Genomic DNA, 72,089 nt, shown 5'->3' with positions numbered 1-72,089 from the left:
CTATTCAGAACATGTAATAAGACTTAGAAATGTATACAATGTATATTCAAATGCTTCTGTAAATAGAGGGGGAGAGAGAGAGACCAAGAGAGTGCATGCAAATGTTGCAAGATGTTAACAATTAGTGGGTTCAGGTATTGAGTAGAGACATAATCACTATATTGGCCTTTTAATTTTTCTGTTGAATTGGAAGTCTTTAGAATAAAAAGGAGGTGAAGGTAGGCAAATTGGTCTGGGGACTCGAATGGCCCAGTAGGTACCAGGGCTTCCTTAATTGGTTGATAAATGAGACAGTTTACCTCTGGATCACATACAGGGATATGTGTATAACACTTGTGTGTATTGATAGTGGGGACCGCATTTCCTACCTCATATCGACCCCTCACAATTCTGATTGCAGAGTTGTTGATATGCATTCTGAAATGACAATAAAATTGATTTCTGATGAACAGTGTTTATGTCAAATTCAACAATACGTGTGTGACCGGTTCTGTTAACATAGCAATATTTGATTCTTTTTTTTTTATTTTCCCAAATTCTAACTCCCAATTTCCCTGATTTCTACAATCATTTCTTTCTTACCAAACACTACAATATAAAGCTACCACAACTAAACTGTAGTAGTAGGGTTTTTTTTTCTCCTCACACTGTGTCACAAGCTGTTATCCTTCTCATGGAAGAAGTAAATAAATGTGTTTTATTCAACCCAAAGAACTTAAATTAGTATGGAAGAGAGTTGAATGTGAGGAATTGAGGGGCTGGGTTTGAATATAAATTGAAATTTACCAACACTCTAAAAGGCATAATGTTGGCAGTCTTCCAAAATATTTGTTCATAGCAGGTTTGATATTAATGGATATATAAATTTATGTACACTTTACAGTTAGCATTTTATGAAGTGTTCCTTGAAGTAATTATCAGTTCAGCACCATACCCTAGCTAATAATATTTCACAACAATAATGCTTTGTGCTTGTGCCAAAGATCACAATGAGTAATCAAGCAATTTAGTATCCTACCACATCCTGGCTGCCTGGAAATACCTCCATGACCTGAGTATACAAATGGAGAAATGAAGATCCAAAGATGTAATGAAGGACATCCTCAAAAATCATTAAAATCCCAAGGATAAACTACCAATTTCTGATGACAGGTGTCTCTCCCTCTCAGCAAGTATAGAGTAAGATAAATTAGAAGCAGTCACTCATTATGCTAATTACAGTAATATATTTTATATCCAAATATTCTGATACATTAGAAATGGATATTGCTTTGGGGTGGCCGGGTGGCTCAGTCAGTTAAGTGTCTGACTTCAGCTCAGGTCATCATCTCACAGTTTGTGACTTTGAGCCCCGCGTGGGTCTCTGTGCTTACAGCTCAGAGCCTGGAGCCTGCTTCAGATTCTGTTTCCCCCTCTCTCTCTGCTCCTCCCCAGCGCATGCTTTGTCTTTCTCTCTCTTTCAAAAATAAATAAACCTTAAATTTTTTTTTTTAAAAAAAGAAATGGATATTATTTCACATCTCATATTTTAATCCATCTTTGAAGTAAAACCAGGTTTACCTTTGTACAGTGCAGTAGTTTATGGTAGCTCTGGGTCACAGCAATACAACGCCTGTAGCTGGAGAACCTCACTAAATTTAGGGTTTTCCAGTTAACTTATTCCAATGACTTTTAAGAGAGATCAAAGAAAGGACAGAAAGACTTCAGATATGTACTACATAAAAACTAAATATACCTATTATGTTTCTCTTTCTCCATTTCTATCTCTATTTCTGTTAGATATGCAGGGTGTTTTTGTTTTGTTTTGTTTTGTTTTTTTGCTTTGGTCCTTATTTTTTCTACCTTTGAAAACAAATTTGTGCGTGATGATTATGTGAATGAAATACTCACCTCTCTCTCTCTCTCTCTCTCTCTCTCTCTCTCTCTGTCTCTCTCTGTCTCTCTCTAGTGTGTGTGTGTGTTACAGATTTATGGTGGTATAATTGCCTTAAAATAAAGGGTACATATTTAAAGTATACAATTTGATAATTTTTAATATATGCATACACCTGTGAAATCAAGATAGCAAACATATTCATCACCTCCCCGTCTCCTTGTGACCTTTGGTAATCCCTTTCTCCTGCCCCTCCTTAATCCTCCACCCCCAGACAACAACTCATCTACTTTCTATCCCTATGGTTTCCATTTTCTAGAAATTTATATAAACAGAATTGTGTAGGATGGGACCTTTTCATTGTTTTGGGGTTTCTTTCACTTAACCTCACTATTTTGAGGTTCACCAATGTCTTTAGATATATCAATACTTCATTTACTTTATTTCTGAATAGTATTTTAGTATATAGATATACCACCTTTTGGTTATTCACCTGTTAATGGACATTTGGGATGATTTAGTTTGGGGCTATTACAAATAAAGCTATTAACCTAAAATCTTTCTAAAAACATATGTTTTTTATTTCTCTGCAGTAAATACTTAGAAGTGGTGTAGCTGAGTTATATGGTAGCTATATGTTTAACATATTAAGAAATCACAGAGGTTATACAAAGGGGTTATAGCATTTTATAAACCCACCAGCAATTTATAAGAGTTCTAGTTGATTCAGATCTTTGCAGCACTTGATATGGTCAGTCTTTGAATTAGATCTTTAACATGTGAAATAGTATCTAATTTTGATTTCAATTTCAATTTTCTTAATGAATAATGATGTTAAGTATAGCTTATGTGTTTATTTCTGTATCTTCTTTGATAAATGTTAAAATGTATTACTGCATTTTTCAGAGGATTGTCTGTTTTCTTCTTATACATATATTTTATATGGAGCAAGGTATAGATAAAAGTTCACATTTTTAGGGGTGCTTGGGTGGCTCAGTTGGTTAAGCGTCCAACTCTTGGTTTCAGCTCAGATCATGATCTCACAGTTTGTGGGTTTGAGCTCCTTGTCAGGCTCCATGCTGACAGCAAGGGGCCTGCTTGGGATTGTCTCTCTCTCTCTCTCTCTCTCTCTCTCTCTCTCTCTCTCTCTCTCTCTCCCTCCCTTTCCCCCTCTCAGCTAGTGTGTGTTCTTGAGCACTCTCTCTCTCTCTCTCTCTCAGAATAAATAAACTTAAAAAAAGTTTGTATTTTATGTATGGATATCCAGTTGATCCAGTAGCTTTTTTTAAAAACACTATCATGTCTCCACTGAATTGACTATTTTTTTCCCACTGATTTATTTTTTCCATCTTTCTAATAATTCACTGTCTTAAATTCTTAAAGTCAGGTAAATCCTCCAATTTTGTTCTTTTGTTTCATTTCAAAGTAATTTTGATTATTCTAGGAACCTTATATTTACATATGGATTTTAAAATCAAGTTGTAATTTTAAAAATAAAGCCTGGAACGCCCGGTTGTCTCAGTCGGTTGAACATCCCATTCTTGATTTTGGCTCAGGTCATGATCCCAGGATTGTGGGATCCAGCCCTGTGTCAGGCTCTGCACTGAGTGTGGAGCCTGCTTAAGATTCTCTTTCTCTTTCTCTCTCCGCCTCTGCCTCTCTCCCATGCTCGTGCACTCTCTCTCTAAATTAAAATTAAAAGAAATGTATTTAAAATAAAGCCTGCCAGGATTTTCATTGGGATTGCACTGAGTATATGGATCAGTTTAGTAAGAATTAACATATTAACAATAACAATTGAATTTTTCAATCCATGAATTTGATATATATCTCCATTTATTTGGATTTTTGTTAATTTATTTCAACAGTATATTATAGGTGTTAGTTTGTAAGTCTTTAACATATTTCAGGTTTTCTCCTAGATTTTTATATTTTTATGCTATTATAAATAGTTTTTAAAAATTTTAATTTCCAGTTGTTCATTGCTATCATATAAAAATAAAGTTGTTTTTGGTTACTGTTCTTTTATCCCACAATAATGACAAATTAATTTTTTAATGATAATGGTATTTTTGTCTTGATTCTGTAGGATTTCTATAGAGACAATGATGTCAACAGCAAATAAAGGCAATGTTATTTCTTCCTTTTAAATATGGATGTCTTGGGGCGCCTGGGTGGCTCAGTCGGTTGGGTGTCCGACTTTGGCTCAGGTCATGATCTCACAGTCCGTGAGTTTGAGCCCCGCGTCAGGCTCTGTGCTGACAACTCAGAGCCTGGAGCCTGTTTCAGATTCTGTGTCTCCCTCTCTCTCTGACCCTCCCCCATTCATGCTCTGTCTCTCTCTGTCTCAAAAATAAATAAACGTTAAAAAAATTAAAAAAAAATAAATATGGATGTCTTTTATTTCTTTTTGTTAGTTTTATTACTCTTGCTAGAAACTTGAGGATAATTATAAATAGAAGTAGTGAGAACAGGTATCCTGGTCTTATTATTTTTTTTTATGAAATTTATTGTCAAATTGGTTTCCATACAACACCCAGTGCTCATCCCAACAGTTGCCCTCCTCAATGCCCATCACTCACCCACCCTTCCCTCGCACACCCCAACAATACTCAGTTTATTCTCAGTTTTTAAGAGTTTCTTATGGTTTGTCTCCCTCCCTCTCTAACAATTTTTTTTTTCCTTCTCCTCCCCCATGGTCTTCTGTTAAGTTTCTCAGGATCCACATAAGAGTGAAAACATATGGTATCTATCTTTCTCTATATGACTTATTTCACTTAGCATAACACTCTCCAGTTCCATCCACGTTGCTACAAAAGGCCATATTTCATTCTTTCTCACTGCCAAGTAGTATTCCATTGTGTATATAAACCACAATTTCTTTATCCATTCATCGGTTGATGGACATTTAGGCTCTTGATCTCAAGTGGAGAATTGTCCTCTACCAATAATGTTAACTGTAGGTTTTTGTTTTTTTTTAAAGTCTGCTTAATCAGGTTGGGGGGTTCCATTCTTTCCCTACTTGTTTGAAAGTTTTTATCATAAATAGGTGTTTGTGTTAGCTGGTGTGTGTATGTCTATTAAGATGATCATGTTTAATGTAGACTAATGTTTATCAACTTTGTTGATTTTGTTAAAAAGATTAAGTTATTGGTTTTGTTTATTTCTTCTTTTGATTTTACTGTTTTTCATTCTAATCTATAATTTCCTTATATCCTCTTCAGTTCGCTTTGATTTTAATTTGATTTTAATTTTTCAGTTTCTCAAGGTGGAAATTTAAGCTGTTGCTTTGAGACTTTTCTTCTTTTCTGATGTAGGAACGTAAACCTATAAATTTCCTCTAAGCACTGCTATAGGTGCATCTTGTAAATTTAGACATGTTGTGTTTTTGTTTTCAATCTAATTAGTTTTACAATTTATTCTTTGACCTATTGGTTATTTAAGAGGGTGTTGATTAATTTCCATGTATTTCTGAGTTTCTTAATATTCTTCCTGTTACTGATTTCCAATCTGGTTTAATTGTAGTTGAAGAATACACTTTGTATGATTTTAGTCCTTTATTGAAGTTTTTTAATGGCATAAAATATAGTCTATCCTGGAGACTTGAGAATATGTGTATTCTGTTGTTGTTAGGTATACTGTTCTATAAATGCCTGTTAAGTCTTGATTTTATAGTGTTGTTCTTTATCCTTGTTTATCTTCTGTCTAGTTGTTCAATTCATTTTTGGGAGTGGATTATTTAAGTTTAAAACTTATTTTTGAATGATCTAATTCCACTTTCTTTTTTTATGTTCTTTTTAAAAAAATTTACATCCAACTTAGTTAGCATATAGTGCAAAAATGATTTCAGAACTGGATTTCAGTGATTCATCCCCTATATATAACAACCAGTGCTCATCCTAACAATTGTCTTCCTTAATGTCCCTTACCCATTTAGCCCATCCCCCCTCCTACAACCCCTCCAGCAACCATCAGTTTGTTCATTATATCTAAGAGTCTCTTATGTTTTGTCCCCCTCCATGTTTTTATATTATTTTTCCTTCCCTTCCTTTATGTTTATATATTTTGTACCTTAAATTCCTCATATGAGTGGAGTTATATGTTATTTGTCTTTCTCTGACTGACTAATTTCGCTTAGCATAACACCCTCTAGTTCCATCCACATAGTTGCAAATGGCAAGATTTCATTCCGTTGTATATATACACTGCATCTTCTTTATCCATTCATCTGTCAATGGACATTGGGCTCTTTCCATACTTTGGCTATTGTTGATAGTGCTGCTATAAACATTGGGGTGGATCTGCCCCTTTGAAATAGCCCACCTGTATCCCTTGGATACATACCTAGTAGTGCAATTGCTGGGTCATAGGGTAGTTCTATTTTTAATTTTTTGAGGAACCTCCATACTGTTTTCCAGAGTGGCTGCACCAGTTTGCATTCCCACCTGCAGTGCAAAAGAGATCCTCTTTTTCCACATCCTCACCAATATCTGTTGTTGCCTGAGTTGTTAATATTAACCATTCTGACTGGTGTGAGGTGGTATCTCATTGTGGTTTTAAGTTGTATTTTGCTGATGATGAGTGATGTTGCCCATCTTTTTATGTGTCAGTTACCCATATGGATGTCTTCTTTGGAGAAGTGTCTATTCATGTCTTTTGCCCATTTCTTCACTGGATTATTTTTTTTTGGATGTTGAGTTTGGTAAATTGTTTACAGATTTTGGATACTAATCCTTTATCTGATATGTCATTTGTGAATATCTTCTCCCGTTCTGTCAGTTGCCATTTAGTTTTGCTGATTGTTTCCTTTGCTGTGCAGAAGATTTTTATTTCATGAGGTCCCAATAATTCATTTTTGTTTTTGTTTCCCTTGCCCCCAGAGACATGTTGAGTAAGAAATGGCTGCGGCCGAGGTCAAAGAGGTTGTTGTCTGCTTACTCCTCTAGAATTTTGATGGCTTCCTGTCTTCCATTTAGGTCTTTCATCCATTTTGAATTTATTTTTGTGTATGGTGTAAGAAAGTGGTCCAGGTTCATTTTTCTGCATGTTGCTGTCCAGTTTTCCCACCACCATGTGCTGAAGAGACTGTCTTTATTCCATTGGATATTCTTTCCTGCTTCGTCAAAGATTAGTTGGTCATACGTTTGTGGGTCGATTTCTAGATTCTCTATTCTGTTCCATTGATCTGAGTGTCTGTTTTTGTACCAGTACCATACTGTCTTGATGATTACAGCTTTGTAATACATCTTGAAGTCTGGGACTGTGATGCCTCTAGGATTGCTTTGGCTATTTGGGGTCTTTTCTGGTTCCATACAAATTTTAGGATTGTTTGTTCTATCTCTGTGAAGAATGCTGGTGTTATTTTGATAGGGATTGCATTGAATATGTAGATTGCTTTGAGTAGTATTGACATTTTAACAATATTTGTTCTTCTAGTCCAGGAGCATGGAATATTTTTCCATATTTTTGTGTCTTCTTTGACTTCTTTCATAAGCTTTCTATACTTTTCAGTGTATAGATTTCTTACCTCTTTGGTTAGGTTTATTCCTAGGTATTTTACAGTTTTTGGTGCAATTGTAAATGGGATCAATTCCTTGATTTCTCTTTCTGTTGCTTCATTGTTGGGGTATAGGAATGCAACCGATTTCTGTGTATTGATTTTATATTCTGCAACTTTGCTGAATTCATAGATCAGTTCTAGAAGTTTTTTGGTGGAATCTTTTTGGTTTTTAATATAGAGTATCGTGTCATCTGTGAAGAGTGAAAGTTTGGCTTCCTCCTTGCTGATTTCAATGACTTTTATTCCTTTGTGTTGTGTGACTGCTGATGCTAAGACTTCCAACACTATGTTGAATATCAATGGTGAGAGTGGACATCTCTGTTGTATTCCTGACCTTAGGGGGAAAGCTCTCAGTGTCTCCCCATTGAGGATGATATTAGTGGTGGGTCTTTCATGTATGGCTTTTATGATCCTGAGGTATGATTCTTCTATCCCTACATTCTTGAGGGTTTTTATCAAGAAAAGATACTGTATTTTGCCAAATGCTTTCTCTGCATCTATTGAGAGGACCATGTGGTTCTTGTCCTTTCTTTTATTGATGTGATGTATCACATTGATTGTTTTGAGTATATTGAACCAGCCCTGCATCCCAGGTATACATCCCACTTGGTCATGGTGAATAATTCTTTTAATGTATTGTTGGATCTGATTGACTAGTATCTTGCTCAGGATTTTTGCATCCATGTTCATCAAGGAAATTGGTTTATAGTTCTTTTTAGTGGGGTCTCTGTCTGGTTTTGGAATCAAGATAATGCTGGCTTCTAGAATGGGTTTGGAAGTTTTCCTTCCATTTCTATTTTTTGTAACAATTTCAAAAGAATAGGTGTTAACTCTTTAAATGTTTGGTAGAATTTCCCTGGAAAGCCATCTGGCCCTGGACTCATGTTTTTGGGAGATTTTAGTTAATAATTCGATTTCTTTACTGGTTATTGGTCTGTTCAACTTTTCTATTCTTTCTTCTTTCAGTTTTGGTACTTATATATTTCTAGGAATTTGCCCATTTCTTCCAAGTTGCCCATTTTATTGGCATATAATTGCTCATAATCTCTTATTATTGTTTGTATTTCTGCTGTGTTGATTGTGATCTCTCCCCTTCATTCTTGATTTTATTTATTTGGGTTGTTTCCTTTTTCTTTTTGATCAAACTGGCTCAGGTTTATCAATTTTGTTAATTCTTTCAAAGAACCAGTCCTGGTTTCATTGATCTGTTCTACTGTTTTTTTGGTTTCAATAGCATTAATTTCTGCTCTAATCTTTATTATTTCCTGTGTTCTGCTGGTTTTGGGTTTATTTGCTGTTCTTTTTCCACATCTTTAAGGTGTAATGTTAGGTTGTGTATCTGAGACCTTTCTTTCTTCTTTAGGAAGGCCTGGATTGCTGTATACTTCCCTCTTATGACCATCTTTGCTGCATCCCAGAGGTTTTGGGGTGTGGTGTTATCATTTTCATTGGCTTACATGTACTTTTTATTTTCCTCTTTAACTTTTTGGTTAGCTCATTCATTCTTTAGGAGGATGTTCTTAAGTCTCCAAGTATTTGTTATCTTTCCAAATTTTTTTTTTCGTGGTTGATTTTGAGTTTGTTAGCATTGTGGTCTGAAAATATGCAAGGTATAATCTTGATCTTTTTGTACTTGTTGAGGGCTGATTTATGTCCCAGTATGTGGTCTATTCTGGAGAACGTTCCATGTGCACTGGAGAAGAATGTATATTCTGCTGCTTTAGGATAAAATGTTCTGAATATATCTGTTAAGCCCATCTGGTCCAGTGTGTCATTCAAAGCCATTGTTTCCTTGTTGATTTTTTGATTGGATGAACTGTCCATTGCTGGGAGTGGGATATTGAAGTCTCAGAGTGAGTACTGAAAGATATGAATTTATTGATATTATGTTGCCTGTAGAGCTGGAGTTTCTGGTGGTGTTCTCTGGTTCTTTCTCATCTTTGTTGCTTTTGGTCTTTTTGTTTTGTTTTGTTTTTCATCTTTTCTCCCCTCAGAGAGTTTCCCTTAAAATTTCCTGCAGGGATGGTTTAGTGGACATGAACTCCTTTAGTTTTTGTTTGTCTGGGAAACCTTTTATCTCTTCTTCTATTTTGAATGACAGTCTTCCTGGATAAAGAATTCCTGGCTGCATATTTTTCCAATTCAGCACAGTGAATATTTCCTGTCACTCCTTTCTGGACTACCTCGTTTCTATGGATAGGTCTCCTGCAAACCTGATCTGTCTTCCCTTGTAGGTTAAGGACTATTTTTTCCTTGCTGCTTTCATGATTCTTTCCTTGCCTGAGTATTTTGTGAGTTTGACTATGATATGCCTTGTTAATGGTCAGTTTTTGTTGAATCTAATGGGGGTCCTCTGTGCTTCCTGGATTTTGATGTCTGTGTCTTCCCCCAGGTTAGGAAAGTTTTGCACTGTGATTTCCCCACATAACAATTCTACCCCTTTTTCTCTCTCTTCATCTTCTGGGACTCCTATGATTCTGATGTTATTCCTTTTTAATGAGTCACTGAGTTCTCTAATTCTTATATCGTGTTATTTTGCCTTAGTCTCCCTCTTTTTTTCTGCTTCATTATTTTCCATGTCTGTCCTCTATATCGCCGACTTGCTGCTCTGCTTCATCCATCCTTGCTGCTGTGACATACATTTGAGATTGCAGCTCAATTATAGCATTTTTAATTTCATCCTGACTAGCTTTTACTTCTTGTATCTCCACAGAAAGGGATTCTAATCTATTTTCAACCCCAGCTAGTGTTCTTATTATCGTGATTCTAAATTCTGGTTCAGACATCTTGCTTGTATAAGTGTCAAGTCCCTGGCTGTCCTTTTTTCCCCTTCTTTTTATTGGGGTAAATTCCTTTGTTTCATCATTTTGAAGGAAGAAAAGGAATTAATACAGTAAAAAAAAAATTAAAAAACAACACAAACAAATCAAATAAATGATGCTAGATCCTAGGTGTGTTTTGGTTTGGTTGTTGAAAGAAGCTTGATAGAAAAGGGGAAGAAAAGAAAAGAAAAAAAAAAGGGAAAAAAGGAAAATGTTTGAAAATTTGAAAAAATGAATACAATAAAATATAATAAAATGAGTTGATGAAAGTAAAATAGAATTGAAAAAATTTACAAAAAACTGAAAAATATAGTAGAAAAACATTAAAGAAAAATATTTTTATATAAAAACATAAGAAAAATAATTTTTTTCTTTCTGTATTCAAGAATAAGAAAAGAAAAAGGAAAAAATAAATATATGGACTAGCAAACAGAATGAAATACGATTGAAATTACATCAAGGTTCCCCTAGAAATCAAAATATGAAGCACTTTATAATCTGTAAACTAAGCAGGTGTAGAGACTCGTGGTGTTCCTCAAGAGCGCAGTTGGCTTGTTTGGGTGCAGTTTAGTGTAATGGCTCCATTCTCCACTAGATGGCGCTGCTTAGCTTACTGGGGTGGATTGTTGTGGCACTTGTAGGTGTGTATGTGTATGCATTGGAGGTGTGAAAATGGCATCACCCAGCTACCCAGTATCTAGTTTCATAACTCTGTGTTCTTCCTGACTGGCAATCAGGCACCCCTCCTTTGTCTCTGGCTTCTGTCCACTCCCTGCTTCTACACTGTCTGTAACCAAGCTGCCAGCTGCCACCTCCCTCCTGAGTTTTATCTCAGATGAGTCTGTGTTTCCCAACCCCTCACTTCTGAGGGAATCCAGCCTTGACCTGCTTAGACCCTCTGGGGGAGGGTTTCCCTGAGCAGTGGCTGGGTGCTGGCCTACCCCCAGGAACATTCGCATGAATACTGCTGCCAATGTCCTGCATACTGCAGCTGGGTGCCAGTCTGCCCCAGAAAAAGTGTCTGTGATTGTGTAACCAGTGTTTCAGGGACTACAGCAAATCACAACACACATCTGGTACCAGGCTTCACCCCCAATGTCCTTGTTCCAATACCAGTGAATGTGGCTGATCTCTGGGGTCTGCTGGGACCCTTGCCTGTGGGGAGGTTGCATAGCCTCTACCCAATGTCCTCCCAGTAGGGAAACCACATCTCCCTGTGTGGCCAGAGGACTCTTCAGACCTTGCACTCTGCTCCTGGGGATTTGCCCTTCCCACCAGAGCACCACCAGGTATAGACCTGCAGAGTTTCAGACTCTGTGCTCTCCATGTTTATAGAGTCTTAACGGAATTTAAACCCTCTCCTTTCTCCTTTCTCCTTTTTTTGTTCATTCCCCTGTAACTGTTTCTGCTCTTCCCTTTTCTCTCCAGCTGTTTCTGGGGAGGGAGTGCTATTCCCATACTCTCCCTGTCTCTGTCCCCTTCCAAAAGCAAAAATAGCTCCCTTTCCTCCATGACTTCTTTCTCCCTCAGTTCACCTCTCCATGCTGCATACCTGCTGAGTTCTGTGGTTCAAATTGTGCAAATTGTTGTGTTAATCCTCAAATCAGTTTTCTAGGTGTGCAAGATGGTTTGGTGTTGATCTGGCTGCATTTCGGAGACGAGATGCAAGAAAACTTCCATCTGTTCTGCCATCTTGGCCCCCTCACTAATTCCACTTTCAGTTCTACAAAATTTTGCTTCATGTGTTTTGGGGCACTAGGGTTAAGTGTATAAATATTTATAACTGTTATATCTTACTGATGAATTGATACTTTTTTATTATTATGAAATACATATTTTCTTTTCTAGAAATATTTCTTGTATTCAAGTCTATTTGTGTAGTATTGATATGGCTATAGGTGCCATAGAGTTACTGATTTCATGTTTTACCTTTTTTATATGTTTTTACTTTTTTTTTATTTGTGGTTTTTAATGTAAGATGTGTCTCTTATAGACAGCATATAGTTAGGTCTGTTTTTGTTCAATCTGACAATCTGCCTTTTGTTTATTGGATTTAGTACATTTAAATTTCATGTAACTATTGTTGTAGTTGGATTTATACCTGCCATCTTACTTTTTAAGTTTCATTTTTATCATTTTTTTCTAATGTTCAACTGTTTTTCTTTTACTACTATCTTTTGTGTTAAATAAATATTTTTTATACTTTACCATTTACTCTCTCTCTTGATTGTATTATTATTTCAAATTATTGTCCTAGTGGTTGCTTTAAGGATTACAATATGTATCTCAACGGATCATAATCTACTTTAGAATAATACAAATGTGATTCCAGTGAAATAAAGTATCTTTGCTTCATTATAGATCCTTTTCTTCCCCTTTGTGTTAGTATTGTCATATATCTATATGTCATAGATATTGATGTATAGATATATCTATATCTAATTCCAACAATATGGTGTTATGTTTTTATACAAAAATATATTTTTAAAAAACAAGAGTGTTTTATTTTGATAGACTTTTGATTAAAATATATATGTATAGATTTTTATATTTATACATGTGTTTATTTTTTCTGGCTGTCTGCACTTCTTCCCCAGATGAGAGATACTGTCTAGTGTTACTTTCTTTCAGGCTAAAGGGTTTCCTTTAGTGTTTCTTACAAGCAGGCCTATTAGCAATGAATTCTCTGAGTCTTCGTTTATCTGAGAATGTATTTATTTCACCTTCTTTTTGAATAGTTTTGCTGAATATAGAATCTTAGTTGACATTTTATTTAAACATTTTTAATTTGTCATTATAGTACCTCCTGGCCTCCATTATTTCTGGCATAAATTCATCCGTTAATTATATTGTATAATCGTACATGATGTGTTGTTGTTTTTTCTTGTGCTTTCAAAATTTTCTCTTTGTCCTCAATTTCAACAGTGTAACTATGATGTGTCTAATTCTCTTTGAGTTATCTTACTTGGGGTTCACTTAGGTTTTTAGATGTGTAGAAACCTCCTCTGTAAGTGATAGCAAAACTTGTTGTTTTCTTTGCCAATCTCTCCCTGGCTGAATTGCCATTCATTCTAGTTGGATTGAGAGAACTAAGGGATTGGGAGTTTTATAAGCATCCCTTGTCAAAGATGTCACAAACTTGGGGGCACCTGGGTGGCTCAGCTGGTTGAGCGTCTGACTTTGGCTCAGGTCATGATCTCACAGCTCATGAGTTTGAGCCCCGTGTCCAGCTCTGTACTGACAGCTCAGAGCCTGGAGCCTGATTCAGATTCTGTGTCTCCCTCTCTCTCTGCCCCTAACCCACTCTCATTCTGTCTCTGTCTCTCTCAAAAATAAATTTAAAAAAACATTAAAAAATTAAAGATGTCACAAACTTGTACTGTTTTTGCATCATAGCCTAGAGACTCTATTCAGGCAATAAGTTGGAAAAGTCATTCGGCACATCTTGATTGTTTTTATTCACTCAAGGATCTATGTCCTTCATTGCCTGATGTTCTGTATCTTCAGAATCATTGATTCCTACATTACATGAAGTTTTTTTAGTTGTTTCAGGCAGGAAGATAAATCTGGTGTCTGTTACTCAATCTCAGCTGGAACAGTTTTACTTTTTTTTTTTTTTTGCTGTTTGTGTTTTTTAATTAATCATTATTTTATAAAGTAGCTTTAGGTTTATAGCAAAATTAAGTGTACAGTAAAGACAATTCCCATGTATCTGTAGTTCCCACCTATGCACAATCTCCCTGAGTATCAACGTCCTGTAACACAGCAATACATTTCTTACATTGATGATAAATCTACATTGTCACACCATTACCCCAGAGTCTACAGTTTACATCAGGGTTTATCCCTGGTGTTGTATTTTCTATTCATTTTGATAAGTGTTTGATGACATATATCTGCCATTATAGTATCATATGGAGTTATTTCACTTCCCTAAAGTCTTCTGTGCTCTGCCTATTTATCCCTCCATTCTCCCTAACCCAAGCAACTACTGTTTTGCTCTTTCCATAGTTTTGCCCTTTCTAGAATGACATAGAGTTGGAATCATACAGTATGTAGCCTTTTCACGTTGGTTTCTTTCACTTAGTAATATGCATTTACATTTCCTTCATGTCTTTTACGCCTTGAGATGCTCATTTCTTTTTAGTGCTCAATAATATTCCATTGTTTGGATGTACCAGAGTTAATCTATTCCCCTAGTCAAAGATACCTTGGTTGATTCGAAGTTTTGGTAGTTATAAATCTGCTACAAACATCAATGTGCAGGTGTTTTGTGGACTTAAGTTTTTAACTTCTTTGGTTAAATACTAAGGAGCACAATTGCTTGATCCTATGGTAAAAGCATGTTTAATTTTGTAAGAAAATACCAAACTGTTTTCCAAAGAGGATATATCATTTTGCATTTCCACCAGAGTTCCTGTTGTTTCACATCCTCACCAGCATTTAGTGTTGTCAGTATTTTGGATTTTAGCCATTATAGAGGCATATAATGGTATCTCATTGCTATTTTAATTTGTAATTTTGTAATGACATATTATGTTGAACATTTTTTCATATGTTTGGTTGCCTTCTGTAAATCTTCTTTGATGAGATGTTTGTACATGGCTTTTGGCCATTTTTTAATCAGGTTTGTTGGGAAAAAGTATGGAATTTTTGTTATTCTCAGGAGCTATATGTGTTACCCTTTTTCATTAACATTCATCACCCATTCCAACAGGAATTATTCTCTTCTGGGATGAAATAATTTACTTATCTGTTTTAGTGCATACTGGACCAAAGATGCAATACTGTGAAATTGAGGCAAATGAATCTATAATTAATTAACAAATTTTTTATGATCTTAAGACTAATTTCCAATTCTGAAGGGATTAATCTGTGTATTCACTCAACAATAAATTATTAAGAACCTGATATATATGATGTTTTGTGATAGATGGTTTGGATTATCTTTCCTAACCACACACACCCAAGTACAGTATCTGTCACTAAGTACATAAAAAATTAAATCTGATTATTTCATTAAAAATTAAAAATGACATCGTGGTTGGGGATGAGTATGTAAAATTATACTTTTTATAAAATAATAGCGTATATCATTGGCATTCTGGGAATATACATATTTGACCTGCTTATTGTTTATTTTGCTACTTATTAAGAATTTTTATAACAAAATATAAACCTGGCATTATGTAACACTTTTATTTTAAGTACAGGTCAGTCAGAATTAATTCTGGCAAGCTTTTTTTTTTTTTTTTTTTTTTTATTTTTTTATTTTTGGGACAGAGAGAGACAGAGCATGAACGGGGGAGGGGCAGAGAGAGAGGGAGACACAGAATAGGAAACAGGCTCCAGGCTCCGAGCCATCAGCCCAGAGCCTGACGCGGGGCTCAAACTCACGGACCGCGAGATCGTGACCTGGCTGAAGTCGGACGCTTAACCGACTGCGCCACCCAGGCGCCCCTCTGGCAAGCTTTAATAACAGAATATTTTAAAATCAATTTGATTAGATGGTTTTCTAACGTACACTGACTGAATGTCTTCCATTCCTAAGTCACCATTTGAAACTTATATCTGCAGTTTGATTTCCTCATTCCAAGTTTTTGCTGGGCATATCCACTTTTCCACATTCATCCCATTTAAAAGCAAGCATGTTGCCTTAGCAAGCATGTGCCTCTAGTTTGTTATTTTTAATGGCCCTGGCATAACTCAATCACTCCGTATTAAACCTCAGATTCATTATGGACATATACTTACTTTCCATGTCCCAACTCAGAGATTCTAAGGTTATTTCTCTTTATTACTGGAGTGTCAGTTTTAAGTGATAGAAGCTGTGAAGGGGGAAATGTAGGATTCTGGGGAGGAATCTTACAGCCTCCATATATTGGCACATTCCCAACTAAATGTTCTTGAGGAAACAAAGATTATTGTAGGCTCTACAACAGCACATTATAGAAATATAATGTGAGTTATAAATATAAGCTACCTGTATAATTTTAAATTTTCTAGTAGCCATATTAAGAAGCAAATAAAAAAAATAATTATATATATATTTATTTAACCAAATATATCAAAAATATTATTTCTATATGTAGTCAGTATGTAATTAATGAGATGCTTTAAATTATTTTCTTCAAAATAAGTCTTTGAAATATGGCAAATTTTTTATTTATACTTATAGCATATCTTAGTTTTCACTAATCACATTTCTCTTTTTTTTCCTCCCAGGACAAAGGACTATTTTATTTCCAATATTATTGCTTATTATGATGTAGATCTTAGAAGCATAAAGTGGGATGAGATATTATAATAACCAAAGCAAAAAGTATATCTCAAAATAATGGCTATTAATGAATAATATACTCCTTCTGAGAGTTATTAAACTTAAGTGTGAAATAGTCATATATCTATACATATATTTATTAATTATATTATACATGTATATTAATATTTTGAGTATACTTGACACATAATGTTACAGTATTTTCAGGTGTACGACATAGTGATTCAACATTTCTATACATTATGGTATGCTTACCACAGGTATGGCTGCCACCTGTCACCATAAAACACTATTATAATATCAGTGACTATATTCTCATGAATATAGTGGGTCATATTCCCATAACTTATTCATTCCATAACTGTAAGCCTGTATCTCTCATTTCCCTTCCCCCATTTTGCCCGTCCCTCACTTCCCTAGCCTCTGGCAGCAATCAGTTTGTTCTTGATATTTATAGGTCTGGGTCCGCTTTTTGTTTGTTTGATTATTCATTTGTTCTGTTTTTTAGATTCCATGTGAGTAAAACCATATGGTATTTTTTCTCAGTCTGACCTATTTTGCTCAACATAATTCCCACTGGGTCCATCCATGTTGTTACAAATGGCAAGATCTCATTCTTTTTTGTGGCTGCATAATATTCCATTACGCATGCATACACACACACACACACACACACACACACACACACCCCACATCTTCTTTATACATTCATCTATCAGTGGACATTTAGTTTGCTTCCATATCTTGGCTATTGTAAATAATGGTGCAATAAACATAGGTGTGCATATATCTTTTCAAATAATATTTTCATTTTTCTGGGTAAATATGCCAGTAGTGGAATTATTGGATCATATGGTATTTCTATTTTTAATTTTTGGAGGAAACTCCATTATGTTTTCTACAATGGCTGTACCAATTTACATTCCCACCAACAATGCATTAGGGTTCTTTTTTCTCCACATCCTCACCCAATACTTTTATTTCTTCTTTTTGATACTGTTCCCTCTGACAGGTGTTAAGGTGATATCTCATTGTGGTTTTGATTTGCATTTCCCTTATCATAAGTGATGTTGAGCATCTTTTCATGGGTCCGTTGGCCATCTGTATGTCTTCTCTAGAAAAATGTCGATTCAGGTCTACTGCCTGTTTTTTAATTTGACTTTTTTGGTGTTGACTTTTATAAGTTTGTTACATGTTTTGGATTTTAACCTCTCATCAGATATATCATTTGCAAATATCCTCTCCTACTCATAGGTTGCCTTTCTATTTTGTTGATGGTTTCCTTTGCAGTGTTAAAGCTTTTTATTTTGTTGTAGTCCCAATTGTTTGTTTGCTTTTGTTTCCTTGCCTTAGGAGATATATCTAGAAAAATGTTGCTATGCTCAATGTCAGAGAAAGTGCTGCCTTTGTCCACTAGTCACATTTCAAGTGTCAAACGTGGTTACATCTGACTAGTGGCTACCATATAGAATAGGCGCATTCCTGGAGAGTGTCTTACCATCCTGAAAACAGTAGTCTAAACCTGCAGGTTTTTGAGAGTAGGGTCTGGAAACCGAGCATTAGAAAATGTGAAGATAATGTGTCATTCTGGAGTTACAGTTAGATTCAGTGCCAGAGGAGGTGGAATCAGTCCATGTCCATGGAGCAAGTAAGACCTGAGTTATCAAGCCAAAGTGTAAAATCTCTATTTATTTCCTTTAGAGACACCTCCCAATTCTTTCAGAATATTGCATCATGCTTTTCACTCTGTTGTTTAGAATCCTTTGACTATCTTTGCGTGTGTGTGTGTGTGTGTGCGTGCACACGCATGTGTACATGTGAGAGAGCATGTGAGTGAGCAAGAACACAAGAGTCAGCATGTGTGTAGGCAAATGTATGTCAGTATTTTTAAGGAAAAAATATGATCTAGATTACCTAAATTCTCTAGTTTGATTTTGTCACTTGGCCATACATTTTATACATCTTTTCATATTACTACATGGAAATCTGTAATATTTTTAATGGTAGCATTAAATGATGTATCTTTTCTGCCATTTACTTAAACAATATCCTGTCAGTAGGTATTTAACTTATTTTGAGGTTCCCACAACTAAATGAATTGTGGCTATATACATTCTTGTGTACATTTGTGAATACTTCATGCAGAATAGATCCTTAAAATGTAAGTTGTTGAATCGACTAGGGTACCTAAGTTTTTGTTACACACTGACAAATTGCCTTCCAAAAATAGTTAAATAAGTTTATAGCTCACCCACATGGCAGAATGTGTCCTTTCTCTATACTCAACTTGTTCCATAGGTTATAAGCCTCCAAATCATTTTGCCAATAGTGGGCAAAGTAGTATTATGTTGTGATTTAATTTTAATTTTTAGATTTTTTGTACTGTTTCTTAGAATGAACAAGTCTTTATATTTTATTGGAAATTCATGCTCTTTTACAAAAATGTTGCAGTTTTATATTTGATTGCTTTTTAGTTTTTTTTCAAAAGTATTTCATGGATGTTAATACCTTAACTTATAAATGTTACAAACTTTTTATCCTGGATTGTCATTTGTCTTTTTTTATTGCTTATATTTTACAGTGAGATGTTTAAAATTTCACACATTCATTTATATCAATCCTTTTTTTTTCTCATAGCCTCAGGATTTTGAAACTTAATTGGAAAGGTCCTTCCCACCCTGAGATTCAAAATAAATGTTTTCTAATATTTTGTCTAACACAAAATATTTAATAGATTTTCATATTTTGATTTTTATTCTATTGACGACTGTTTTTAAATATGATGTAGGAGCTTAACTTTTTTTTCTAATGTACACCCAATTTTCTGACACCATTTATTAATGTTATTCTTTTAATTATCTATGATATAATCTTAGACATGCAATATTTTGATTCCTCTGTGAATTTTATATATTTCCTAGATGCTACTTTTTTCCATGGTCTCCACAGCTCACACTTAAATTGTGCTTTGCTCATCGAAAATAATAAATATTTTCTCACAGACGGAATAACTGGGCTGATTAAATTCTGAATATTAATAATAGTAATGCCTCACATTTACATAGCCCTTTGTCATACACAAAGCATTTACATATATATATTTAATTCTCATAACACCCTGTGAGTTAAATGGGGCAGGTATTATATTCTCCACTTTACAAATGAGGAAACCAAGGCTGAGGAAATGAAGTGATTTGTTCAAGGTCACATTGCCACTGTGGGATGAGTAATGATCCAGAAACAATTCCTATCCAATGCTTTCATTCCCTTTCCCAGTCAAACTTGCTCAGAGATTATTCATATTTAGTCATTTGGTTTTTTCAATAACCATTAATTGAGGACTGGAGCAGAGACTCTTAGTTCCCTACCCAGCATTCATCTTTCCCCTCATTTCTAAAAGAATGTTCATTATGTTCAGGTATCTACCTTTTTCAGGACATAGCTCAGAGGAAGAGTGGATCCTGATAGGATTATCCATCATGATAATCCCATTACTCTTCCAGGTAACTGGTTTGGAACCGGTATATAATTATTTGGGGTCAATGAGTTGTATGGGAAAGTGTGCTTGGGTTAAGGGGTTTCTGAGTCCTTTTCTTTACTCCCAAGAAAGAGACACAAGATATGACAGTTCCTCATCTCTCTCTCCAGCGCAGATCACTAGTGAGTGCAACAGCTGGAGCTGCTAGGTCCAACCTGCTGCTGGGCTAGAGAGGAACGCACCGCAGAACAGAGCAGAGCAAGAGAACAGTGAGAGAGGTGCTGGATCCTTTTCCACCTCCGAAATCCCTGTGATGCAAAATCAATGTCCTAATAGTAATGTCAGTCTTGACCAGGGCTTTCTGTGAATTGTAGATGAAAGCATCCTAACCAATACAAAGACTCAATGAGCATGCAGAACAGAGACACCCGTGATACAGAGATCACCAATACAGTATGTTTTTGAAGAGCCTACTTTTCGTATTGAGCTGCTGAACACCCTCTTTACAGTTTCTACAGCTACCACCCGAATTGAGGCCTCTGGAACATGAGGATATGCCAGGCTCTTTGTATCTTTAATGAGGGTCTGTACATTATTCAAATTAAAACCACTACCTTGTAATATGTATTTTCTTGAAGAAATTTATATTTAACAAAAATCAAAGTCTTTTTTCTTTAAGGATGGAAATATACTATCTGCTAGTAGTCAGAAGAGATATTTCCATCCTTGAGACCCACTGTGTTATAAAAGATGGAAGTGTCAGAGAGGCTCAAATGGAAATCATTGCTCCCACTTACCAGCTATGTGATCCTGGGCCAGCTCTACATTGTCTCTTGACCTCGATTTTCTTGACTTAAAAACAAACACAGTAACAGCAGCATGCAAGAGTTGCCATGGGATTGGATAAGATATATCTTATCTGATATATATATATATATATATATATATATATATATATATATATATATATATATATATATATCAGTGTCTGACAGATCCTGACCCCCGAACAACACCTAGAAAATGACCTAGAAAATGGAATTTCTCTTTATTTCAACCTTTTCTTAAAATTTTACCTGGTAGGCTAGTGGTCTGCTGGGCAGTTGGCCTCCACTTTCTCCATGATTGTCATCAGAGAACGCTTTTTTGAGGTCCCTCAGAGAATGGATCAATGCCTGTAGTTACAAATATTTCCTGGAGTGGAAACTTGAAACAGACACCCAGACCCTGGAGACCACATATTTTCGGAGTGCACCGCTTGGTTGCCTATTGCCCCACTAATTGCTTGGTCCTGCTCCAAGGATTGGAAGGTTCTTTGCTCAATCAATGCTCTTTCCCAGGTAAGGCATGCCTGGTGTTCTCACTGCTGTTGCACATCACCTGCCTAATGTCCTCTTGCCCCTTAGAACTGCCTCCTATTATTACCCTCCTGCTTACCCTTTCCCCTGATAATTGTCGGCAGATGCCCTCCATCTGCCCTCTCCCCCTGGCTAATTGCCTTCTGTTTTTCCCTCCCCATTGGTCACATGCCTGGTCTGCCCTCCTGTCACCCTTCTTACCTGCTAACCTCTGCTTGATTTGCTGCCTAGACGCAGGTAGCACGGGCCTTTCTGCCCTTCAGACTGCCTGCTGCCCGCTGATTTCCTGTGCTGCTCACCCCACCTGCTGCGCGCCTGGGGTCACCTTCCTGCTGCCTGCTCCACCTGTCCCAGGGCTGTTTGATTTCGCCCCCTGAAAAGCACAGATGGGATCTCTCCAGCTTCCCTGTGATTGTCTAATGGGGAAGTGGGATGCAAATGACTGTGTAGAATAAATGGAGAGGAAGAAAAAAGACAAAACGAAACTAAAAACCACAAACACCCAGATAGTTATTAAGAATCCAGAGTAATTTTGCTAAATAAAAGTTATGTCTCTTTCAGAATCCAGGATATTTATACTAGATGGAAAGAAGGGAGACATACTTGTGAGCTGGTTAAAATAGATTCTCCCCTGCGTGGGAAGCAGCCATATATGTAGGAGGTAAGGACCCCGAGGGTAAAGGTTCCTCTTCATGTCTAACACTGAAAGTAAGGATCAAGCTTTGGTGCTACACAGGTCTGTTTATGGCAAGTGATTGCATTTCACTGCATGGCATAATTTAAATGAACACCAGGGACCCTTAATGCTGCTGCTGAATATTTGCAACCTGTATCTGGCATTTAGCCTTCCAAATCTATTTTAGATGCTCTATTGGCTCCGTTAGCAGGAATCTCTTTTTTGGGTGGCACTTTCCTTTGATTTTCTCTAATTGTTTGTTTAAACTGGCACAAAACACTCACAAATTGGGCGCAGTTGCAAGTTAATAGAATCTTTTATTGAGAACTTTAGTCCCAAAGACAGTGTTCCATTTAGAGCAGAGAAATTGCTCTTAAGCCAAAAATTCAGTGTGTCATCCAGGTTACAGAGATATTTTATTTTTGAGTGGGAACGTGTCACAGCAATCAGATGTCAGGCCCTCACACTTGGCTAAGAACACAAGGAGCCTGTGAGGAGTAGGCATGAGCATTGACCTTGGACATGGTACCTAAGATTTGTTTTTACTCTTCCTCTCCAAGCCAAATGACTAGTCCTTGGTTATAGCCTTCTCAAGCAGGGGCTGTTTGATGATGCATATGTCAACATCTCCAGGAATTACACTATCAGTTACTCTCTGTTTGTCCAAAAACTTCTACTCTGAAATAAAATATCTTCGTTACCTTTAACCGAATATCTTGTTACCCTTCTCCTGGAACTGACAGCCAGACCAACCAGATGATTATCACATTATTTAGTTCTTAAAGTGATTTCTTTTATAAAAACTAATTATTTCCTTGGTAGTAATGTTAATAATAATGACTAGCCTCACGCTGCCTCCTCTTGGCCTCAGTTAATTCATTTGTAAATCGCAGCAAAGGATGGAGGAAACCAGACATTCTATTGAGATTCTACTGAGCTTGAAGATACTGGAACATTTTTGTATCCGAAAACTCATGAGACTTAAAATTTCTAGTATCTCTGAAGCATGCCCATGACCCCCATTGACAATGATTAATTATCAACACCTACATTTGACAGATTTTCTAGTTTTCATAGTCCTAGACCATGAAAAAAGAAGGCTGTAGTAGACCCGGATATTTTCTCTGGAAGGTGGATATGTATAAAAAGCAATCTCCAAGAATACAAGGAGAGACATATAAAATGCCAATATGTATCATGGAAAGTCTGACATGAAGGAAACTTCAGTGATACCTAATTCTATTTATTTAAGGTGTGGATATAGTAACCAAGGTCTCAAGAATACAAGTGACTTGCCCGGTGTTAGTGTTGGAATAGGACTAGAGCCTGTGCTCTTTACTTTTGGTCCTTATTCTTATTATAGTTTTTATATAATATTTTGAGATCACCTCACCTTTTACTCGACCCTTGGAATTTGTGCTGATAAGAGTAATGATTATTGCAATAAATCAAAAAGTCTTGCTGATTTGGCAGATGTGAAAAGAAAAAAAAAAACATTTTGGAGTTTTACTCCTTGGCTTAATTGAATAAATGTGAGATCAGGTCACAGTCCATATCATGTGAGAAATATGAGTGCTGATGTCTTCAAATTGACACAAGAATCATTTACCATCTATCTGCCATCTCACAGTAATTAAGCACATTGCCTCCATTGCTCAGCACTATTTTAATTTTCCACCACAGGTACTTTTAATTGTCTCCATCTTTAAACCAAAAGAGAAAGAATAAGGGAGGCAACAGCTTGTTCCAGTGAGTGACTGTTCACTGAGAGAGGTGTGTGTATATAGGGGAGGACTTAAATGTCACAGTTTTCAATTCAATTTAGATTTAAATAATTTTAAAGATGCCATTAGAGGTTCCTCGTCCCACCGACCACAGAAAAACTTGCTATGACCATATATTCCTGGAACAGTGTTGTGAAGAAAATGGTGCTGACTACAGGTTCATCAAAACATCATCATAAGGAAATAAACAGCCCAGCAATTAAAGCTAAATTTATTAGATTTACTGCGGTAAGGAAAAACACTAACTTAGTAGTGTCTCAAAACAGAAAAAAGATAGGGATAAGAAATTAGAGGGCCTTGACAGAGTGATTCTGAAGGTGGTCTTCAAGGTGAAATGGCTAGAATTGGGCAAAGATTATGACATCATAGTTTTAGATTGGTGGGCCAGCAAGGTAAGGGTCTGCCAGGGAGCCTGGATAGGAAACTGTTGTAGTTAATTTGACATTTTATTTTTGAGGACTAAGTACAGTTGCCTCTCATTATTCACAGTTCCTGGATTTGTACATATGCTGACTAGCTAGAGCTTCTATGCCCCAAATCAATTCTTCCTGTGCTCTCACGGTTATTTGTGGACATGCGCAGAGTGACAACAGCAGCTGAGGTTGAACAAGGCGATAATGTCCCTTCTTGTTTCTGCTCTCATATTATAAACATGTGCCTTGTGTGTGTGTGTGTGTGGGGCCTATTTAGTGCCACCATTTTCATATTTTTGTGCTTTTCATTGGTGATTTGGCTCTTTAAAATGGCCCCCGAGCATGATGCTGAAGTACTGCCTCGTGTTCCCAAGTGCGACAAGGCTGTGATGTGCCTAATGGAGAAAATACATGGGTTAGAGAACCTTTGCTCGGGCATGAGATATAGTGCTGTTGGCTGTGAGCTCAATGTTAATGAATCAACTATGTAGATACTATGGTGTGTGTGTGTGTGTGTGTGTGTGTGTGTGTACATTGAATACAATCTCCAAACAGAAACATACATAAAATAAGGTTATATACTGCTCAGTTTGTACAAATGTAGTGAATAGAGGCTGGCAGGAACCTAACTCTGTATTTTTCCTTGGAACAATTCAGTATTCACTAATTCTGTATTTTAGAGACATTTTAGAACACAACTGCATAAATAATGAGAATCAACTTAATTTCTGCTTTTTTTATTAGTGTTTTGTCCCAGTATTATTTAATACAGGGACAGTAAATTATGTTTTTAATTTTCAATAACTTTTTAAACATACTATGAGATAGTAATTCCATTAGTGATTTAGTATTTGTTCAGGGCAGGGGTGGCATGGACTGTTTGGTCATTCCCTGCAGTGAGCAGCCATATTTGGGCTTCTTGGAAGATGGTTTCAATGGAATGGTGCTCAGAATGTGTGTACCACTGTCCCTCAGGTGTGGGGCTTTGTGATTAATAGGACACTGAGCACATCCAAGGATGTGCTCTGCTACCTGGGCACCTGCTTCAACAGCACTTGCAGGCACACCACTGTCCTTTCCAAGATGACCAAACCAGCTGCCAGGTGACTACTAACAACAGATTCACGTTTTGAAAAATAAACCTTCACCATTATTTTGAAATTCTTGTCATGGCAGAAGTTCAACTGCATTTGAAATTCATTCATAATTTCATGCAAATACTCAACACTATGCTTGTCAATGGGAAAAATAACTATTTTACAATATATAAATAAAATCTAAATGCTTGAAAAACTTTTCTGTAGTTGTAAAAAATATGATTTAACATTTTTATCACTAACTTTATAGTTTCTCATCAGGGGTGACTGTGGATAATTTGAAGAGATCATCATTAAAAAGCAATTACATGTAACAATTACAATTATATAACCTAATATAAAAAGTTACATCCACAGAAGCATACTCAAGCTTCTCATTAAAAATGTGAAAACATTTTTATGAAAGTTTTATAAAAATTCAATATTAATACCTTCCTGATACTTTGTATTTAAATCTTTTATTTTAGTGGGTATATTATTTCTCCCCTGAGGACCTCCCTGCCCCTACCAAGACTATTCTTTTGTCACGTGTGTTGCCTGCTGAAGATTCTTAGCTGAGTCCTTCCTTAAAAACGATCCTTCTCCAAAGGGGGCTCCTTTGGCCAAGGTTATTTCCTCTTCCCAGAGAGAGTTTGCATCAAATAGCTAGCTGATGTGAGGGCACAAAGGCCTAGCCTTCTTGCCACAATTTGGAAGAACTCTGAGAAGCTGTTCCAGCTCCAAAGCTCTTTATAGGGGGGATTGACACAGGCTTCTGCTGGACCACATCACAGTTTAATGCATCACACTTCATCTTCCACCTATTTCTGCCTTCCTAACTCCCTTGCAGGTATTTATCCCCAAAACATGCCCCATTAACCTTCTGCATGCAAATCTCCCCCTCGAAGTTGGTTTCCCAGTGAAACCAACATATAACTCTTACCATAATTAAATACTGCCAAGGAAAATTAGTGGATGCATTTTTACTAACCTCCATGTAGCCCCAATTTACCCAAGCTTGCCACAATGTACTTTCCAGGTTTTATCATTTTGTATAGGTGCTATTTCATACAAAAATGAAGGAAGCATTGCTCTTAGGAAAGGTAAAGCAAAGACATCTTATCTATTCTTATAACATTTAATACTATCTAAATGCTGGTGACTTAGGAAGGTATATGAACGTATATCTAGCCCAATTTTATTACGATACTAGTCTAAATTTGCATATAGAATTGCCTTTTTGGCATCTCCCTGTGCATTTGTTATATGGTTCCTGAATTTAACATGTTTAACTGGAACTCTTAATTGTTTCTCAGGACTTGATACCCCACCAGCTTACCCAGCCCATCAGTCTTTTTCAAAAGAGTTAAAGGCACCAGCACCACTCACCTCATACCCAGAAACCTAGACATGCTCTCTAATCCCACCCTTTCTCTTACGTTCTTCCTCATTAATCCATCAGCAAGCCCTGTCCATAGAAGAATAAAAACTTTCTATTTTTTTTTCACTAGGTCTCCATAGCTCTAGCTATAGGACTATTAAAGCAGCTTCCTCAGTGGTCTTCATTTTTCTACTCGTAACTTTCTTTCTTCCATATGGCGAAGATAGTGATTTTTAAATGTTAATTAAATCAGGAAGTTCTTATGCTTAATATCTTGAGACAACATTGTCTTGCTTTAGGTCAGACCTTTCACAGTGACCTGTAAGGTCCTGTCCAGTGCCTGCCTGCCTCTCCAACTCATCTTCTAATACTCCACTGCCTCTCTTCCTCTGTTCCACTATTCTTTTCTTGGTCCCATGAACAAGCCAAGCACCTTTCTTGCTCCTAAAGCCTTTGCACATGTTTTTCTTCCTGCTTGATGAGCTTCTACCTAATGCCCAGCAATTCACATTTAGTATATGATTCATGTTTTATGATCCTTGAGACTTCATTCAACATATTGGTCTTTATGTGGTTTTTCTCAATCATCATCTCTATAAGTATTACTTATTATTTTTTCTCTATTTCAGTGCATTTTATTGTTTCTTTCATACACTTCATCACAATTTGAAATGATCTCTTGTTCATTTTTTTATTGTCTCTCTGTTCTATTACAATGCTAGCTCCATGAGGGAGGAGTTCTGATCCACTTACTGCCATATCCCTAGTGCTCAGCACAAGCCTTGGCCCAGAGTTAGCATTCAGTAAGTATATTTGGGGTTAATAAATGATTAATGAAGTGAATAATGTAACTCATGCCTGTATGTGATATTTATTCACTAGATACTGACATAACTTGTAGACTAATTGGGGAAAGACGTTTCAAATCTAGGAAATGATATTTCTCATACAAAGTCACACTAATTTGATACCTTCTTTCAGCAAGAGGCACAGAACCTTTAGAGAAAAATGTTTCAAAATATAGAATTTAATGACACTTCTGAGCAATCAACTGAGCATGATGTTTTCTCATCATTTAAACCTTGGTTGGGATTTGAATTTTAGAGAAGAAATTTAGTACATAGCAGACATCAACGACGCAAGAAAAATATAATAAAGTATTAAGTGAAAATGGACTGATGAAGTGTAGCTATAATTTCAAGTCAACTGTGTTTTTTGACTATGATCAGAAAATCAACTATTTAAGTATGATCATTAGTTGATCAACATTATAAATCCCTACTACCTGCAAGTCGCTGAGTAAGTTACATTAAGTACAAAGGGTCCCACTCTCTGGGAACTCAAACCTAAGTAGATGAGATAGTCAGTCACCCTAAGATCTCATTAAGGAAATTTAGAAAATTCTGCATCTGATCCTCAGAATGTGTTCAACCTAATTTTAAGCCAGGATTAAACTTTGCCACATGCCAGGCACCACTTCCAAGAGGTCTTATCTTCACCTGGACCTGATTTGGATGATGAGATTCTGGACTATTTACTGATGCTGTAATGGGATGAGACTCTTGAAGACTTTGGGGGAGTGTCAATGTATTTGGAGCAACATGGATCATTGGGGGTCAGAAGGGGAACTGTGGCAGACAAACTCTAGGATGATTCCTCATGATTCCCACCTCCTAGTGTTCAAGCTCTTGTGTAGTGATCCCTTCCTTTTAGTGGGAGTAGGACTTGTGACTTTCTTCTAACAAATAGAATGTGGCAAAATTTATAGGATGTTCATGACTACATGAGTGTGATTACATGGTTATGTTTCTTTATTTTTTAAAAATTTTTTTTAACGTTTATTTATTTTTGAGACAGAGAGAGACAGAGCATGAACGGGGGAGGGTCAGAGAGAGGGAGACACAGAATCTGAAACAGGCTCCAGGCTCTGAGCTGTCAGCACAGAGCCCGACGCGGGGCTCGAACTCACGGACTGCGAGATCATGACCTGAGCCGAAGTCGGACGCTTAACCGACTGAGCCACCCAGGCGCCCCTGTTTCTTTAAATTATAGCACTCACCTTGCTGTAGTCTTTCTCTCTTGCTGGCTTGATGTTGGTGGCCCACAATACAAGAAACTGAGGGCACCATGTAGGAGGTTGAGGGTAGCCTCTGGTTGACAGCAAGAAACTGAAGACTGCAGTCCTACAATAAGAAACTGAATTCATCCAACAATCATATGAATGGGGAAGCATATCCTTCCACAGGTGAAACTTAGATAAAACCACAGACCTAGCTAATACCTGGATTACATCTTTGTGATAATCTAAAACAAAGAAATCAGGTAAACTATGTCAAGACTCCCAAAATGATGAGGTAATAAATGTGTGTTGTTTCAAGCCACTTAGTTTTTGGTTTTGAAGTAATAGACTAACAGAGAATTGCTCTGCATTCTCCCTCAATCTTCCTTTATTTTCTCTGACTCCTTGGCTATGTATATTTGTGTTCAGCTTTATGAGTAAGAGCCCTGATTTCTACAGGATACTCTCATCACCAAGGTCACAGTCTATAAGAGTAGACACAAGTTTCAGTCCATCCTCATGAGTTTCAGCTAATCTTCATCAGATTCAAGGCTGCTCATAATCTTTCATTATCAACTATCTGCTGTTTGGACTTTGGGCTTCAACTTTAGACATGAGGATAGCCTTGTAAAGACTGTAACAATCCCCTATCCCATAATGTGTAAGCTAATTCCCTGTAATCAATCAGTCAATATCTACATATATATCTCTTTGTCTGTATATCTATCCATCCATCCATCCATCCATCCATCCATCCATCTATCTTTCTGGTTCTACTTCTCTGGTTAACCCCCAACTAACAGAATATATGCTGAGAACTGTGTTATGTGTTGGGGAATCCAAAAATTGATGAAACATGTTTCCTTGCCTTGATAAATAGGTCAGTGGAAAAGAGGAGTATAAAAATAGAAAAAAATCTAACACAATATGGTAAGCCAAAGTGAACTTCAGTTCAATGTCTTATGTAGTTAAAATGAAGAAATAACCACAGTGCCCTGTTGACCGAGAGAATGATGCTTCTAATTCCTATTGAGAAACAGGGAAATATTGACAGAGGATAAAACATTTAATTAGTGGGGACTTACCAGGAGAAGAATGGAGATAGTGCTAAGAAGAGAGCAGTGGAGTAGAAAGGCAATGTTAAGATTCTGGTCAAAGCATAGAGACAGCATCAGAAAGGAAGTTTTGTGATCAATGGTAATTTCCATGAACTTCATTTATAGGGTGCTGGAGTTGTTAGGGAAGTCTTTTAGTGATGGAGTATATCCCAAAGCAGGATCTTTTATCCTATGTCAAGGAGTTGTAATATTTTCCAGTTGATAGCAAGAAACTGTTAAATGTGCTTTGGAAAGTAAGTCTAAAAGCTATATGGAAAGCAATTGGAGTGAATAGAAGTCTGATGGTAGAGAAACAACCCAGTGTGTTATAGTAGTCCTGGGAGAGAAAGATTATAGCTTCAACTAAGAAAGAAACATTAGGCTGTAGGGAGGTTTCTTAGACTCTTAGGATTTAATATCTAGAGTAGTGGCTCTGGGAAAGATAACGAATTTTGATAGTTATTGTTTTTAAGTTTATTTGTTTATTTTGAGAGAGACAGAAAGAGCGTGGGTGGGGGAGGAGCACACACACACACACACAGAGAGAGAGAGAGAGAGAGAGAGAGAGAGAGAGAGAGAGAATCCCAAGCAGGCTCCACACTCAAGCCTGATATGGGACTCGATCCCTCAACTGTGAGATCAAGCCCTGAGCCGAAATCAAGAGTCACATGCTCAACCGACTAAGCCACCCGGGCGTATGAGAATTTTGACAGTTATTTATAAACGTTTATATTATGAAATGCCATAGATATCATTTAATTTATAAAACTAATAAGCACCTCTTTAACCTTCAGGTCAGAAAGTTTGAGAGGTCAAGGTGTTCTCTCTTTCTTTCTCTTCATACCACATTGGCATATTTGCAGGATAAAAGGAAAGAAGAACTGTAGGAAAGCCTGTTGACAAAGCAAGGGTTGGCATGTTGGAATTATTAGAAAGCATGGTAATGAATGATGAAATTCTAGGTACAGATTGAGGAATGTCTTTTCCTTTGACATGGAAGACTGCTTTTGACAAATCTATCTATCTATCTATCTATCCATCCATCTATCCATATATCTATTTATGTGTTTATTTGGGGGGGGAGGGTGGGGGAGGGGCAGAGAAAGAGGGAGGGAGAGAATCAAAAGCAGATTCCATGCTCAGAGTGGAGTCCCATGCAGGTCTCAATCTCATGACCATAAGATAATGACCTGAGCTGATATGAAGAGTCAGATGCTCAACCAACTGAACCACCCAGATGCTCTGCTTTTGACAAATTTAGATGTAAAAAATTTGATATGTTATTGGGAAGTAAAAGCATTCATATATTGTTTATTGGAATTTAAAATGATGCAGCCTCTTTAGAAAATATTTTTGGATATCTTCAAAAAAGTTAAACATAGAGTTTGCTTATGACCCAGGAATCACTTCTAAGTATATATCCAAGGGAATAAAAACGTATGTCCACAAAATACCTTTGCAAATTTTCTGTAGCCACATTATTTATGATAGCCAAGAAAGGAAAACAACCCAAGTATCCACCAGCTGTTGAAATGGTTTTTTAAAATGTGGTATGTGCATATAATTAAATACTCTTCAGCCATGAAAAGGAATGAAGTACTGATTCATGGATAAACAATATGTATGAAAACATTATGCAAAATGAAAGAAGCTAGGCTCAAAAGACCACGTGTTACATGATTCCATTTATATAAAATGCCCAGAATAGGCAAATTCACAGAGACAGAAAGTGTATTAATAGTTGCAGGGATGGGGCAATTGGAGAATGCGTAGTGGTTATAATGGGCACAGGTATTTTTGGTGGGGGATGGTGAAAATGTTTTCAAGTTAGATAGTGGTGAAGGTTGCACAACTCTGTATAGATTAGAAATCACTGAATCACATATGTTAGAAGGGTGACTCTTGATAATGTGAATTGTTTTTCGATAAAGCTGTTATATATTTGTTAAAAGAGCAGATTTGTTGAGGGGTCACCCATTTGATGGACTCTGTTTTCTCTAAAAATGTATGCTGAATGTGCAATGGTAAAAATTCCAAGAATTTTAGGGATTCTCGTCAACATAGCTGCATTAAAGGAAAAAAAGTAATATTTCCTCCTTTTGGTAAATCTCTGTAAGTGAGCATTGAATTGTACAGAAGCTGCCTTTTCTAGTGTCCAGACTGTTTGGAATGTTGCTGCTCCTTGTGATACACACACACACACACACACACACACACACACACACACACAATGTTTATAAGAACGAGAGAACCTGATTCGCATAGACTTCAAGGTAATCTCTTATTTTTAATTTGGTCATGTTTCTCACGTCTATAAGCTAGAATTATCTGGATTTCAAATACTTCACGTGTCTTTAGGGTGATCTACACCTAGCAATCTTATACTAACATATGTTTGAGATTAATATGACCCAGGAAGCACAGTGGTATTAAAATAGCAAACAAAGGTTCATTAGCCTCTGGGAATAAGTTTCATTCTATTTTGTATGTGTTAGCCCTATCTATTTCATCCATAAACTGGAATTCAGAAGAGTTCCGTAATTGAGTAATGAGGGTCTGGCTCTTCTGATTTTGACATTGGAAAATATAAAACAACCAACCAACAAACAAGTGAATCAGGAATATTTAGATGCAAATCCAAATTTCTTACCAGGGCTCTCAGATGTGATCTTAAATGTCTAATAAGACCACTTTAGTTCACACTGTTCTTTAGATTCATTGTTAGGATGAATTCATTTTAGAAAGGTTAAGTTATGTGGAAGGGTAAAAACCCACTGTCCTAACTAAGAGAGAAGGAGAAATAAAGTAAACCAACGTTTTCTAAACACCAAGTGAGAACTTAAACAATTTATCTTCTAAGGATACTCTATTCAATATTCTACCCTTGTGCTATTTTAATATGGCCATTAAAGTAAGTGTGCCCCTTGTTTAGTCACCCAGAGAACAACCTTCACATGGTATCCTCTGGGTACAGAGCAGAGTCATAATGAATCTCTTCCTCCCCATTAATGTCTTTTGCCAAATGTATAAAACATTTTATTTCTCATTAATGTTGTTCATTAAATTAAAAAAACTGAATGCATATATTTTTATTAAAACCAGTGGGATCCTAAATTCACTTAAAAAGTTTTGCTGAGATGTATGCTGCACATTTTTATCAGTATACCCTAATCATAGCAATGCAGAAATAGTTTCATTGGGCAACATCAAAACAAATTGTGCAAAGGGGAGAAAAAAACGGAGTGTGAGCTCTGAGGAGCCCAAATTCCCCCTTCTACATCTTCCAGTAAGCAGAGGTCTGGTGCAAAAATACTGCTGGAAGAAAATTTTTGAATCACTCCTTCACCAAGTTGAGTACACCGGGCTGCCTCGTTCCGTGTATGTCCACACAGGCAGGTACTCTGATTCATCCTTAATTTGTCAGAGTTCACTCCCTGGTTTCAGTTTGGGCCTAATCATCTGTTCCCTGTCCCCTTGCATTTTCCTGAAGTGGAGAGATAGGGAGCCTAACAACTACATCAATAGGTCAGATTTTTGCTAGCCCCAGATCTTGGCCTCCTCTGTCTGCTTCTCTCGTATTAGAATTATTACAGTTATAATTATGTATATAATGTTTACATTCTCAACTATACAGTAAGCTTCAAGAATACAGGACCAAGTCTGGTTTGTTCAGCGTAGCATTTGGCACATTGAGATTCTCAATACATATATTGTTGACTGACTGACATGGACTGGGAGAGCTAACTATTTAATTTATTGTACACCTGTGTGGTCTCCTCAAATTCCTGACTGGTTGGCACTGCCATCAGCCCAGGATGGTCTCGTCCTACCTTGTTGAGGAGTGGGGAATACTATCCAGTAACGGGATCTGACTTCCAAATCCTAAAGAAGGGTGGTGACAATCACGTGGGAGAAAAATCCTAACTCCTACTAGACAAAAGATTTATTAGACCTTTTTCTCCCCAGAGCTTTCTTTGCATTTTCTATACTTCTCATTATGATGTTGTATCTCAACTGACTTGGAATTTTTCCTAATTGCTGCTATATCAGAGCCCAACTGAGAATTCATGGAGAGACAGAAAAGGTGAATTTGACATTTCTAGTGATGTATCTGTAAGTTCTGGTGGTAACCATGCCCCAATTCCAATTTTGCTTAAATGAACAAAGTTCTTGTAAGGAATCAATGTTTTCTGGGAACTTAGCTTCATTTTTCAGTCTCCTGTAGACAGGTCTTATCAATCCCAGCTTGATATGCACCCAAAATAGGACAATGGGCCAATTTTTAGACTTATTTTCTGTCTTTAAAGGGTTTTTGGATTTAACAGCATTATAACTTTTCGAACAGTTTTCTTCATCACTTTAAAAAAATTTTATCCTTAGAATTGAAAATCCTGCTGCATTTCAGACCTTCTTATAGCTGCATTGATTAGTCTTCTAGGAAGCACAGCTGTGGCAATAATCCCGTCTCTGCATCTTTGCAAGCAGGAGGGAAGGCAGGAGATAAGAGTTGCCACAGGGAGTCTATATTTAATCTACAACTGGCTTATCCAAGTGTCTTATTGCTCCCTGAGGGTCTCACCACATGCACTATTGTGAGAAAAAAATGATAGAGAAGGAAGCAAAGAAAAGTTCACCCAAGATTGGTCTTCAACTAATTAATTCATTTCAGAATTGGCACAGGAGAAGTTTTTGCTTTGCTAGTGAGGCAGACTCTGAGAAAACGAGACCTTCTCTGTACCAGCACAGCTTACCTTTCTGGCTTTGCCCTGTGGCTGCTATTGGGGGATAGCTGAGCTTTTTCTTGGCAACAATCATTAAGGCTGCTGGGAGGCATCTGTAAATGGTAACTTCAGTAGCTCCATCAAGGAAACCCCGCCGATCTACACTGCAGATTTTTATGGGTATTCACACAGTGGAATAAAGTGGGTATTTGAGACAATTATAAAATCAATTACAAAATAAGTAAATACATAAATAATTAAAACAAAACAAAGTAAATAAACATTCAGCCTCAAAGGGGGAAATAGAGGAAAGCTACTCTTCTTTAAACACAATTTTTATGGTCATTCAATATCTTACAAGGCTACCATGATTAACCTATTTGACATTAAATATAAAACATGTCTGACTTTGCAAGCCCTCTATCATCTGGCCCCTAAATCTTTACAGATGTCAAAATGAAACCTCAGTCCAATGTCACTGTCATGAAATCACACAACATTTGTACCTGCTTGAGAATCTGCGTGCTCTTACCTCCTCCTAGAATGGCCTTCTTCCTGTTGTGTGTCTATCTTAATTTTTTAAAAATGAACTCAAATACACTTCTTCCCTAAATATTACATTGATCTATAGCCCCTACCCTCTGAACAAATTTAGCATGTATTAGTGTTATTATATCACAGAAGAGAACCCAGTAAATATCAGCAAAACTGAGCCTCTGCCTTTTCTCTGTGTATAAGAATGAGGTCCTCTTTTTCAGTATACAAGGAGAAAGTATCTCTAGCACTCTGAAAACCTAATTAAAAACATCAATATGTTTGGCCAGTGCTATTTATTTGGCCAATCTAATGGTATTTAAAGAAGCTGTTGTATAATTTAGACCCAGATATTTGCCTACCAAATTCAGTATGAGTATGCTTTTTTAGTTTTCAGAAGCAAATAAGTTAATAGACAGAATTTTCAAGTTTCAATTTTTCTTCCATAAATATTAGTTATATATTTGATGTCTATCATAAGTAGTCTTACTAGCAAAAACAAACAAAACATAAACAAAAAAACAAGCAAACATTGAAAATAGTTAGCTGATCACACTTAAATTGATACAATTTAATGAATAAGTGTAATATGATAAGTTTCTGATTGATGGTTCATAAGATAGGATAGTAATCACCAAAAGGAATACGATGAACTTTGCCAGATGATCAAATCTGAAAATGAATGCCCATAATTTTTATCAGACTTATATAACTTAGATGTTCCCATTTGCTAAGCATTATTTAGAAATAAAGACCAGAATAGTTTGTGAATGTGCTTATATGTAGATAAAATTTGAGCCAATATCAGTTTCTTTTCCCCAACTACTATACTACCAAAATTCTTCAATATCACAGTCACCGTCATTAACCAAAACAAAAATTTATTTGACCACATACTGTGTCTATCATACAGAACACCTAGTCTTGCTCTAAGACGGATGCCCTCAAACTTCTTTTTTACTTTTCTTTTGGTATGACTCACTGAATCATGTTTCCTAGTCTTTTTCAGGTGCCTCATCTGTGGTTTTTTGTTTGTTTTGTTTGGAAATAATATAAAGGCAATAATCACCAAAGTGTCTCTCCTAATTTTCCCTAAGATCTAGTATTTTTAAAATAAAGAAAATGTAGAACTAAGTGAAAAGAAAGAGTATGCTTGCATAAAGGTGTTGGGTGTTTCTATGATCCTCCCACATACATAACTATGCTCACGTATTTGGCCCCTTCCTTACCAAACTTTGGTTTCCGTCAGCTTCTGTTCATTTGGTTATACATCTCTGGATGTGGATTTTTGTTTTTGTTGCTTTCTTCTCTTTTACCCAAATAGTACATACTGGAATTTCTTCCTTCTCTCCCTAAGCCCTCCTCCCTTTTCAACATACACTCTCTTATTAGGTTATCAAAGATATTCTCATGGCTTATATTATCCCTTATTATGTTATGATACTCACCTTCATACATTTGACATCAGATCCAAAGCCCAGCTGTGTATTCAACATTTAAATGTTTCTTTTCATTTGGCATCACTTCCTACAATAAGTATTTTCTGATCATGGCACTAAAGTAGGATCTACCTGTTATTCATTCACAAATATTCCCTACTTTTCCTTTGTAGCAATCAACATACTCAGGATTATTTAATTAATTAAAAACAGAGTAAAATAGTTCTCTAATGTATAGTTATTCATAGCTTTCTCATCTCCTTTCACACACCAAAGCAAATTCCATTTTTGCTTGCTCATCACCTTCTAAACTTGTATTCTGCTGATTGTAGAATTTGGTGAAGTGGAGAATTGGAGAAGTAGGTGAAGCAAGCTTGATTTATATTGCAGAGAACAGACTTACTCTAGGGAAAGGAAAGGAAATTTATTGCCACTGAGAGTGAGGGAGGCATATTTCAAGGCAGACTGTTGGGTTGGAGATAGTTTTGGGGGGAGTTTGCAATGGGAAGGAAGAGATTTTAGAGTGTCTGCCATATATGGGGGTTAATGAGAATGAGACAAAGTGGCTTAGCTTTCTTTGAGTCCTAATTTATTTATTTGTTTAATGTCTTTCTTTTCTACTAAACTGTAAGATTACATGAATGGAGAATCCTCCTCAATGCTATATTACTGCCAGTACCTTTCAAGTCTTAAATTATTGGAGGTGCTTGATCAACATTTTTTTATTGATAGTTAACTATCTTTATGCACGTTACTAAGTTACTTAATGAGCTATAGCCATAGAATCATTATATACTGTGAAGACACAGATAAATTAGGGAAAGAATTTTGACTCCTTGAAGTGAGGTTATACATATATAACCTAACTAGATTTATGTTAAGGTTTAGATTGAGTGACATTATTTTCAAAACTGTAAGAACGAAGTCGATTTGTGCAGGGATCATCAAAGAAGTCTTCTCAGAAAGGATAAAAGATAAATTTAGAAGACCAAAAGAAGTGGAATAAAAGAAAAAAACTTTTAAAACATTCTTTAGAGAGAAGGCATTTTATATATTATTTCACCAGTTTACATTTCTTTGAGTTCAACATTTTCACAATGTTTTTTGAACCAAAGTTCAAATAGAATTATTGTCTTAAGTCATGCACTACAGGAATTATAGTAGTCCTACCTTCTCCACGGGGGGATATGTTCTAAGACCCCTTGTGGATGCCTGAAACCATGGTAATGAACCCTAAATATTCTATGCTTTTTCCTGTTCATACACACCTAATAACTAATAATAAAGTAGAACAATTATAACAATGATCTAATAAAAGTTGTATGAATATGATCTCTTAAAATTTCTTATTGTACTGCACTCACCCTTCTTTTTATAATGATGTGAGATGATAAAATGCCTATGTGATGAGATAAAGTGAGGAGAATAACATGAGGATTGTGACATAGTGTTAGGCTACTGTTGAACTTCTGACATCTTAGTCAGAAGGAAGATCATCTGCTTTCAGACTGAGATTGACTATGGGTAACTGAAACCATGAAAAATGAAACCACAGGGTATGACAGATCTGCATTTAATTTGATTTTGTTCAAATTAAATAATCTCTTTAGGCCTCATCTTCCTTTTGTGGAAAAGAGTTTATCTGTAAAGGGCAAGATAGTAAATAGGCTGTTTATTTTTTAGTAAATGACATACTTTCCAGACCACATGGTCTCCATTGCAACTACTCATCTCTGCCATTTTAGCATGAAAGCAGTTACAGAAAACAGGTAAACAACTGGGTGTGGCTATGTTCCAATAAAACTTCACTTGTAAAGGCAAAAAGTAATGAGAAATGGTTTCAAATATGTACAGTCTACTGTAGTCTCACCCTAATAAATCTTTAACAAAAGGCCTCTAAAAGAACAAATTTATCTGTAACTTAACTGTCTGCCAAAACAAATATCAATAGCGTTTAAAAGAATAGGATAAAATTAAGATGTTCAAAACATAATATTTGCAGTGCCCAATTATCCAATGAAAAATTAATGGATATACAGAGAAACACAAAAAGTGACCCATAGCCAGAAGAAAAATCAGTCGGTAGAAGCACATCCAAAATTACAGACATTATGGAATTAGCAGGAAATAACTGTAAAACAGCTATTATCAAAATGCTGAATGGTTTAAAGAAAAACAGGACCATAATGGGAGAGAAATGAAAGACATGAATTTGGAGTTGCTATATTAATATCAAATAACATGGGCATCAAGACAAAGGGTATTAGCACAGACAAAGGAATTTTCATAATGATGAGTCAATTCAACAGGATGACATGACAATCATAATCATCAAGGCCTGTATATTCAATAACAAATTTTTAATATACATGAAACCAAAACTGAGAATTTAAAAGGTTTAGGCAAATCCACAGGCATCATTAGGGATTTAAAATGTTCAGCCCTTGATATAATGAGTGGGAAAAAAAATCAGGAAAGACCGAGATGATTTCAGCAATGCTATTAAACAAAGTTACTTAAATGATATTTGTAGAACAAATCCAAAGAAATACAGAATGCATATTCTTTCAAGTGCTCAAAGAACATTTACCAAGAGAGACTACAGACTAGGTCCCCAAACCTGTCTTAATAGACTTAAATAAAATCATACAATGTTGGCTTCCTGACTAAGAGAATTAAATAGAAGTCAATAACAATATGATATTGGGGAAAATGTCCAATTATTTCAAAACTAACCAATAATAATTAATACTCAGGTAAAAATGAAATCACAAATGAAATTGGGAAATTTTGAACTGAGTGATACATTTGTAAGATGAGCTAAAGCAGTGCTTAGAGATGTATTTACAGTTTAAAATTTCTGTATTGTAAAAGGAAAAAAACTTAAAGTCAATGATGTTACCTTTCACTTTAAGAAGGTAGAAAGAGAAGAATAGAATAAATTCAAGCTAAAAGAAAATAAACATAAGAAAAGAAACAACACAATAGGAAGCTGACAAACAAGAGAGAAAATTAACAAAGTCAAAGTGGGTTCTTCCAAAATGATCCACAAAATTCATAAAATCTTAGCTAAACTGATTAAGAGAGAAAATACAAATTACAAATATTAATAACAAAAGAGGCTATCACAACAGAGCCTAAAAACATTAAGAGAACCATAAGGGAATATTACAAACAATTTCATGCCAACAAATTTATCACTTAGAATAAATATTTTTCCCTCAAATTATTTTCTGTTAAGCTAATTCTCCTTTCATGTATGTTTACTCTGCAGTTAAATTCATTAGGGAGGTTTTAATTTTCATTACATATTTTTATTTCCTAAGTTCCATTTTCCTTTTAAATCTGAATCATTTTTCAATAGTTTTCTGTTCTCTATAGATATTTAACCTCATATTTTATGTAAATAGAGTAAACAGCTGTTTAAGATCTGGGTTTCTGACTATTGTTTCTGTTGGTACTCTCATTTGTGGTATCGATTCCTTGAGAGTGATAAGCTCATTTATCTTTAAAACATTATGTTGATTATTTGAAGCCTAGGATGAAGATACGTTCTTGAGAAGCACTTTTGTCTGTTTTTGACCCTCAGCACATTAAACTAAATCCATGCTTTGAGTTTATTTGCACCACCCAGGAGATCTGAATTTGTGTTCCAATTTCAGCACTGCAAAGTGTAATTATGAACTCTTACGGATATGATGTCTCTTTTGATCTTCTCAGATGCAAGACACTCTGTTTTATAGTCCGCTGAGTATATGTGCTGAGTGGGGAGTGGGAAACACTTTTGGTTCAACCTTCAACTGAGAGTAAAGTCCATTGGTATCTAACTTTTTCAAGGTAGTATAATGTAATCAGACTCCCTACTTTGGGTGGGCCTTAAGCTTTGTCTTCTGTTCCTCATGTCACTCATAAGATGCATGGGCATGATTGGGTTCAGATCTCAGCTTTGCTAAGATTTGGCAGATTAACCTTTCTGTGCCTCAGATGCCTCAACTTTAAGATTGAGAAAACAGTGTATCTATTGGATCTGTTGTTATAGTAGATGGGATAACACATAAAACCTATGGAAAATTCTGGACATATAAATAAGTATTCAATTAATGGTAGATGAATACAGTGTTTCACCCAAAGTGATTAATGGTCTAGTCGGAGAGCTACAAGATGTATATAAATAATTCTAATAAATCTAATGTGATATGCTCCACAAGTGATACAATGAAGCTGTTATAAGAGTTTAAAAGAGGGAAAGGATATTTCATCAAAAATACCACAAAGTTATGAAAAAAAAATTCATCAATATAGGAAAATAGTTGAATAGTGGTTTTTTTCCTGTATTAAAATACCTCAGAGACAAAAACAGATTAATCACCTGTCTTTTCCCCAGTTCTATTCAGCAGTACGCATAGATTTACAGGCAAACAGGCTGTCATTCACATCTATACTCCAAACAGTTGCTTTGGACATCTTGTGGCCTACAGTTTGTTTATTTTGTAGTCTTTGTATCTATGAAAAAAATATGTATAAATAGGAGTTTTGGTGTCTTTCCTCAAATGTGGAAAAAATTTGGACTTTTAAGTTTTCAGTAAAGTCACGGACAAGTACCTTTCAATGTGTGGAAGAACGCAAATTTTGTCTTATTTTATTATGATTATTATGATTACTTTTGGTCACAGCCTTGCAATTACCAAGGGCTAGTTCTAATGCAGCTCTGACCACAGTGCCCTGGATGCCCTCCTCCGGCATCTGCCTTTAATCACAGACAATATGGTTTGTGTTTAGAACCGAATGACTGTCATCATCTAGCACTAATGTTCTCTGTCACAGGGACTTAACAACCCATTTGGGGAACACTCTCAGAGACTTTCAAATTCAATATTCTCTCCAAACTCCTGGCTTTTCATTAACCATGCCATGTGGGTTTCCAAGGCGTGATGCCCAATGGTATTATTTTTCCAAAGAGGTCACAGGAGAGAAGGTTTGTTTTATTTTTTTCTTTTTTTCAAGTGTATATTTCAGCACATCTAAACATGCAAACTCACCATAGTCCCTATGTAGAAGTCTGTGTTCCTAGATAGCCTACATTCAGGACTCAATCAGATTTTACAATAGAAAGTGCTCATACTTTTGGATTGCATAATATGCAATTACCCAGCACATGATTGAACTGAATTACAAACTGTTGTTGATTTTCTGCATGGAGCTTACTTGGCTCTTTGATATATATTTTCTCATTAGCTTTCCCCTGATTTATTTATGATATTGTTATGCATATAAAGGGCAGATTGCTGAAGTTCCCATTGCAGTGACCAAATTAGCAGTTGAAAAATCACGGTGATGATGTGCAAATGATTCTGAGTGTTCTGAAGGTGTGTTCTGGTCTCCTGTGATGCTGTCAGTTCCATCTTTACAACACCTCCCACATCTCTCCTCTCTTTACCTTTCCCATGACCACCATCTCAGAACCTAGTCATCTCTTGCCTGGAAAATGGCAATATTTTTCTAATCATTTCCACGCATACAGGCTAATCCCCTTGAAGTTCATGCTTCTTAGTGCTGCCAGATCGATCAGCCCAAATCACTATCCTAGCTGTGTTGCTCCATATCCGAGAATAAAGATAAGGAAAAGAAGATACAAGAGCAAAGGAGGTAGATGAAGAAGGAGGGAAATAAAGAGAAAGGTGAGAGAGGAGGAAAGTTTCTGTAAGGAGGAAAGAGGGATGCAAATAGGAAGTGAGCAGGGTAAGGAAAAAAAGGCTGAGAGGAAGAGAACTGCTCTTATGAGAGTGGAAAGGCAGCGAAGTTCTGTATAGCTGATTTCTGTCTGGTATCACCCTCCTTTAATAGGACTCGTTTTATGCAATTGGAATATAGGCCGATGATGGTTTCTGAGTTACACACTTCAGTGGAACATTTCTATTTAATCTGCCTAACTGGGTACTTTTCCACCTGTGTATCTTTCTCGTCTAAATGAAAGGCTATTGTCACTGCATCCAAGCACAGGACATTATAATTAGGCCAATTTCAAATATTTATGGGAAAAAGAAAGGCATCCTTCTCTCGCCCCCTCTCAGCAGGGGCCATTATTGATTGGATGGTGATGAATTAGTGAGATGTGCCAGCAGAATTGGTGGGGGGTGCAGAGGACACGCGTTGTTAGTGCTGATTATGCCACATGCATTTAAAATCCAAGGCGTACAATGAGAAAAGAAAGTTATTTAGCAGCTTTAATTTGCCCACAGTCTAAGAAATTGTCTGAGTTGAGATATGGGAAAAAATCAAGAAGAGTTCATCATGCGTTGGGGTGAAAATGATGTTTCATTCTTTCTTTTTTATGATTCTAAAGGCCAGCTTACAAAGAAGAGCCATATAAGCAGCTTTAAAAATTCCTAATTGTAAGATAAAGATTTAGTGTCTCACAAAATCAAATTGGAAAAGTAGAAATCTTAATAACCACTTCTTTAAAAAAAAAAAAGGAAGAAAATGAGGAACCAAAAATTGTATAGGAACTCAGTAATAGTGCTGGTTATGAAACATATAAAACAATTAAATGTCTGAAAGGAGATCAGCAAACTGTTAGTTTCTTTTTGAAGGGAAAGTGGTGGGTGAACAAGTTCAATCATGTGGCTTTACCTGTTGTTCCATAAAATAATATTTCAGTAATAAAACTCAAACCAGGAATAAGAATATAGAATATATATAGAATAAGGAATAAGAATATAGAAAAGAACATACTTCTCTAATGCCACCATTTTCATCTCCATTCTAGTCATACAAATTGAAGTGATTGCATTGAAATGTTTACTTTTCATCAATATATCTCTATTAGCTCAGAGACAAGAATGTAGCAAATACTCAGTTATTACTATTGGGACGCATAAATGATTTAATTATATTTGTGAGATGCATTGTTTCCTCACCATCTCAGGGCCAGATGAAGGATGGGATCAAGCATTTCTGTTATTTATGAGAGTGATTTAGCTTAAAATCCTTATTGAAATCTGTTTTTATATCCAAAATATATTTGGAAGTAAAAGAAGAGGGAATGTATGATGTTTTTGGTGGGAGGATGTATGATTCTTAATACAGATTTTTTAAGGGAACAGACTTCAGTATTAGTGATGGACAGCAGTAAATCTTAATATATAAATGAACTATTGATTGTAATTTCATATTAAAATGTCAGCCCTTCTATAGGTGAGTAAATAAATGGTGATACATCTATACAATGGAATATTAAGCAGTGATTACAAGAAATGAACTATCAAGCCATGGAAAGACATGGAGGAAACTGAAATTCATATTGCTAAGTGAAAGAAACCAGTGTGAAGACTATATACTGTATAATTCTAACTATAAGATATTCTAAAAACAGCACAACCATGAAGATAGGAAAAAGATGAGTGGTCACCAGGGTTTGAGGAGGGGACTTGTGCTGGTACTCCCTGTGACCAGTAGGTGCCAAAACACATCTTTTCCCCTGGATGGGCACTACATTACTAACCCAGAGTCAGTTGAGTTTGTGCTAAATCCTAACTATACCAGTTGTACTCAGTAATTGCAAGTCTTAGAAAAGCACTGTCCAAGGAATTGTGGGAGAGGCATTATAAGAAAACAATCTAGTCACCTTATAAGTTTTCTCTTTGTTGTAAAGGAATTAGCACTGGTAATTAATTGTCAATAATGAATAATGAGTGTGGTATATATAAAAAGAAAATGATAGAACTCTGGTCAGAAAACTCACAGTCCGAGAAAATGCTTTGGATCTACGTTGAAAAATTAGCAAATGAATATCAGCGTACATACTTAAAGTTAAAATGTACAAAGACTATAAATATCTTTTCCACGATTCCCAGCTTATCTCAGATTTTCTATTATTTGACCAAATATAGGTCGCAAATATGTTGAATAAGAAAACTTCTACTATATATTGATATCTTAATGTTTATTTTAGAGAACAAAGCCAAGCAGAATACAAATAATGTATGTGTGTGGGGGGCAGGGAGGTAGGTGGCTGGTATTTGGGCAGGATACATTGATCAATTTTCTACCTTTTATTCCTGGGGGAAATGAAAACATACAGATTATGTTTCTTAACCAAAGATATTACCACTTGCTCAGTGATAGGTACTGAAAGTGAAGGCAGCGATTAATAAGAACTGGCATCTATAACAGTGGCTTTCAACCTGTGGTCATCAAAATTCTCGGGTATCTTAGGAGCTTTCTTGGGGACAACAATGGGAGGCAGAAGGAACAGAGAACATGTGCAGGATGCTGAGCCCTGACGTCTACTATAACAAGACAGCTCCATTTACTTCTTTTATATTTTAGTTGTAAGCACATGATTTCTGTTCAAATCAATGTTTTCCTGGCTAGAAAAATAATTAGAAAACTGTTGGTCTAGAGATTATGCTTTGAAAATTCAAGCTAATATATTAATGGCATATGTCACAAAATCAAATGTAGGAACAACCATGTAGAAAAATGAAAAGAACAGTGAGAGATAATGATAATAAAAAGGGGATAAAGGTGAAAAATGTTAAATGGATTTTGCAAATGTAAACTGAAGAAAAAATATTGCCGAAAAACAGGTCTTTTAACAAATGAGAACAGTCACTGAAAAGCAATCATCTCAAAATGGTTGAGATACAAGACTCACTTAAATCAATTTAATAATAACATAAAGGAAAGTTAAATTTCTTCCATTGGAAGGATCTTTTAAATTTTTTTTAATATTTATTTATTTTTGAGAGACAGAGACAGAGCGTGAGCAGGGGAGGGGCAGAGAGAAAGGGAGACACATAATCTGAAGCAGGCTCCAAGCTCTGAGCTGTCAGCACAGAGCCCATTGCAGGCCTCGAACTCACAAACCGTGAGATCATGACCTGAGCTGAAGTCAGACGCTTAACCGACTGAGCCACCCAGGTGCCCCTGGAAGGATCTTTTAAAATATATTGGATTATATACTTGTGTAAATTTATACTCATGTAATTCCATATCCTATCATTTTTATGTAAACAATGACATATGGGTGTAATTTTATATTTACATAAATTTATATAAACAATGAAATTAATCATTTAAAATTTATAGATTTTTTTAGTTTAAGGAAGATCAAAGGATATCCTTCAGAATAAAGAAAAACGTGTGTTTGAAGTGTATTGAAAGTGACTGTAGTACAATAGGCAATTATTATAATACACAAGAAATGTAAGATATACGTCAACTTTTAGATTCAAAGACATGTAAGTAAGGTTAGGGTGAAGCAATATTGTACACATTCCACGTTGTCTTTTGGATCAAGTTCAAACTCTTTAGCCTTACATTTGGTTTTCTACTGACTGATCTAACATTTATTCTTTGTTCTTGCTATTAAATACTTACTATATACGGGGCAATGTATGAAATGATCTGCATTCCATACATTGATATCTTGATACAAATGATATCTTGAAGCTTTCATTTATATTATTCATTTTAGTCAGGACGTGTGCCACTTTCTCCTTTGTGAACTCAAATTCTATTAAATCTTTAACACCTATCTCAGGTCTTGTTCCATGGAACTCAGAAAACTCAGGCCCAAGGAAGGGTTCCTCATCTTCTAAATTTCTAAAACAATTAAAACATTACTGTTAAAATATATGCTTGATTATATTATTTCATGGTCTCTAGAAATTCCACTTACATGTCTCATCTCCACCTGAGTTTTAAGTATTTGTTGAATGTTTAATGGATAAATATTTGTTGTTTGATGACTGAAGTATAATTCTTTGAGATTAGGGCTTTTGTCTATTCTTCTCTATTTTTTCTTTCCCCAAAACTACTTGGCAGTCACATGGTGTCAAATAAATGCGTGTTGATTTTTAATTAAATTATTAGTGGAATTAAATGGCTTTTTAAACTTAGAAAAATTACACTTTCAAAACCATTTTCACATCTTTAATTTTTAATGGTATTATGATAGGAAGCCTTTAATTTGATGCATGGAGAAGAGCAGTCTAAGTCCACCCAACATGCCTGTGTCAAGTAGTATCTGACCAGTACCTACAGATCCTGATTTCCAGTCGCCCAATTTTAAGATTATGATGGGAAAATCACTAAGGTTTAAACTCTGGAAAACATGTCAGCTTTCTCAAAAAATATGGCAAATATTTGCTTTAAATTTTTCCTTTTTAATCTTTATGCTCAGCCCCACCACCACCCAAGTTAACATTCACTGGGAGAAAAATTAGTGTAAGAATATATAGAGAGTAACTAAAGAAGTCCAGACATTACAAAGGTTCCTGATTTTCCACCACTAACCATCTCTTCTGAAGCTTGGCGCTTGCTTAACGGTGCACATTTCTTTAGATTTTAATATAGTTCTTTCTGTATATTTTTACTTCATCTATTTGGGTTGTAGCCTTCTTCATGACAGGGATGGAATCATGTTCACTCCTGTGCTGCTCACTACCTCTTGCACAGTCTTTTGCAGGGCAGGATGTATGCTAAAAACAAATACATGTCTGCTAAAAACAAACAAACAAAACACATTATACATATATATGCAAACATTAGGCTCTGTGCTAGGTGATTGAAATACAAGATGAAAAAGAAAGGCAAAGTTCTTCCCAAATAGAACTCATATTTCAAATGGATGTAAAAGACACAACATAAATAAATACACAAATTGGTAAACTCACTTCTATCTGTGGTAAATTCTATGAAAAAGACAAGTGATGTTTTTGAAGGAGAGATTGACCGTAATGGGCCAGGTTAGATCTGGCAGTTGAAGTCCACTCTGAGAAAGGAATGGCGATATAAAACATACATTGCCATGATAATCCCACTCAGTGAAGAACGTGGGGCTGAGCTCGCTTGATGTGGAGTATAGTGTAGGTACAGGCACTGAGGATGCAGAACTGAAGAAGGACCCAGTTACCGGGTGTGAGAAAGGATATAAGAGTTGGCATAAGATGAGGCTGAAGAACTAAACAGAGGCCAGATTATGTAGGGCCTTGTGGTCTTGGAAAGTGAGTAGCTTTTATTGTAGAGGTCAAGGAAAGCTTTGAGAGGTGTTAGAGGAATAACCTCCTTGAGTGTCTGTTATTTTAAAGATTACTCTGGATGCTGTGGGAAGTACCAATAGAGGGAAGAATGGGGTGGCTGTCTGGCGGCCTTCCACTTTGGTCCCTGATGATGTCACTGGCTGCTGATCCCTTCTACCTAACGCTTCTCTATTTTGTCTTCATGCCAACGTTGCTTTTCTCTCTTCATTCATTATCCCTTAAAAATTCTACCTAGTGTCATGGTTTCAACACTCACTGATAGTATAATGATTTCTAAATCTAAATCTCTTAGACAAATATCCTCCTGTCTTCTGTCATATACATCTGCTTTCCACCTGAGCATGTTCACTTGAATATCTATGGATAGCTAAAATTCACATGTCCAGAACAGCAGTAATTCTCTCATGTTCCTTAATCTGGCTCTTTCTTTGTATTTTCTATCCCAATTTCTGGAAACTGAAATAGGAATTTTCAGTCCAAACGCAAACATGAAATTCATTTGGACTTCACTTTCCCATCATATCTAATAAATCATGAATTTGAATGTTTCCCCTAATTCTTACTGAGTCCCTTTTCTTTTCTTCAATCCTACCATAGCAGTCCTGGCTCAGGCACTCACTGTCTCTGTTTGGTCTGAATAGTATTCATGCTTTATTTGTGTTCTTTTGCATTTTTACTTGACCTTCTCAAGCTTATCCATAGCAAGCGTTCTAAGCTTTCAAGACTCAACCTTGAAAATAAATCTCAAGCAGAAGGAATCCACAAACAGTCTGAGATGTTTTCAAAGGCAATAGAGGGGTATCTAGAGATAACAGATCACCAGAGGGTCTCCTGAACGTCTCTGGTGAGCTGCCTTCTTCTTCCTTATGTCACTACCTTCATGTAGGGTTGCATCTTCTCTCTCCCTCTAGGCTTGCCAAAATCACCCAGTATATATACTGATCCATTCATTCTATTTCCAATCCATTCTCATGGTAGTCTTTTTAATACATAACTTTGATTACATCAACACTTAGTTTAAATTCATATTTTATGGCCTCTTTTTTTTTTCTTTATATGGGTTCAGGTCCTAACATGTTAACTTGTCTCCAGGACAAGCTTCATCTAATAATCCTAGCCTTGGATTCTGACTCTCCTGTCTTCCATTGTTCTCCTCACTTAAACCACACCAGAGGTCCAGTATTATCTGAATCCTCATGCTGATTCATTCCTTTCTAAACAGGCATAAATGCTCTCATGCTATCATTCTCAAACTCATAATTATATTTCAAGAACAAGTCAAATGTAACTTCTACTGTGGAGCTCTTTCCCTCAACACAGGATGTACCGACCACCATAGAATCATAAAGAACAACCAATACTGGATAGCATTGTTCACCCTTCATTGCTTTATAGAATTACAATTAGACCATAGGCTGTTTAAAGCCAAGGACCATGCTGTTTCTTATATGCACTTTTGTAGTGCATAGCAGTGTTTTAGCATTTTAAAAGTGTGTGACACGTGTTTGTGGAATGAATGAATAAATGAATAGAAGAATTAATGAATAAAGATGACTGTAATCACAGGATTAGGAATAAATATAACATGATTTGTTTAAAAGGAATAGAGCAAATAATGAGGATAGTAAAAATGAGATTCATTACGTGAGAAAATCCCTATCAGTGGTGAAAATCAAGACCAAGATAAAAGCAAATAGGCCAGAAAGAATGTCATGCTTTCACCGGGTGAGAAAAAAAAGTGGTGGGGTAGAAATATCAAGTTGATCACATAGAAAGGTTATAATCTGTGACATAGAATCAGAAATTACAAATACGTTGAAAAAGGCAAAATATGAGACTAGAGGAAAGGAATGTGAAGAAATATGCCACATTATAGACATGAAGCAATTTTAAAGAATCATGCAGGGGAGACATAGAAAAATGTCACAAGGACTACCTTGAGCCGGAGTTTTAAATTTTTTTGAAACTTGAGTGTGGGCTAAGGGAAGACACTTCAGGACACCTGAATTACAGGAGTTTAACATAAGCCAATTTTGATTAGGATTTTTCGGGGAGTAATTTTTTTTCTGTCTTTGCTAAGATGCAAACCCATTTCTAGCCTTGTTTGGCACTCTTGTTTCCAGGAAAAGCCTGCACAGAATTAAAGTTGGTTCAACATTTCCAAAATTACTTCTGTTTAAAAAAAATCACAATTTATGGAAAAGTTTTAGTTACAGTACAAGAAAAGAAGGTTTTTATTTTCCTACACATTTTGATATTAAATTAACAACTTGATACCCCTTCAAGTATATTTTGGTGTGCAGAACCTGTAGATGAGCTCATCCTCCGGTACAGTATTTAAAATGAGACATTAGCATTGATGCATTTTTGCTATCTACTACTCAGACCTACTTGAACTTTGCCAATTGCCCCAGTAATGTTTTCCCTGGCGAAAACGATCCATTCAGAATCATGAGGGCAGTAGTTGTTATATCTCTTTAGTCTGTATTAGTCTTTATAGGTTCTTTGGGTTTTTGTTTGAATTTTAGGATCTTGATGCTTTTGAGATTATTTTTGATGCTATTTTGTAAAATTGGCCTCCCCAGAGGTTTTCATGATGTTTCCCTGTGATTGGATTCCAGTTCTGCTTTCTTAGGAAAATCACAGTAGTGTTGCCAACTTCTCATTCTCATCCTATCAAATTCTGCCTTTTTCTTTTTTAAAAGTTTATTTACTTATTTTTAGAGACAGAGAGTGAGTGTGAGTGGGGGAGGGACAGAGGGAGAGGGAGAGAGAGAATCCCAAGCAGGCTCAGAGTCACTGTCAGCTCAGAGTCCAATGTATGACTCGATCTCACAAACCATGAGATCGTGACCTGAGCCGAGATCAAGAGTCAGACGCTTAACCGACTGAGTTAAGTGCCCTCAGATGGTGCTTCTTTTTTATTTATCCCATCGCTGATGATATTCTTCATGATCACTTAATTAAGGTGATGCCATCCAGGCTTCTTCAAGTTACCTTTTTTTCCTTTTGCAATTCATCACTATTTGGTGAGGTGCGACTTTGTAGTATAGTCTGTTCTTCGTAAAATTTCCACATTTATTTTTTATTTATATCTGTATGCTCTCATGGTTTATTATTTTATTAATGATATCATCAGCATCAGCATTACCTGAGAACTTGTTAGATGCAAACAAATTTCTAGGCCCAATTCCTGATTTACCTAATTCAAAATTCTGGTGGTGGGACCCAGCATTCTGTGTTTTAACTGTCCCTCTAGGTGGTTGTGATGCATGCAAAGACTTAAGAACCACTGGAATGCTGGATCTCAATCCAGTACACTGAAATCCAGGATATTAAAAAAATCACATGTGGGAACCTTTAAAAACTGCCAATTATTTAGTCTCACCCCTAAAGATTGGATGTAAATTGTCATAGGATGGGGACCTCATCATCAAAATTTTTGTTTCCTAAAATGATTCTAATGTTCAGCCATGTTTTAAAACCACTGGAGAATTTTATCTGAGACAGTGGTTCTCAAACTTGGCTCCACATTTTAATCATCTAGGGAGCTTTAAAAAATACAAATGCCTGAGTTTCACCTATAGAGATTCTAATTTAATTAATCTGGAATGCGGCACAAGCATCATAATTTAAAAATATTATAATCACCTGGAGAAATTGCAAACCTGCTGATACCCACTGCAGACCACTCCCTGTACTAATTAAATCATAACTCCAGTAGTAGGATCCAGCATTAGTAATTTTAAAAATTCCTCAGTGGATTACAATGCACATTAAGTTTGAGAACCAGTGGTCTAGGTCCTTCTACAACTTAAAGTGCACTATTCCAAAACAAGGCTACTCTTCTGTAATAATGATAATAAGAATAGTAACTATCCCTTACTGAAGTTGGAATGTGTGCTAGCATGGTGCTAAGAACTTTTAATTTAAATAGAATTATTACAAGAACTCCCCACAGTTTGTGGTATTTTCACACTATACAGATGAGAAAATTGAGACACTGGGCAAAGAATTACCGTGGCCCAATTCACATGACCAATAAGTAGAAAAGCAAACATTCAAACTTAGCCTCTGTGACTCAAGAACTTTTGCTCTATGCCATTACACTCCATTGCTTCTCACTCCTTATGGGTGAATCTTGCCCTTTGTGGGCTCATTTATTTCATCTAACAAACATGGCTTGATTATAACAGGTATTATAATACTCAGGCATGAGGAAATTAAAAAAAAAAAGCAACAACAATAACATGCACGGAACTTTCAGAAGTCCAAGGAGCTTCTCTTTAAATGGGAGGAGTCCTGGGTTGGGTGGCATATTTAAAGTCTAATAACACATGGTGAGTCAGTAAGGAAGAATGGGGTAAATAGCTCACGAGTTGGAGTAGGCAGAAATTGGCTGATTCCTGCCTTTGCCAACAATATCTCTCTGATTTCTTCACCTATAGAATAGGAAAACAATAACCATCAGCCAGGATTTGACGTGTGAGGTTTAAACGTTGAAAAATAGCTAGTGCATCACATCTAGCATGTATAAGATGCTTATCAAATTAAATTAGCATGGCTCCAAGTCTTCTTTTATGAAACTGCTTTCTCCCAGATGTAAGGTAGATCAGGGGCAGGGGCAACAGACATATGGATAAACTGAAGCATCATTTTCAGATCAGCAGCATTGGTATCACCTAAGAGATTGTTATAAATGCAGACTCTTGAGTTCCACCCCAGATTTTATAGTTCGACAAGAACCCCAGGTGATTTGTATTTGCAATAAAGTTTAAGCAGGTGTCCTAGCAAATCTGTGATAGAAGGAAACACATATTGGTTAAATTTTGATGGGAAATGCATGGAGATTGGTGGTTGGGGATGGGGTGGAGTTGGGGAAGGAGTTTAGAAAGATTTCAGAAAGGAAAAGTGAAGCCTCAATTATACACAGTTATTTCAAAATCCTGCCCTAAGCTACCATCTTCTTTTCCACAGAATCTGGCTACAGGTTTTAAATTTCTTTTCTAATTCTTTTAATTTCTTTCAAGTTAATGATATATTCCAGCCCAGTTCTATCTGTGATTATCTAGTGACTCATGTTGACTGGTTACTGAGGGTTTTTCTTTAAACTTTTGAAGTTAAGTTGATATTTGTTTTCAGGTTAAGACTTTGTCTTTTCTCCCAAGATGAAGTGTTTGAGGAGGAAATGAAGTAGTTAGGTATTTGTATCTCCCTAAGGTAGGGATACTTTAGCGGTAACAGAGTGTACGTTGTTAAAGAAATTGGATACCATTCTGGAGCCATGTCCCTGTGATAGAAAAGAAAATGTCATCCGGTTTCATGATGACGACTATCATAAACAAGGGAAATGGAATGGCAAGGACAATTAACCCACACTCTTCTTAATGGTAAGTGGTTCTTCTTGGTTAAGGTTGTTTTATGTGTGTAGGCTATCTTGTACATATTCAAGGTGCAATCTATGGCAATCCTAATTATGCAAATCCTAGCACTGTGTTTGCAATTACTTGAAATTTTGATCGTTCCTGTTGCAATTACATCAATTACATTGTGTATGCCTTTTTTTTTTTTTTCAAATGGCATTAAAGGTTGCTCTTAGTAGAACATTTGTGGGGGGTAGGGAGGGTTACGGGGAAGAGAAAATGTCATCAGAGAAGAAGTGCAAAATAACACCATGAAAAGGATAGCATATTGTAAGAGGCGCTGATATGGTAGATGGTCCTTATTCAATGAAGAGTGAATCTAGGCCTAACGACCAGATGGCAGAGCTGAACACAGAAATTCCATATGTGTGATGGCAGCGAGGGACGGCCATTGACATACTTGCTTTTCCAGCCAAATGCCTCGGCAGATGCAGAGTTTTACACTTTAACATTGCAATATGGCACTAAAACCCAGGAGAAGAGTTAGATGCAAGATTGAAAGCTGATTTAAAGTGGCAGAGTTTAAATCAGATCCTATCCTATCAGGGTAAAAGCTATGAACAGAAAGTAAGAGGAGATTAGCCCTCTCTCTCTCTAGGACTGTACTTTGGATCTGCTGGACTCGTCAGGTTTTCTAAAGAAGAGCTAAACCTGGTCATATTAGTTATAGGCTTCTTTGTGTCCCCAAGCTTTTCTTTAAAAAAAAAAAAAGTAAAATAAAATAAAAATCAAGTTTCAGAAATGGATTATTAAAGGAAAGCAGCATTAATGTGCTCTGCCTGGAGTCTGAACGCTCATAATGTGAGTTATTCTCCACTTTGAATAAACTGCGAGATGCACTTGAAAATTAGATTTTCACTTAATTGCATTTTTCTGTGTGAGGCGCTAGAGGCAGCCATCTTTGTGAAAAAGGGATCGTGTCTGTGCCGTACTGCTCAGAAAGCCCTAAGAAAAATTTGCTCAAAAAAATTAAGAACACCCAAAGTCTTTTACAGTTTTAATACATATTTCTTGGAATATTGACAAACATCAAAGTTCTTTGAAATTATTAAGCTATGGGCTAGAAAGTCATTTGCAGCCTTTTTCCTTGGGTCTCAGTCATCTTCCTTAGACTGCCGAAGGCAGCAACAACAAATTCATTTTCCCAAACATCTCCTGAGTTGATCAGGGAAAGAAACTCTTTTACACTTTTATGTTAACTTTGTCCATGCTCTTGGTGTGATGTTTGTTGTTCAAGGTTCACTGAAGGCGCTAGTGTGAATCAGTTTTGGCCCTGTCTCAACTTGCCTTTGCAATGAGACCTAATAGCCTGTTGAGAGTAGGAAATGTCTTCTGTGACCACTACAGGTTTTAAATTTCTTTTAAACTAATCTCCTTCCCTTTTAAACTAATCTCCCTCTATTTTCTTATATGAATCTTAAGGTTCAGGTGCACAAAACTTCTTCGCTGGAGCTACATGGTATTTCAAATCATTGCCTTTCTCTTCATGCTATTCCAGTGAATATTACCCACAGTCTTCTCTGTTGTATTATTTTCTAGTGATTTGCTTTTGAACATGAATAAATGGTATCATGGTTCCTTGGAGGACAGGAATCAAGACTTTAGTTATTATTTTCTCACAGTGCCAGGAGCACTGATATTTAATTAGTATTTATGGAATTGAATTAATACTCATAAGACTAACTGGATTCATATGGTGCACTGAAAAAACCTGGGGAAGAGAGGGGAAATGACAAGAAATAAAGTTGAATTAGTGTGGCTCATATGGTAAGGGGCAGTGAGGTAGTTTGAAGGTCCAGATATCTACTGTTATGCAGTAGGTTTGATGCCTACTAGGTAGCAATGTGATGGCCGTTACATTGTGCCCAGTTCAAACTGTGCCTCCTGCAAAAGCCATCTCTGATGACATCTCTGATAACAATGAAATATTATTTCTGCCTTTTATAAACTCCCAAAGTAAATGACTTAAGATAATAAGCAACAGTACTAATGTGCTCATAGTTACAATAATAAATAATTAACATTTATGAGCAGGTACTACATGCCAGATACTGCATTAATTATGCATTATCTCATTTAATCTTCCCAAGAATAGTGTAGGTTTAATATATATATATATATATATATTCCCCTACCTACATACTATTTATATTATATTTATTATTCATAGAATATATATTTAATAAATATATATTTACCTACATAATAATACCTACATAATATTTATATTATATATTAGGGTAATAGGGGGATTAAAGCTTGTTCAATTTATTTAATTCTAAAACCCTAATCTTTACTTTTATGGTATTAGATTATAGAAAAAATATGATCATTGAACACTTTTAACCAAACTGTGTTAGAATCTTTTTAAGTTAATATTTATAGCCTGTCTTAGTCTATTTAGGCTAAAGTTCAAGGCCTTTCAAGTCACGTGTACACAATCAAATGCTTCTCTTCATTAGATCCAGAGCATGGCTTTAGCACATTCCAGTGTGCATTTGTTTTCATAAGCTGCTTTCCTTACTTGAGATTTTCTTACCCCTTCACATACATTTGATTTTTACCTATTCCTTAAGATTCAACTCAATTTTCATATTCACATAGAAACTTCTGCTGACCTCTAAAGCGCAGAATGATCAGTTTATCTGAAGTAGTTTTATTTTTTTAATATTTATTTCTTCTTGAGAGAGAGCACAAGTGAAGGAGGGGCAGAGAGAGGAGACAGAATCCTAAGCAAGCTCCACACTGTCAGTATGTAGAGACCTATGCAGGACTTGAACTCGTGAACCCTGAGGTCATGACCTGAGCTGAAACCAAGAGTTGATGCTTAACCGACTGAACCAACCAGGCACCCCTCTCTGAGGTAGCTTTAAATCTGACCACCTCCCTTAACTTCCCCAGTAAGGGGAAGTTATACCTCATGAATAATTCCCTGGTCCATGTTGCCATCATTTCTCACCAGACTACTACAAACACCCCTGAAATGAGCACACTGTTTCTGCACTGTCTCTTCTCTCATCTGTTATCTATTTTTGTCCTAAAATGATGTTTTCCAACTGTGTCACTGACTGTCCACCCATATTCAGGTGGCTTTCCACTGCCTTTAAGATAAAGACCTGTATCATTAACCTAGACTATATCCTCTGGCTCCTGAGTAAGTTTCCAGGTTCAGCTGCCTTAGGCAGAACTCCCCACTCTTTGTGATCTTTCAAACTGGCCTTCTTTCTTGATTCATCCCTGCTCTCCTCTCTGTCTCATCCTGAGATTCTACACTGGCCATTTCTTCTCCCTGGAATTACTCCCTCTTTGCCAGGGGAACTCTTGAGCATCTTTCAAATCCGGAACACTTTGAGTATGAAAAAGAAGAGCCAGTGATCTCGAAGCCATATGCTAACTTTGCGCCAAATACTAAAGCTATTGGTAACACTGACATTTTTTTCTAGCTTGATTTAGATTAGTCATCACTTTTAGTAAGTGACTAGTATTTTCAAAGAAGGACTGCAAGAATCTTTCTCATTTCTTAGAGGGATATGTAAATAGGAGGGCTCATAACATTAGAGTGCATTGTTTGACTCCTTATTCTACCTTCATAGCAACATGGTGTAGCATGTTCTTACCATGTGACCTTGACATTCCTTCCAATCAGTGATGGGGCCTGTGGCCTGTTTCATTGATCTTGGGCAGAGTTCTGTGACCTCTTTGACCTGTAAAGTATGGTAGAAGTAAAGTGTGTGATGCTCTATGACATTAAATCAATCAAACACCTGTATTTATTAGCTTCAAAATGTGGCCTTACCTTGTGAATAAATGTCACATGCTTTTTCCTCACTCTTTTGAGACTCTCACTCTTGGAATCCAGTTGTCATTTTTGTAAACAGGACCAGAGTAAAGTTATACAGGGAGACCACATGTAGGAGTTCGAGCTTTTAGCTCCACTGCAATCCCTGCTAATAGCTGCATCAACCACCAGATACTGGAATAAAGGTGCTGCCAAATGAATTCAGCCTCCAGTCACTGAGTCCTCTCATCAACATACTGCAGCATAGATAAGTTGGCCCCACTGAGTCCTGCCTAAATTCTTTACAGAATTTGGAGTATAAGAAAATGGTGGCTTTTCATCATTTTGGGGGCAAGGGATTAGTTTGTCACTTAGTGACAAACTGGAACAACACCTGACTTTAATGGTGATCTCTAAATTGTCCTTTTTCAATCGAATCAAAACTGTAAGACTTCTAAGGAGCACACCATGGGCCCAAAGTCTCGTGATAGTGATTTCAGTAAGAAAGTTAATTCCAGATAATTCCGTTTTTCAATATATGCTTCTTTAATATATTTATTTCCCTTGTCTGTCAGGTCTTTTCTACATGGCTGCTATGGTAATACAAACCTAGAGCCAAATTCTACTTTGGAAGTCCTAGCAGGCCAGGAAAAAGAGGCATGGATTTGATATCCTAAATCAGCTTTGACTTTAAGGAGGAAGGCTGATTATCCTTGGGATGATTTTCTTTTCCTTGCTTTTCATTTGTCATAAAAATGGTTTACCTTTAAACTCAGCTTTTTCTTAGTTGGCTAACTAAAGTTAACTTTGTTTGGGGTTTAAAACAGAATTACCAGCCACTATTGTCTTAATTTGGGCTGCTGTAACAAAGTCTCATGGGCTGAATGGCTTGTAGACACCCAATCTATTTCTTATAGTTCTGCAGGCTGGAAGTGTAAGATTTGAGTGCCAGTCTGGTCATGTTCTGGTGAGAACTGTCTTCTGGGTTGCAAGGCTACTGTCTTGTCATTTTATCTTCACACAGTGCAAAGAGGGCAAGAGAGCCTTCTGTGGTCTTCCTTAAAAGGAAGCCCTAATCCCATTCATTAGGGCTCCAGTTTTGGGATCTAATTACTTCCTAAAGGCCCACCTCCTCATACCATCACATTCAGGGTTAGAATTTCAACATATGAATTTGGGAATGGGATGCACAAACATTCAATCAGTCTGTAACAAATATGCAGTCTAGGATTGGCATATTTATTTATCTGGAGTATCTTCTCTTATATAAATAAACCCCTCTGAAATCTGCAGCTGAGATAGACAGAAGGACTTCTGCTGGTCAAGGGTTCACAGAATATGTTTTCTGACTTTCATCTTCTTGAAGATGTGTTTAAGATTATCCTGTTCTTTTTTCTTTGCTTTTGCACATAGCTACCATCCTGGTTTAAGTTTTATTTATGTTTTCTATCTAGGATACTGGAAAACAAAGAAAAAAAAGTAAGTTTTAATTCCTACCTACTTCATTCCATTTTGCCATATGATGGAATTCAAGATCCTATAAAAAAAAGTGATTAAAAGCATAGGAGTAAAAAAATAAAAAATAAATAAAATAAATAAAAAAAATAGAAAGCATAGGAGTAAGAATACTTGAGGCACAATTCTGGTTTTCCCACTTAAAAGGTAGATAATTTTGATCAAATTTCTTTACCACACTGAACTTAAGCTTTGTCATCTGTAATCTGGAGTGAAAAATAGTGCCAACCACCTAGGGTTGTTGGGGAGAGTAGATAAGCTCCTGCATGCACATCAGAATAGTCCCCAACCCACAGTAGGAAACGACTAGCTATGTAGTCAAATTTAGGATATGTGGAGGTCAAGAGATAAGAATACAAGAGGATCATATGTAAAAGAGTAATAATTATGTCAATGTATATGAAACACGTGTTCTAATCCAGGAACTGTGCTAGGAATACAAGAATGAATATATAGTTTCCTTACTTATTAAGATTCAGAAGTTTCAATCCTAAGAGAGAGACTCTACAGGAGAAACGTAGGAGAAATTTTCAGGGAAAGGGGATTGTAGATTTGAACACTTTGATTTGAGATTTCATTGATTCATGTACATAAAATTGTGAAGAATTGAAAATTCCCTTTCATTGATTGTCTGCTAGAGTTCCCTGGCTTCTTTTCACTGCAGCTGAAGAATTTATTTGATTGTTATATAGAAATTGCATTAATCAAAACAATTTGTGTTGTTCTGTGCTTGATTCTTATCTTGCTTTGCAAAACTACATTACAAATGCCTGGAGGCAGGATTACGCTTTCTTCCAGGCATCTGCCATACCACTTTAAATTTTGTAAATACTTGTGTCAAGAAAAGTCATTTAAATCTTAGATACCTTGTACTTTCAAGGTCATCTTGGGGCCGTCGTTTAACATGGTCACATAAGGATTATTTAATTTCTAGGAAAATGCACCTGTCTTTGACTTTGTTTTTAACCATTTAATTAAAGCCCAAATGTTTTAAGTTATATATTTCCTTGTAGGTATTGTCTGCTAGAAAAGAGAACTTTAAAGATTATTTTTTGTAGGACATTACCAACTTTATATTAATGTAATTTATTTCTTTTCCTTTTAAACTTTCTTTTGTAAAATTAAAAAAAAAATTAATGTGTATTTATTTTCCAGGACAGAGAGAGAGAGAGAGAGAGACAGACAGACAGACAGAGACAGAGTGTGAGTGAGGGAGGGGCAAAGAGAGAGGGGGACACAGAATCTGAAGCAGGCTCCAGTCTCCAAGCTGTCAGCACAGAGCCCTACCTGGGGCTCAAACCCACAAACTGTGAGATTATGACCTGGACTAAAGTCAGATGCTTAACCCAATGAGCCACCTAGGTGCCCCAGTAATTTTATTTCTAATATTCATTTTAAAAACTACCTGTAATAGCCAACCCAAATGCTCTCGGGACCAGTTTTATTAGCTTAGTAGTTTCCTCATGAGTGATTTAAGAAATCTTTGGCATATTAATTTCATATTTGGAGTGGAGTCATATTTTTAATTTTAGGAAAAAAATATGTTCTGACTCTTGTTAGCTATAGGGGAACCAAGAGTTAAAAAAGTATTGTATATTATTGATTATGGCCATATGCTTAGACTATAAATTTCCCTTTAGGTACATTTTTAGCTATATCTCACAATTTTTGAGTTGTATAATTTTCACCATCATTTGGATATACATATATTCTAATTTTTATTTGATTTCTTCAACAAAACTATGGATTAATAAGAAGTAAATATCTTAATTTCCAAACATCAAATGATTCTGTAGTTATTTTTTATTATTGATTTCTAGCTAAGCCACATTGTGGTCACAGAATGAAGTCTACATGATCCTCAATCATTTTAATTTTAATGGAACTGGCTTTACAGACCAGCATATGTTGTCTAGAATAATTCCATGTGTACATAAGAATGTATAGTCTACAGCTATAGATCATGAATATAAATTCTTACTATATTTTAAACTCAGTAATTCTTATTGTTGTTTTATTAGGTCAATATTTAGTATAATTTGCCAGTTTCCCTCTTCTTGCTTTCCCAGCCATCCACTTGGAATGATTTTTCTTCTGAAAAACAAAAAAACAAAACAAAAAAATTCTTCTATTTCTTTAAGTTAAATTCTGATGATAATTTTTTTTCGTTTTTTTTTTTTTTTACCCTTGTATTTTAATGTCCTTCACTCTAGAAGGATAAACTTTGCTAGATTTAGAATTTTAATTTGGACATTATTTTTCTTTATTGCTTTAAAGGTATTTCATTTTCTTTTGGCTTCTCTTGTTTCTGTGTTGCAGTCAGATGCCAGCTTCATTGATGCTGTTTGGGAAGGCTTTTTTAATCTGATTTAAAAATTTTCTATTTGTTTTTATTTTTTAACAATTAAAATCTGATGAGCTTTGATGCCTATTTATATCTTGGTTAGCTTTTTAGGACTTCTTGTGTGTGTGGTTTGTTGTCTTTCATCAGTTTTGGAAGTCATTACCCATTATATGCTGTCTTTATATTACTTTCATATATTGTTATATTATTTTTGCCCCATGTGCTCTCCTCCTCTTCTAGGACTACAAGTACAAATGAGCAAGTCTTCTTGCTACCTTCTCTACCCGTTTTGTACTGTATTTTAAATCTATTTTTTCTCTATCCTTTATTTTAGATATTACCTTCTAATTCACTAATTATCTTTTCAGTTGTGTCCAATCTTGTATAGACATTCCCTGTTTCTGTTTTCAGTTATTGCATTTTTTAGTTATAGGATTGTAATGTTTTTGTCAAATTTCCAATTCTCTGAAAAAGTTCTCCATCTTCATCAGTTCAGGAACAAATATTGTAAAGGCCAGGAGTAATATTTCTAATATAGAGAACATTTGAAATGTATTGTTATACTTTTTTTTTTCTGAATAAAAAGTTCACATTTTATTTTTAAATCTCCAGATGAGCCTTGCTCCTATTAATTGTATGCTGGAGATGGCATTAGGAAAAACATTTACAGTTATATTTGATACCTAAAATGGTGCTTTTCTCCAAAGATGATTTACCTTTGCTCCTCCTGGGCACCAGTGGGTACCATCTGGGGCCATCTTTGTCTAATTGAGAAGATGAGGTGTATGAACCTGAGCTCTAGTCTTTGAAAGGATAATTCTATTTTGGGGTTCACACTTATTTTTTTGATGTTGCTGTTTTGTGAGATCCTAATCCAAAAGAGGGGTCATTACATTCTCCTTGGAATGCCCTGGATATCGATATTTATATCCTCGGCTCCTCAGGGCTGTCGTAATTGTTCCTTTTCTGCCAAGGTTGCATCTCTAGAATCTATGCTCCCCTAAGTGAAAAACATACACAAGCATTCCTTGTATGCTTCTGTTTTTCTCTGGTACCAAGTTGAGAATTTCTCACAATTTTGTTGGCTATCTGTGCTTTTTGCTTTTTACACGCACACATGTACACTCACCCCACATAAACACATCATATACATTTAAATTTTGTATTTCTAGTTGTAGTCAACTGGAATATTGGTTTGAATTACCTAGTTTACTATTGCTAGAAAGGAAAATGTCCTTTTCCTACTTTCCCAAGTTTCTCTTATCTAATAAATTGTACTCTCTAAAAATCAGACTTAACCTAAAGTCTATAAGCATCCAAAGTAAATATCATGAAGTGTGCATTTCTTTTATTCATAGTAGTTTAACCTCAGACCATGATGTGATTCAAAGATTATTTACTCTAAGATTATACACATGTATAACAAACTTGCAATCTGGGTTTTTAGTCTATGAAACATTAAAACAACCAATTCAGTAGTGGAATGAGAAGTAGAGTGACTTTGCTAGAGGTAAACATACTAACTGCAGCTTGAAGTAATGGTTGTCTAGGAAGAGTAAGAATTCAAAATAATAGTCAAAATTTGGAACAATATAGCAACGAAAGGAAAAATAGTCCCTCCTATCTCGATACCATCTAAGAGCATTAATTTACAATAATAACTATATAGTGTTTACATCCCTGCAAAAGAAATATTGAACATTGCTTGGTGAGCTCTACCTTAAAAAGGTAGTGAGGTTTATGATGAATTTAGTGTAAATTTCATTATTAATTTCTAAGGTCAGATTGGCAAATTTCGATTGTATTCACCTCTGTGAGCAACTCATTTTATGATTGCCGTTGATAAAAAGAATTTTTTATTCTTCCCCATTTACCTTCTTACATTACCAATAGTAATGAATCCTTTAAATCCATGTTTCTTTATTGGTTATAATAAAATACTTTATTTTCTATTCACGGTGTTGCTACATTTTTAATCTTTAACTATTCTTTAGATTGGAATACATTTTTCAAGGCCATTTTTCATTTTATACTGGCTAGCACTGAACTGTTTTCAGTACAGGGAGAGGAAACATAATATTGCTGATATAGCAAATCTTTTTCTGCTGAGTCTTTTATCCATTTTGGCCAGTGGTACATATTGGAGTCTTTAAATTATTACTTTTCTGTTCATATAACCATGATGTATAACAAATTGACATCAAGCTGAATGTATGTACTTACTTACTAAATTTATTTATTTATTTTGATCACTAAACTAAACCAATCAGTGCCTTATCTGACCTCAACTAAACTCCTGGGGAACTGGATGTATTTCTAAACAGATGAGGATTTGGCCAGGAAACACTCTTTGGTCTGCTCTACCAAGCAAATTATATACATTTATAAATGGAAATGTGAAAGAAAAAAGAAAGGCAAGAATGATATTTGCAAGTCCAGCATATTTTGCTAGCACAGACCACTAGTCATCCATGCTTCAGGAAGCTGGCCTTAGCAATGGTGTGTCACTTTTTCTTCCTATTAAGAAAGGCCATTTTATATTTGGGATTGTATGAAAACTGTTGCACAAATACTGGGAATAATAGGGTAAAATATTACTCTAATACTTTGAAAAAGACCCTTAAGATTTTTATTTGCCTTTTCCATTTTCTTGAGTTCAGAAACATGATTATTTTGAGAAACTTAAGCAAATCTACAACCCAAGTCAGAAAGCTATGCATTCTTTTTAAAGTTAACTAAATATATCTAATCCCCACTTCCAACCCCTAAACACTACATCATCTTAAGACACACCTGCAGTTTAGGTTGGAAAGGTTGACAATTTCAAAATATCTACTATGAAGCATGACTGGGGATTGCTTCTGGTATTTTCCGCCCAGGCATCAAAGATGCTAGTTACCTGCAATGTGTATAACAGTCACTCATAAGAAAGGGAAAAAAAAAATCAAACAAACTCCCAAAATTTTAGGGGTGGAACAAGATCTTTGAAAGAAGAAAAAAAAGGAAGAAATTCAAGAATTCCAGAATGTAGGATCTATGGGGGGAAAAGTGTAGGCATTGAAATATTTCCAATACTCAGGAGAACAAAAGGCATGGGTCAGAACACTGTGCCAAAAGGGCACTGAGGACAAAACATTTACCTCAGACAGGTTTTGCTTCCTGGAATGGAGAGGAGGGGGTTAAAAGTTTAGGTTTCAAAAGTTTTTTTCTGCCAAAAACAATTAAAATTAGAGATTGTGTGAGATCTAAGTAGAATTACTGCTTATTGACAATGGCTGTGAAAGTAAATTCTAATTCTGGAGAGACTCTTGGGGAAGTTTCTGCCTGCAGATAATTAGTTTTCTCTTAGTGCCACTAACTAATTATTTTATCCCAAAGGAAGGATATCCTTATCCTAAGGCATTGAGTCTGGTCCCTGGAATTCTTGGCACCAGAATTCTATGAAATTCAAGGGCTTAAAAACATCATCTGGGGAGTATCTCTTCCAGCAATAGCAAACTTGATATTTTGGCCTATGATTCCTGCTGAGAACAACTAAAAATGTTAAACAAAATATTAAGAGTAAATCAGTAGGAAAACGTTAAGGACCATCCAAGTTAGTGACAATTTTGGTAGTCAGTATCTTGGAGAAAAATAAAACCCATGAAGGTGAGCCTGACTTTTGGCATTGCCTTTTCTTTCCAGTCATTTTCTTATTTCTAAAACTATAGCTAAGCGGCTGAGGAAGCTGAACAGTATTTTCTGCAGGCTCATGGGGACAAAAATTAGAGTTCAAGGACTCCTAAATAGTTATTTTGGAAATAATCTATCATACTTCCTGATAATTATTTACTTATTTTTCTTCCAGTTGGATTGAAAATATGTGAAATTACTGAATTCCAGATAGTTTCCTCTTACTTAATCCTCTATTAAAAAAACTATTCTCATATGAATTCTTAGGGGTACAACCTTTTTCAGTCTGAACAACCCTATTCTGGATGATTTTACTTTGATTATTATTAAATTTTTTCACTTACTTTTCACTATAAGTTATAATAGGTAATATCCGGTGCAGTGCCCTCCCAATCTTCCTAAATTTGTTTGTTAATTTTTACTAAATGTTAAGCTAATGGAGGCCTGTAATATTGTGTCATTTCTTAGTGGGCCTGGTAACTTGTACAAGACTAAGTGTATGGCATTCAGATTGGATCTGGGCCAGCAGCAGCACGCAGGTGGCAAAAAAATTCACCCAAGGCAGAAAAAAAGGGATAAAAGTTTACTGAATACACTGCAAGGGAGCAGTGGGCAGGACAGCAAAGCAGAGGCTGTCTGCCAAGAGACAGAGGTGAGAAGCTATAGTTATAGGGTGGACTGAGGGATATGGGGAGATATGAATTTTCCCGTTTTTGCTAATCCTAGGAACTATGCCCAGTTGCAGTTGGTCAATTAGAGCCTATGGCTCTTTCGAGGTGCATCGCTTAATGAGCCTGTTTGCATTCAGCTCTGTAGTCACTGTGGGCCCTTTTGCCTTGCTCAGATTTCCTTTGCTCAAGCCTGTTGCCTGAAAGCAGCCTCTACAATGAGTACAATATCAACAAACATTTCCTTAATTTTTAATTAGGTGACCCTTTGGTTCTCTTCTATACCACTTATTGTCTCTCCAGTTTGTTTCAGAATGAGATCCCATAGTTTCTTAAATTTCTTATTCAGCACATATTTATTGAATTCCTGCTATATTCCAGGTGCTGTGCAATTTATCTGGGTATAGAAAACATAAAAGAGAAATACTTGAAGGAGTTCGTAGCCTATTGAAGATATAAAACATATCTATATTACCTAGGAATAGAATTTTGAATTCCCTTGAGACAAATAATTATAAAAAATACCCATTAAAATGTGGTAGAAATCAATGACGGTGGTTTTCCTAGGGACAGAACATAATACTTAGAAAATGGAATAGATAATTGGTAAAAACATGTGTCTATACCAGATCCCAAATAGAATAAATCATCAAATCATTAAAATCATAGTATTTTGAAGAAATGATTCTTAAAAGTGTTAAATGATTAAAAAATTGTGGAACTTTGAAATAATCTATGTTTTCTTCTCCAAATTGACAGTAAACATTCAATAAGAAACATTTTGTGGGCAGCAAAATGTTAGGTTTGGAACACAACCCCCCAAAATAATATGACTTAATCTCCATGAGTTCATTGTTCATAGAAAGAAATGCAGATAATCACTTGAAAATGGTTCATGGTGTACCCAGCCTTTTGTGATCTTTTGCCTGTTTTCACCTTTTACTTTCACTTTAGAAAAGTTGTCACATTAATGCTTGAGAAATTCCTTGAACAGGGTGATCTCTCTCATGTCCCATGGTTTTGCCTCTGCTCCTTTTTTTTTTTTTTTTTTTTTTTTTTTGTATGGAACCTCTTCTCATATTCAAGCTGCTCCCAATCTCTTTTCTCAGCTCACTTCTTCACACATCATTCAAAACTCAGACAGGACTTTCAGGAATTTTCCCTGTATCCACCCCTACTGGGCACATATATAATAGTTTCCTATGTTTGGATCATGGAGTGGGAATGAGAGTGGTAACAGCTAAGCATAGAATGATAGAAAGAGGGCTAGATATTGGATAGCCTTGTAAGTCATTTTAACAAATTTGAACTCAATCTTGTGAATACTAGGACACTCAATGGCTTTAAGCAAGTCAGGAACATTCCAGCCAATTGTACTCCACTCTCCTTTCACATTGCCATGATCCAGTTCATATTTTCCAAAAATGCCAGTGAGACTTTTTCGAGGGTTGGAATCTAAGGCCTGTTTAAATTAAGCTCATTGACATATTCTTACTGCTAATTTCTCATCTGAGTTTTAATCGCTCATTTCTCTCTGCTTATGGGCAATTTCCACTTCAATATTCTTTTGCCATCAAAATAGGCCTGTGTTATATAAACTCATTAATAGTGTCCTTGTATGACCCTATTTCGGTGCTCTATTCCTACTATTCCAGGATGGAATTTGTTGTTGTTATTGTGGAAGCATAGAAAAATCGTAAACTGAAAAGCAGGGAACGTACTTAAAATTGTTGTTCTGCTGTGCAGGCAAACTGGTTAGACTTTCTGAACCTCACTATTACCATCTACATAATGAAGAATTGAAATAGAAGAATCATACCATGGCTACTTCAAGTCCTAAATTGCGGATTCTGTAATTACTATTCCTTCATCACCCTCATTCAATCCTCTCAGTTTTTTCAGTTCAATTTCTGTCTAATGAAGTCTCTTTTCCATTCTCATCACTACTCTTCCCTGCCTACAACTCCCAACTCCCCATGATCCCACCCCCTATTAAAATTGAAGCTATTTTAGGCCATTTTGGAGGGAATTACATGAGCTTCCATTGTATTTCCTGTTTATTTCCAGCCTTGGTCTATTTCAGACCATCTTGTGTACCTTATTCTTGTCAAGAAAATTCTCTTGCTTATAGAATGAAATTAAAATATATAAACTGGATTCAAAACCTTCTAAGGTACATTGTTCCCCTCCATGTTTTCCATAACACTTCTTACACAAATCTCTGTTCCAACCCCAAAGAAAGCCAGTTGCTCTTACTTTTTATGAAAATGTTCTCAATTTCTTCTCATTGCAAATGGAAGTCATTTCCATTGCTTAAGATCAGATAATTCCTAACTCTCCAGGGAAGTCCTCACTGATGAGGAAATCCATCCAGGAAAACTATTGCAATCTCTTGGACTCTTATGGTTGTGAGTCTGTGTTCCCCTGGCCTCATATTATTAACCTATAGGGAATAATTGATATGCAGTATCACCTCTGGACACATAATGCTAATGGTGGGTTTTGAGGGTTGACACATGACAAAACAGTCAAGATTTAATGTCACAGTAGGTCCTAACTATGTATTGCATTATAGATTACAAAGCTGTAGATTTTATTTATAACAATGCAATTACCTGATGGGAAGATCCTATTACTCTGTTGTTAGATGAAGAGACTGAGCTTCAATAAAGTTACAAATTGTTGGTTTGTTCAAGGATTCACAACTAGCAAAGGAGAGTCGATGATTGAACCCACATCTCCTGACCTATAAGTTCAGAGATTTCATAGTAACTGGTCCATATGTATCAAAGAGCTTGCCATTTTGTATGGAAACTTTTTTTTAGGACAACGTTAATGCCTTAAGACAGTCATTGTTCAGACACTATCATACTGTCAGCAAACATTTTTATTTGCTCTCCGATAGAATTTTTGTCTCGATGACACTTCTTTCTAGAGTCTAATACCTTTCCTTAAATACTCAGAGTTGTAAAGCTGAATCCAGGATACTACTTGTCTTAAACCTCTCATTACCTTCTCCCTTCCAGGCTCATTTCACCTTTGGATTTCTTTTCTGGGGAAGCTGATATTAGCTAGTTATATTAGAAAATGGACTGAACCCCAGTCACACAAAGTGCTAAACACTGATTGGGCTTACCGTGTTTTATATTTCAGGAAAGTTTTCAGTTTAACTAGAAACAGTCCTATAACCTGAAGGGAACAGTTTCTAATGGGATGATAGCAGATAATTTGGTAAAGAGACAGGGGAGATGTTTTTGAGTGAGATTCCTTTAAACTACATTCATAGTGATTGCCTATTTGGCCTCAATCTAAAGTTAGACATGGTTTCAATGTTAATTTTTTTCTTTTTTGTTTTCAAACAGTTGTCTCCATATTGTGCACAAAGATAAAGTATTTGGAATTTTAGAGGCTTGAAGCAAAAGACGGGTTGGTTATATTCTTAGATGATTTAGGACATTCTTGCATAATTTCATTTCAGCAGCAGCTGTCAATATGTCTCCACTAACCTGACATGTGCAAAGGGAAAGTATACCTTTCTCCCTGAACAATTTTATCTATTATTAGAACATCACTCTTTCACTTTCTTTATCTTCTTCTCTTATGATCCATAGCCATTTGGGGATGGTTGCATGTGTATTTGCAGATGGATAAGGTATAGGCAGAATGTGTCCACACTTTAAGTAAAGCTTATCAATTATTTACACCCTATTACAAATGAGTTTATCGGATCTTTTTATTTCAGCAAGTGTTGAGGAAGAAGTTCGAAGCACCAGAAGAGACAGAAAGAAGTGGTCTGGTGGAATAGAATAAAGAGTTTAGGAAGGAAGGGAAAATGGGAGATGCTGGAAGAGAATCTTTGCTTTAGCCTTGAGCTGGCAAAATTTCACCACTGATAATACAAAATGGTGCCATGAAATCAAGAGGGTGACCTACAAAAATCTTCTTGTCAAATGGTATGTTTTTCCTGTTCAATACATCATCTCTGGTTCTTTATTTTCTCTCAAATAAATTCTCTTGAAGAAAACACACGTTAAAGAAAATAAAATGTTCAGGCTACAAAATGACATCTGAATTACTTGCACATTCAATCATTCTTACAAGTAAAACAAAATTGATCAATAATGTTTGCTGTAGTGTGCCCCATTAAGCAGCTTTTCTTTCTGCTATATCTCCATAAAGCTTTCTATTCCCAGAAGGACAAGGACTGAAAGAATAACAACAAATATATATCAAGGAGAAGGAGAGTATATGGTGTGTTAGATATATTTATGCTAATCCTAATTTATCCCCTCCAAAGTGAGTAAAATGAAATTCTGAGAGCATCCTCTTCTCCTTTATAACCTTACTTGCCGTTCTGGAAGTTATCGTTTCTGAGATGGCATTTGGAGGAGACCACTGTTATTAACTCAGTATACCAGATATTCCATTTCTCTTGCTTTCTATGGTTTTTTATATTAATTTTGACCAGTCATTTTGATGGTTTTTTAATCTATATAATTTAGGGTTTTGTCTTCCCTTTCCCTTTCTTCTAATCCCCTTTACTGTCATTTCAACTATGGTTTTGCAGATAAATTAAGAAATAAATCTAAACTTGGTAGGTGATCCAAAAATAATTTTATTTTTTCATCCTTTCCCCCTTTCCTTTCTCTTTGACATTCTGTTCATGCACAATGCATATTCTTTGATACAATTGGGCTTTTTTAATATTTATTTTTTATTTATTTTTGAGAAATAGAGCAGGGGAGAGGCAGAGAGAGAGGGAGAGAATCCTAAGCAGGCTCTATGCTGTCAGTGCAGAGCCTGACATGGGGCTTGAACTCAAGAACTGTGGGATTGTGACCTGAGCTAAAATCAAGAGTTGGATGCTTAACTGACTCCTATTCTTTAATACAATTATGAACAGAATATAATAGCAAGGGATGATCTTTTAATTGATTTGTGAATGAGAAGAGAGAATAACACTGTCATACATTTATTCTCATTTCATTACTTTTCTGTTCTTTCTTTTTTTTTTTTTTTTTCATTCCCTTTTGCTCTCTCTCCTTTGTGACTATGAGCTTCGAAAGGTCACTAATTCGACCAGGTGTACAGTGCGTGCTCAAGACCTTCTTGTTGAATCAGGGAATTAACTATATACTATAACACCACATTTGTAGCTTTGCCACTGGTTTCTAACACTTATGAACCTTTTCTTATCCTTTCTGAATTTTACAAGCTCTATGATAACATTATATTCAACACGATTCATATTTATTGGGCATGTACAATGTGCCAATGAGGCCTTAGCAGTGACCAAAACAATTGATAATCTTTGCTATCTTGATAATTTCATTCCAGTGAGAAAAGAGAGAAAAAATAAACACCAATAATAAGTAAAATATATAGTATGTAACTTAGATAAATTCAGAGGAGAAAGGTGGAGAAAACGAAAGGAATTATCAAAGAAGGTTGCAAGTTAAGGTAGTTGGTAAAGTCTTCCTAAGAAGGCGCCATTTACAAAGAGGCTTGAAAAGGTGAGGAAGTAAGCTGTGCTGGTTATGGAGGATACAACATAAATGATGGCCAATGGCATCAGTCTGCCTGGCATATATGAGAAAAACCAAAGGGGTTTATATGGCTGGAGTGAAGGAAGCAAAAAGTTTAGTCAGTGAGCCAGTCAGGCCCTTATGGTGTCCTCACTGACAAAGCCTGTTTTAGTCTTCTTGGGCTGCTATAACAAAATACCATAGACTGGGTGGCTTAAACAGCAGAGATTTGTTTTCTCACAGTTTTGGAGGCTGGCAAGTCTAAAACAAGGTGATGGCCGTTTTGGATCCTGTTGAGAACACTCTTCCTGGTTTGCAAACAGAGGCCTTCTCTCTGTGTTTCCTAACATGGCAAAGAGGGAGAGTTCTCTGGGATCTCTTCTTAAAAGGTCACCAATCTTACTGGACCTTTATGACTTCATTTAACTTTTATTATCTCCTTAAAGGCCCTATCTTTAAATACAGTCACATTGGGGGTAAAAGCTTGAACATATGAATTTGGATGGGACACAATTGAGCCCAGAGCAAAGTGCAAAGAAGGAACAAGGCCATTCTGAAACTCTGGAGCAATATTCCCCTGGACTTCTCTGTGCACTTGAGCAAATAGCTTCTGAATGGCTTTTGCAACCCCAAAGGCCAGGCATCTGGAGTACAATTTGTGTCTGACCTCAGTGATTGTCAGAAGCTAGTCCTATATGTGCTTATTCACTAATGAATCTGCTACTCTTTGTAATGTATTAAAATAACTGTAGTGCCCTATTGAGCATGTGCTCATGTGTTGTATTTCTTTTAGGTATGCCTTGATTGTTCCTGCTGCAGTGCGCCATCCTTAACAAGCATCTTTTATGTTTTTCCCTAATAACCTTAGTGTCCTAACCAGGATTGAGTTTATAGTGACAAGTCAATAAATTCCTTTAGTACAGAGATAGTTTATTTTTTCTTTCTTCATTAGGAAAGTTTTCCATAGCCAGAAGATAGTGAAAGATTCATACAAAATGCAGTTAGAGCTCTAAATTTGTTTTTAATTTCATATATGCATATTCACGTGTGTATTTGTGTATACATATAACACAACGACAGCTATGACAGAAGCAAACGTTTATATATAAGATAATTTTGCTGCCCAAGATATTGAGGTTATTGTTCCAAAATTGTGTTTTCCAAGGATAAGTTTGGATAAATAAAAATGCTCCATGAATATTCAGCTGTGCTTTTGGATTGGGATTTCTACTGTTCTGAATAAATTCCAAAAGTACTTCTACATTTGAGGTTCTATTACATCTTGAAAGGCTAGCTCATGGTAGAGAAGAGAGTTTTATTTGCTGATTTATTTTAAGGCAGGCATTTGAGCTAATTCAAAGAGATCAGCTGCAGTAGTAGTTGTGTTAGGACATGTTTTATGTCTGAGCATTTCATTTTACTTTTGAAATATGGGATAATCATTCTTATTTAGTTTTCTAACAATGAAGCAGATATGACATGAGCCCATAAATATGTCTTATAATTTATAAAGAGCATACTATTTGTTAGATTCCCAAAATCTAACAATATTGGAGCTACCAAATTAT

This window comes from Panthera tigris, chromosome D3 (genome assembly GCF_018350195.1).
Source record: "Panthera tigris isolate Pti1 chromosome D3, P.tigris_Pti1_mat1.1, whole genome shotgun sequence".
Lineage (NCBI taxonomy): Eukaryota > Metazoa > Chordata > Mammalia > Carnivora > Felidae > Panthera > Panthera tigris.
The sequence above is the reverse complement of the archived record's forward strand: the minus strand, read 5'-3'. Positions refer to the sequence as shown.